Source organism: Haliotis asinina, chromosome 4 (genome assembly GCF_037392515.1).
Source record: "Haliotis asinina isolate JCU_RB_2024 chromosome 4, JCU_Hal_asi_v2, whole genome shotgun sequence".
Classification (NCBI taxonomy): Eukaryota; Metazoa; Mollusca; class Gastropoda; order Lepetellida; family Haliotidae; genus Haliotis; species Haliotis asinina.
The window spans coordinates 55,027,802-55,099,890 of record NC_090283.1 but is presented as its reverse complement, the minus strand read 5'-3'; the positions used below and the strand labels follow the sequence as shown (position 1 = coordinate 55,099,890).

The 72,089-nt window shown below is 39.6% G+C and overlaps 2 protein-coding genes across 3 annotated transcripts; both read left to right on the top strand.

The window, feature by feature from the left end:
• The first annotated feature begins 12,638 nt into the window (after window positions 1-12,638).
• On the top strand, window positions 12,639-42,011 carry LOC137282592 (centromere protein I-like). Its single transcript, XM_067814364.1, has 18 exons — window positions 12,639-12,804; window positions 16,466-16,603; window positions 18,938-19,056; window positions 19,895-20,002; window positions 21,383-21,478; window positions 22,064-22,153; window positions 22,788-22,961; window positions 24,035-24,196; window positions 25,014-25,134; window positions 28,468-28,550; window positions 29,550-29,667; window positions 30,086-30,150; window positions 30,596-30,711; window positions 30,922-31,075; window positions 31,305-31,429; window positions 31,958-32,234; window positions 33,723-33,764; window positions 41,092-42,011. The coding sequence occupies exons 1-18, from the start codon at window positions 12,738-12,740 to the stop codon at window positions 41,218-41,220; spliced, it is 2,184 nt and encodes a 727-aa protein (XP_067670465.1). The 5' UTR covers window positions 12,639-12,737; the 3' UTR covers window positions 41,221-42,011.
• Window positions 42,012-53,081: 11,070 nt separating this feature from the next.
• On the top strand, window positions 53,082-70,230 carry LOC137281689 (uncharacterized). Of its 2 annotated transcripts, none has more exons than XM_067813090.1 (5): window positions 53,082-53,193; window positions 66,682-66,819; window positions 67,057-67,133; window positions 68,442-68,517; window positions 69,321-70,230. In XM_067813090.1, exons 2-5 carry the CDS (start codon window positions 66,682-66,684, stop codon window positions 69,336-69,338), a joined length of 309 nt encoding a protein of 102 aa, XP_067669191.1. In that variant the 5' UTR covers window positions 53,082-53,193; the 3' UTR covers window positions 69,339-70,230. The 2 variants fall into 2 exon arrangements, with proteins under 2 accessions (XP_067669191.1, XP_067669192.1); XM_067813091.1 differs by lacking the exon at window positions 53,082-53,193 and adding an exon at window positions 64,531-64,653.
• The last annotated feature ends 1,859 nt before the right edge of the window (window positions 70,231-72,089 follow it).

The window sequence follows — 72,089 nt, the reverse complement described above, 5'->3', positions numbered from 1 at the left end:
CCCCGCTTACCAGTGAGTAATATTTTCTATGTACCTTGTACTCATTTGGTACTCAGTGGTAGTAATTATTTATCTTGAATAACATTGAATCACGTATGATGAAGGGAAATTGCCCATGTCTTGTGAATGCAAAGTGATGGAAGGTAACTCTAAATCTGGTTTTCTTGTCAAATGCAAAATCTAGTGATGTCTACAAAACATTAGGTGTTCGGTAAGATAAATACGTTGTTCAGTGGTCACAAGGTGTACATGGGTTGATGTACCCTCAATGTGTGTTTATTGGCTCATGGAACATAAAGAAACGAGCGTACATCAAACCATGTACCCCCTCATGAGAAGTGAACAACTTATAATGTACAGTACACAATGCCTTTCAGGAAGTGGTCAAATACAAACAATGTTTATTTGGTATTAGATTGCTGACTTTGTGTGCTGTCAGGTAGGTGAGAGACTAGGTTTGAATTAGTACTTTACCAAGCAAGTGTACTCACATATATCAAATGTGTGTTAAATAGATATACAAGTTTATGAAAATACACACATACACTGTTATTTTAATGGTAAACCCTGTAGTAATATATAACTTTCAATAAATACATGACTTTACACGACATTCTTTAGGTAAATTTTAAAGTACCAACAAAGCAGAGGTCAGCAGTTAAAAGGTTCTTTTTTTTTTTCAAAACCCTATACGATAAACCTGCATTGTCCAAGCAAAACTATTTAAAAAAATGTTCCTTTGGTTGAAATATATTTCTGACAACACATCCTAGGTTCTATTCAATGTGAAAAACCTAAATTCTGCCTCACAAGAAACAATCCTTTTGTGCTAGGATGTCATGGAATCACTACTGGCTAGTGACCATTTGTCACCTTTTTTAAGCGGTTTGCTCCATTATTTCTTAACATAATGAAATAAAATTTGTCTTGATCAGATCAGCTATTTGCCCATGTTTTCTGCTTGTTTACAGTTGCCAATCGTGTTTCTACGAAAGGCGATCAACTGGAAGCGTGGTAGTGTAGATTGTGCTTTCCCAACAACTAACAAGACCAGTTATCGCCATTTCTGAATTTTTTAAGTTACTCATCTAATTTGACATAAACTTGGTAATAAAACTATTGTGTTTCAAACCTTGACATTTTGTAGAAATTTCAAAATTAGAATTTGTTTTAAAAAAGAATTAAAAGACCAAAACTCACTCTTATTGTGGATGTTGACGGAGGCTGATATAAGCTGATGGGAAAACGAAGTCACTGCGGGGTTAAACTTATCAAACTTGACATTTTGAGTAGTTGTTTGCAATTTTGGCAATGTTTGTTTTCTCAGCGAAAAATCAAAAAGATAAAGGTGACAACTGACTGTCGATGAAACGGAGATGGAAATTTGGGTCCAATCATAGTTAAGTGATTGAATGTTGGCATTATGGGTATGTTCAGACAAATTACAATCTGCACTTTTTATGGACTGAATTGTCAAGTCATAGATTCACAACACAGCCTGGATGATTTTCATTCAATTTCATGTCAACACACTATGGTCATGTGACATATCCCGACGTGTTTGGGTCTCGTCTTCCGAGGGATTCATATTTGCAATGTCTACAACGCAAAATACTCACAGTAATTTTAACTCTTGTAAACTATCGTGTTTTTTTTTATGTGTCAATGTGTGAAATACTACAAGTAAAGCTGTATGCGAAAGCACTACAGCCAGGTGTAATTGGTACCCAGCGATAACTGGTCGCTAGCCAGTATGTAGCATTCTGGGGAACATTTTTTATTTTGGAAGAATATTGTGATCAGGGGTTCAAAAATGTTTTAAGAAGCCACTTGACACAGGGCAAGTAACTTAAGACAGTAACTTGTTCTGACTAATTTTCCACTTTCCCTGATTATGATGACGTAATATACGAAAAAATAAATCAATATGGTATTTGATGTTAATTTTTAGTGAACTTTGTATCGAGAAGTGATAAATAGCTCAGGGGCTCTCGGCTTGGAGACATCTGACAATTTCACAGCTTAAGCTGCAGAACCCAATTCATGTGCACGGTAATACTCCTATCTTCTATTCTCATCATCTTCCAAGGATGACACTATATCGTCCGCAATAAATCATGTTTATGGAACGGCGACCTCGGCTAAACCGGTTTTGAAAATTAATGTTGCCTGACGGGTTGATTTTATTGCGCTTTGATGAGTTTCTGTCACCTTCAGCACTTGTGCATGTGCATACATTCGGTCAGATATCTCCATGGTAATGGCGTTTATTGGTTGGATGGTCAGTATTCTACTTATTTTCTCAACATCAAACAGAATAAAAACATTAAGATCGAAATACAATTACCTTTTATCGTGTCGGTCCTTTAGACATTCAGAGTAACCTCCCCTTTTGTGTAATACTTTCCTAAACGCACATAATTGCATAGTAGTTACGCTTCAACAGACCTCAGTCGGTAAAGTCAAAATCAGTAGAAAATAATACTAAATGGACAATAACTTTGTGAGGGACAATAATGTAAATATGACAAAAAGAGACTAACCACAACACCTAATCAATTAGCGAGTCAAAGAAAGTAGGAAGAAAATATAAAACATAATTTCGGAATGCTGTAAATAAACAGAAAGCAAATGTTGCTCTACCTTGCTATTCATTTCTTTTCACAGACTGTCCATTTTGGACATATCTGGGTGAACCCTAAAGCACAAAATAAACGTGCTGTATTATCACTGACAATATTGATGGAACGTCACAAGCCTGTGTGTATTAGCGTCTTCACATAGTAGTGCAAGTGTCCACATCAAACAAGACCCGTGAAGGTCCGGGGTAGAATAGGCCTTCAGCAACCTATGTTTGCCATAAAAGGAGACTATACCTGTCGTAAGAGGCGACTAACGAGATCGGGTGGTCAGACTCGCTGACTTGGTTGACACATGTCATCGGTTCCCATTTGCGCAGATCGATGCTCATGTTGTTGGTCACTGGATTGTCTGGTCCAGACTCGATTATTTACAGACTGTCGCTATATAGCTGCAATATTGCCAAGTGCGGCTTAAAACTAAACTCACTCACTCACTCACACCAAACAAACGGTAGACGCGACCATTACCTATAGATGTTGTCCAGTATCAAAATATTATTTTTATACGTACTGTAGTATTATCCATAAATATAATGTCTTTTAAAATCAGGCTTCATTATGCAAGAAGGGTGGGTGAGTGACTATTGCATGACGCCGCATCAGAAATGTTGCAGCTACTCTCACGGTTCAGTTGTGGTTTACAATGAATCATGCTACATCACGTCTCTTTGGCTTCCTGTGGTATCTGCAAAAGATGAATTACGTCAATGTTGAGAATTATCTGATGATGAGAAAATAATGTTGCTCGAAGGAAACATCGATTGCGTCCCTTTCTTGTATCAGGAAGCGATATAGCATTACTGCGTTTTGGTAGCTCATGAACTCATCATTTTCGTCAAACTGTAACACACTCATACGCCTGCACCACTGTTAGTTTCCACCAACAGAAATCCGAAACTCCGACAAACATGTGCAATATTGTTAAAAGCGATGAAAAATGTAAGTCGCTCACTAACAGCATGGGTACAATGTGTGAGGCCCATTTTCTGGTGTCCGCCGCCGTGATATCGCTGGAATATTGCTAAAAGCGGCGTAAAACCAAACTCACTCACTCACACTAACAGCATGGCAATCGCCTAAGTTTTATTCGCTTATTTTTGACTATAATTCTGCTAATAACTGCATAGTTATTGAAGTGAAATAACAAATCATACTAAAATGTACTTTCCCATGTTCTACTCTCCAAGATTATCCATCACAGATGCAATGAACTGGTGATATAACACATTCGCTCTACATCCAGCCCCTGGAGCTAAGTTTACTTAAACTGGCTGTACATCCCCTATGTATTTAATGCAGATTACAATATTTTCAATAGCGGTGGGGTAGCCTAGTGGTTAAGGCTTCGTTCACCATATCCAAGTCCCGGGTTTGATTCCCAACATGGGTACACTGTTTGAAGCTCATTCCTAGTGTCCCCGACGTGATGTTGCCGGAATATTGCTAAAAGCGGGATAAAACTAAAGTCACCACACAATATTTTCAGAATTCTCCCCATCTGATGTTGAAAGTGTGTTATCATTTGATTATGTCGGTGTCTCGCAAGATCGAGAGTGTTTTTGTATTAATGATAAGAAAATATCAAGGTGCGTTGTGTATAGCCTCACAAAATAAACCGTTTTAGCAAATTCATTATCCTAACAGCAAACTCTGATGTATATGGGAGTTTTTTGCAGTATTCTCGTGATTTCAATGTTACGTAAACGTTGCTTTTTAACTTGGTGCACGTATTCCAAATCCTATTCCCCAGTATTTCGTCTACTAAGCTGGGCCCCGTCTCGCATATCGCGAACGTTACCACGCGCAAAAGGAGCCGAGAACTAGCTTATTAGTCAACCTGCATCGCTCGTCTGACGAGGCCGTCCTGTTTTCACATGCTTTTGACAGCATGACATGGTTTACATGTCCAAAGTTAAACTGACAGTATATAAATGCCTCTGGAATATGTCACTAATAAACTATACTTACATTGATATGCGCTTTTGCATGTTAAATTTTAAAACTCGCACGTCCCCTGATTTTCATATCAGTGAAGGCTATAAAATTGCACTCTTCAAGGAGGCCATAAATCGAGCGGTGTCACATAATTCCTCATTTCGGACTTATATTATTTCTTTTAAATACTAACATAAATCATCAACCCCGGTATATATAAATAATAGGCATTTGATCACTAACTCGCCAGCTCACAAAGTCAGTCTTCTAAGCCACACTAGGAACAAATATTTGTTGATCCCTCTGAATGTAATAATAATGAATGAATATTTCCACAGCGCCGTATCCATACACAATATCCTCAAAGCACTGTCCGTCATAGGAATTCTTACATTACCTGACCAGTCTCTGTTTATGATTAACCTCTAATTTTGAAAACCGATGTGTTAGGCGATCCTGCCATTTTTCAAAGGCTGTTCACAGATCCTGATGATGTCAAACAGCTTCGCTTACGTGTTTACAGAATGTTGGTGCAGATTTACATATATCATTAGAATAATGTCTTCTGGGATTAAAAGTTGATCACTGGCATAGAAACCCTATATTCCCGCACAGTTGGTGCGCTGAAGTCACACAATAAAACATGTATACAGAGAAGTAATGGTCACAGCTTGACTGACCCGTCCTTTGTGACGCTGTCCACTAGGAAGCCTTAAGTTCAGGACTGATGGCCGACAGCCATGTCAGAGACCATGTACCGACAGTCAGGCTCCCCTAAGTAACTGAAGGAATTACAGCAAATTTGAAGGAACTGTATCTCAAATGTAAACATGCGCAGCCCACTCGCGAAACAATTGCAGCGATATCGGTAGTTTAGCGGTAATAAAATTCAACACAGCGCCCATATCGGAAGCATTTTCGGTAATACTTGAAACACGCTCGACCATCTTCGGAGATTTCTCGGCTCCTTTCCGTGATTTGTCGGTCGCGCTCTGAAACCCACACATCTAAACATGGCGTCACTGGAAGGAGCACCCGTCTCGGTGAGTTTTGTTTTTAGTTCCTACTGTTTCATTTTTATAATTATCCAACTTTGACCACCCGTGTTGAATGCGTTTAGGTATAAGGTGTTGTCGGGACTATAAATTGTTTTGTTTTGTTTTTTTCAAGAAAAGATCGTCACTGCGAAAGAGCGTCATAAGTCATGCCCCCGGATGCTTCCGATGTTCAGACGTAAACAACCTCCGGGGTCATGACTTATGACGCTCTTTAGCAGTGACGATCTTTTCTTGAAAAAAAACAAAACAAAACAATTTATAGTCCCGACAACACCTTATACCTAAACGCATTCAACACGGGTGGTCAAAGTTGGATAATTATAAAAATGAAACAGTAGGAACTAAAAACAAAACAGTGACAGTGATCAGTTCAGATTACGACCCAATCGGTCCAATTTTGAACAGTCAGCAGTGCAGTAACGCGATGAAGAAAAACCCGCGAAATCGCACTTTCATAGGATCAGAGACCATATAATCTATTACATGGCCTCTGAAACGATTCGCTAAGTTTCCCCCATCGTTGGGGGAAAAAGTGGTCTCACCAGTTATACTGCGTAGCGCATGCGCAGTGATTACGCGGCTTGAAGAGGGGAGGCAACTCATACAAAGATAGCAAGTGGTGCGTGCAAGGATTATTGCTCCGGTAGATGTTAGTGAATACAAGCGTCTTGGGTCTGCAGTAATAAATATACACCGTACGTGCATATTTGCAAACCACGTTTTCAAGATACTTTCGATATTTGTGCACATGACATGTTATTATATATGTGGGTTGCAAACAAACTGCTTCCATTTTCCCGGATGACTGGATCAGATGGAAACCGGTGTAAACTCACATTGTCAGTCTCAATTTCTGTTTTATACTTGGACGAACGACAGTTTTCAGCAACGCAGTAGTTCGCAGTAGCACGGAAATTCAGAGAGCATGTATTTACAAAACAAAACATCTCTACATACATTTTTATAGATAACAATTTCTGTTATTGTTATGATGCGACGTTTTGGTATGGATTCTTATACCGTTATCACTCTTGCTTGACAACGGTATATGAATGCATACCAAAACGTCGCATCATATACAATAACAAAAGCTGTTATCCATAAAAATCTTACTTTCATATTACTCACCATACTTCTGAAATGCCAATCAAACAGATCATCTTTATATACAAACAATGAACTTTATACATATCGGCAAATAAACCGGCCAATGAAAAGTCTTTGTTACACTTGAGTGCACACACGCTCCGGCGCAGCTATGATTTATCATATCATCCCTGCCACAGGCTAATTTGCATATCACGTGACCGAAATACTCTGCTTTTTGTAAACAAATGCACCTATTCATTAATAAGTTGAAACTGCCAAAACGCGAGCGATTCAGCGAGGTTTTAACAATGTTTTACGCTTTTACGTAAATATTCTTCTACAACTGCGTCAGTAAGGATTATGACAATACATATTTACATTTCATACCGGCTGCATCGTTTGCTCCCCATTAGGCCACAGTGACAGCACTTCAATTACAACCCATATAAACAAAGGTTCGCTACGCAAATCGAAATAGTGTTACGCGGTTTAGGATAATTTCTCCGTGAAACCGGACCATTTTAACAAAGATGTTAAATTAGATGTGTAGATGTCAAACATATAATACATATGAAATGTGTACATAAAATTGATTGAATTGTGTAAGATGAGACGAATCGTCACATGTTTCTGGCCTGGGACAGAGCTACTATGCATGGAACTCTGGGTAGGAGAGTGGAGTGCACACCCACCTCCTCTGATCTGGTTGCTTCGTTTCGAGGGAAGTATACCCAAGTACAAAACACTGCAATTTTTATTCGCGATTATACACTTATAATTTTGCTATTTGTTGTCTTTTTTCACAATCAGCAATGTATATCATATGTCATGGACAAAAGATAATTGTGTTTTAATCGTGTGGGGTTTTTTTTGGTTGCGTGTGACCTTTAATGAGTTGAGCAGAATTGTTCATCGTGTCATGTTTTTCATGTCCATTCGGATGAAACGGTGTAATAGCATGGCATAGACAATGTTCGTATAGACTGATAGTTAGCCCACATATTAAATGCATAATGCTTAAAAGCATTTCCACAAAAGGTAAAACAAATATAAACGAAGAGGAGTCTGGGACAATGCTAAATTCCAGGTGAATCCCAGATTCAATGAGAATTAGTTCAGCACAATATCCCACCACAAGTTTATTCATCTCCATTCAAATGAAACAGTCGAACATTCATTGTGTATTTCCCGATCAGGGTGCAATCACAGGCCATTCGTAACTATTCGGGTCATTCCGGCAAGCCGGATGCCTTCTTGGAGGTTACGGAAAGTGGCGAGTAGTGACGAATGATCACAGGCAACATGTAGCGCAAAGAGGGTTGCGCAACGGAAAGCTTCGCGCGCGCGCACACTCAGGACGACTGGTTGTTTCGTCTTTGTTGCGTAACCCTATTGGGCCACAGTGTGCCTATGGTGCAATCTGTAACAGTGTACAGTCAACCAGTGGCGTCATACCTCTGGTGGTGTGAATGATTCCTTATGTATAGCCGTAGGCTTTGACAACCGGAAAGGCAGTGACTCACTAGAAACGAGACACTCTCCCTGGACCTGGCCACACTCTTGGTCTACACTACTCAGTGTCCGTCAAATAAAGGTTCTACCCACAGACTTGTCTCACGTTCTATTCCATCTGCTTTGTCTGTGTTCGTTCGTTCGTTCAGTTTGGTGCTTTTGAGGTCGCCTTCGCCGGTTGGCATGTCGGCAGACCTATCCCTCCTTGGGATGCGTGGGGAGTCTGTTCGTTCGTTCGTTTGGTGCTTTTGAGGTCGCCTTCGCTGGTTGGCATGTCGGCAGACCTATCCCTCCTTGGGATGCGTGGGGTGTCCCTCTTTGGGACGCATGGTTGTGGACGTGGTTGTGGCTGCCAAGGGCTGGGGGTGTCCCACTTTGGGACGCATGGGCCGGTGCTGGCGTCGGTGTCCCACCTTGGGATTGATGGGGGAGTGGGGTACACAGTGGCCTGTGTAATGGTGTTTTTTTAATGTTTTTTTTTTAATGTTTTTTTTTTTTTTTTTTTTTTTTTATTAACCGTAGGGGAGTAGACACGGCTACTCCCCAACTTGACCCTGGGAGCGGGCACGGCCACTCCCCTCGCTATTTGCTGGGGAGTAGACACGGCTACTCCCCGACTTCACCCTGGGAGCGGGCACGGCAACTCCCCTCGCTATCTACTGGGGAGTAGACACGGCCACTCCCCGATTTGACCCTGGGAGTGGGCACGGCCACTCCCCTGGCTATCTGCTGGGGAGTAGACACGGCCACTCTCCGACTTGACCCTGGGAGTGGGCACGGCCACTCCCTTAGCTCTCTGCCGGGGAGTGGACGCGGCCACTCCCTCCCATACCTGCTTCTGGAGCGGATATGGCCTCTCCATTGTAGTTACCTATGCTTACCTTGTGCTGTTTTTGTCCCTCCTTGGGACTCATGTGGTTGTTAATTGCCGACGGTTGTGTTGCACACGTGCAATGGTCCCAGACTATGGTGGTGAGTTTTCAAACCATGGTGCGGTTGGGTTGAGACCTTGGGGATGGGAGCTTGGGTGCAATAATATCCCTGTGTATGTAACAAACCGGAGGACTGGCTGATTGATATAATTTCTCTATATATACTGACATAGTTCACTGTCCAGAAGAAAGTTTGCTTGTGGCTTATACATTGAATGGTGCTCCGTGTGAGCCAGCAACTGCTTTGCTGTCAATGTATCTAGCTTGGTTTCTTCTTTAAGTGTCTGCCTGATTGTGTCAAATCGTAGGCAGTCCAGCATAATATGAGAGACAGTGGCCTTGGTGTGGCATGTTGGACAGTCTTTATATGAGGTTTTGGTGGTACCTAGCCTCAGGCGTGTGATCATAATATCCACTCGCCTGTTTTGTGAGGGGCCTGGTAGCTTCCCTTTCACACTGGGGCGGAGTTGATGTAACCATCTGCCTTTGTCTGAGGTGTCCCATAGCCTCTGCCACTTGCTAGTGATTGAATTCTGGATCATACTTCGGATTTCGCTTTTTGAATAGGGATGTTCCAGTGACACATTCAATTCTAGCGCCTGTCTGGCTAGTTTGTCCGCTCTCTCATTGCCGGGTATACCAACGTGAGATGGTATCCAGCACAGCGTGACCTCCTTCTCATTTTCCTGTTTTAGTTTCTGAATGAGAGCCAGGATCTCATGGATGGTGTCGGGTCTACTACTGGAGTGCTTGGTTGCCAGTGACTGTATTGCACTGAGTGAGTCTGAGAGGATAACCACTCTTTTCTCATGTAGGTTGCGACAGTACCTAAGTGCATGGTGTATGGCTTCCAGCTCTGCAGTGTAGACCGATTGACCGTCCGGCAGGCGTGCCGAGATTGTGTGGTTGGAGGTGGCTGTGTGGATGAGGATACCGTAGGCGGTTCTGTTTCTCACGGGATCTTTTGATCCGTCAGTATATATGTGCGCCGAGTCCTCGTAAACCGTGTCAATCCTACTGAGCGCTCTGGCACGTAGTAGCATTGGATTCTCACTTTTAGGTGGTTCATTTGTGAGAGTGGTGTCGACATTTGGGGACCGGAGTCTCCATGGGGGACATTGCACTGTCATTGGTTGGGTTGGAGGTTCTACCTGGTCGCATCCATGCTCTCGCCTTAGCTGGATGACCCTGAGCCCACCTGGCGTTGTGTTGGGTCTCTTTTTAAGCCACGCTTTGGTTCTACCAGAGTAGAGTTTCTCCTCCCACAACCTAGTGACGAGTGGATTGGAGCAGCGACTCCAATAGTTCAATGTCAGTTTCTCTCGCCTGAGATGGAGTGGTAGCTCCCCAGTTTCCACTAATAGGGCTTGGTGGGAGGTACAGGTCGCCGCGCCTGTGACCAGTTTAAGAGCTTGGTATTGAATGTTTTCAAGCCGGCTCAGAGCCGATTGGGAAGCACTGTGGTAGGCTTCGCACCCATAGTCTATTTTACTCCTGATTAGGGATTTATAGAGGGTCAAGAGTGTTTCACTATTCGCTCCCCATGAGCTGCCGGATACAGCTCTCATAGCGTTGAGGTCCTTCTGACAACTCTGGGTGATATTGTCTATATGTTTGGCCCAGGTGAGGTGTTGATCGAAGGTTACCCCGAGAAACTTGGCTGATTTCTCAAATTTGACCTCTTTGCCCTTGAGTTTTAGACAGGGTGTGTGGCTTACACGGCAACCTTTACGCTTGAAAACCACTCCTACTGTTTTCTCAGGTGAGATAGTGAAACCCCATTTGTCGCACCATTGTTCCACCCCATCGAGAGCTTCCCTGAGTTGAGCTTGGATCTTGGATAGCTCTCGATGTCTGACCCATACAGCCCCGTCATCGGCGAACTTAGAGGTGTTGGTGTAACTGTCCCGTGGGACGTGTTCAAATAGGTCGTCAATCATGATATTGAATAGCGTGGGACTGATAGTGCTTCCTTGCGGCGTGCCATTATCTAACCTGTGTCGCTCAGACAGGTGGTCCCCGAGGAGGACTGATATCGACCTTTCTTGCAAGAAACTTTGAACATAATTTGCCATTTTCCCTCGTACACCAACATTCTCTAGTTTAAGGAGGAGTCCATCGTGCCATACCATGTCAAATGCTTTGCTGAAGTCTAGGAAGACAGCAGCTAGGTACTCTTTCTTGACTTGGGCTAATCTTATATCACTTTCCAGTCGGAAAATGTGGTCAAGACATGAGCGGTTTGATCTAAACCCGCTTTGGTCATGAGATAGGTGTCCGTTTGTTTCAAGGTGATGCTTTAGGCGTATATTCACCATTGCCTCCATACTCTTGCACAGATTTGATGTTAGGGATATTGGGCGATATGAGTTGGCGGACGCCTTCTCCTTTCCTGGTTTGAGCAGAGGTATGACTGCCGCATGTTTCCATGCTGCAGGTACCTCCCCCCTATCCCATATCAGATTGTACAATTGTACGACGACTTTGGCTACGCTGTCAGGCAACCTTTTTAGCATCTCATAGCTGACCATGTCCTCTCCGGGACTAGTACCTTTTTTGTGGTGTATGGCAGATCTGAACTCCTCCACACTGAAGCATTGATTATAGGCATGCTGTTCGCCTGGGGGTGGGGGGAGTCTGTGACCGTGTGCTGTCTTAAATATACCGGACTATGTAACAGTAAACACATTGTGAACGCGTGTTCTCTTATTCTGAATATGTGTTCTCTTATTCTGTATATGTGTTCTCTTATTCAGCATGTATATGTGTTCTCTTATTCTAAATATATGTTCTCATCTGAGCCTGAAGCTGCAAACATGACTTTTTTTTAAAAAAGTGTGAGAAATTATTTTATGTCTTTTTTTTTCGAGACAGGTTCGTCGAGGGCTGGAACGGGTTCAAATTTTCAACCCGGGTACCCGACCCCTGTGTACCCTACCCTATCCGGATACCCGTTATGTTTATTCCTGACATCACATTTGTAAGAAATGGCAATGGATTTTTCAGCTCTGATGCTAAAAGTTGGAGTTCGTCAGTATCCTAACCATGTATTTCATTCAAGTGACTAATCGATATCTAATTCTTCAAAGACAATACACCATTTTAATCATGGAAGAGTAACAGATTACATTGTTTAATCTATTGGACACATGATCATAACTGGTCCGGGTACTGAGACTAGCCCGGGTCCAAATCTTTACCCACCCGTCTTGGGTATGCGGGTTACCCGTCCCACCCCTTGATATGGCATATGCCTATAGGAACTCTCTTACAACAATATATGACTGCGGTTTCTTTTATCATCCCACACGTACGTGCGGTGCAAAATTCTGATTCTATTCACACAATGCACCTCTTATCCGATTACTAAATCAGCTTTGCGTGTTACGCAAACCGCGTCTAGCACCAGTTGCGCCCAAGTGTAACCAGCTGTAAGGGTAATAGTATATTTGTGCACGAGAACTGGACGAGATCGCGATATAGCTGTTCAAAATTTTTGGCGGAAGGAAAACATTATGTGAATGTTTACGGAAATAATAACAGAACGGGCTCTCTGATCATGCGGGATCATGTCAAGTCCCCGAAAAACTCGACGCAAAGTAGAATTAGATGATGCCGTTGAGCTTATTTCAAAGTGTAAGTTGATTACGCACTCTTTCACCGGTTGTCATTTGTCAACAAATATGCAAAATGTCTGCTCGCGAAATTGATTTATTATACTCAAATTTGCCTGGTCTTATTATCACTTATCAAGACATGTATTTTGAGGGGAATCATTCATCTTGTTTTCTCAGTTCTAAACTTAAAGCAGTACTATATGATATTTCGGCAGACAGCGTATGACGTGAGTTGATTGATGTTGTGAGATATTATGACTCATAATAACAGATGGTTGTGTTCACAGGCAGACTCACTGCGAGTGAATATGAGACTCCGAATTGCCTTTGGTTTAAATGATGATGTTATGAGATTTAGAATGTGGATGTCACGATTTGATCACGAGTGATCACACTGAGATGGTGCCTGAGCGTTGGGCTTTGACATTACAAACTACGCTTGTCATATATGTCATATAGCATATTATCAGAAGCATGTCATTTTAGACATTTTAGATAACTGGAATCATTTCTTAATATGGGTTTTCAGATTCCATATATTTATTGCGCACAACATATTATGAAATCTTACCGAAGTCTGCTGAAACTTTCTCTTAGTTATAGTGTAATGTTATTTGCTGTAAAATGTATTGACTGTTGAATGTCAGCCAGTTAAACACTCGTAATACAAAGGTTTATGAAAACACTAACGCTGATGATTGTCACAATGAAGTCATAGACTGTTTATACTTAATGCACAGAACATGTACGGAAATCTGTCAGATGTCTGCCTGCTTGATTATGTTCAGTTTAATGTCACTTTCAGTAAACTTTATTGATGGATAGAGTAGCTGACTAAACATAATTTCCTATGGTTTTGGACAAACCAATGCTGTTGACAGCTGATGTTCATCCAACAAAAGTATGTTGATACCAATACTGTTAATTGAACTCACTCAATAATGCCATGCTACACTTGTATGATATTAATCACATTCGCGAAATATGTAAAATCGGTGCTGCATTGTTTGATGGACAGGTCCAAACCTATGGCCATACTACACTAAGAGCCAGTGCCTTTATAGGAAATATCTAACAATCTTTGCACTCACAAAGACAAAAGATAATCATTTTGTTCAAAATGGAGATTATTTCAAAGTTCTTATGTGCAAGGGTATTTTTCTTGTACACTGAATGCAGTCATTTAATTACTTTAAAGCTAAAAAATACAGTTCGAGTCTTATGAGGAAATTCATCCACCTCAACAACATGGACCAAGCCATAACATGGACGATGCCAGGAACTGTGTTTGCATGAACAGTTTTTTATTTATTTTAATTTCAGTTAGAATTCTTGGTGCTCAAGTCTGAATATCAGAATCTGAACCACTTCATGAATACAGATGCATAGCAGGCGTTAAAAAATCCCATCGCCAGAAGCCTGGGACCAGTCTGTTTTCTTTTAGGGCAATCAAATAATAGTATCTTACTAGTCTATGGACTACTAGATAAATTCCACCTATGGTTTCAAACTGCAAATAATCTTGGATTTAATTTCATATCTGCTCATAATGAAGCTTAAAGTTCGCAATAATAATAAAGTAGAGCTAGTATAGAGTAAAATTATCTCTGTTTGATGAATAGTTCAGTAAACATTAACATCACGCATTGTGTCATAAAATCAGGACAAGTGGAATATTAGTCATGACAAGTTACTTTCTTGACGTCACTTGTCCTGTGGCAAGTGGCTTTTCAACATATTTTTGAAACCCAGCGTAGTGAATTAGAAAAAAACTGATGTTTAGAATGTTGGTATTGTTTACACAGTTGCCGGGGTAACCAAGTGCTTGAATATGCTTTGATCCACGCAAAACTCGGGCCACTTAATTCATATACTCCATAATGGCTGGAAAATACTCAGGGCACCATCAAATGAAGTGTACTTTTGCACTGCATGACCATGTTAAACATGTCACTGACCTATTTTTAACTAAGTGTGCTGGACTCCATACAGAAAATGGACACAAGCAATTATGTTGAGTAAATAACAGTCTCTGAGACAGGTTTTCATTGTGATACCCTAATTTTGTCAGACGAGAATGACATGCACCATGTGCACAAATCATGCTTACTGGAGGGATTTATCTAGACCTATTCTTGAGGCACTTAATGGCACTAAAATCAATTGTTGACTTATGGCTAGCTGTAACAGATAATGCCCACTATACCTTAGTGATGGGCCATTATCAATTCTGTTGTCAAATGACGTGTCACAGCATTATTGTCTTCTTCTGTCAGCCTAATGACATCATGCATCCATAATGACATTGTTCCATGACCTAACAGTGTTGGGTCAACAGCCAGTTGTCTGAAGTAAACTTATAATTAAATTTATGATACTGTTTTGTATTTTTTTAATCTCATATTCCATCCATTTTGGCTAAATAGCGATATTGTCTGGCATTTAATTGAAGACCTCGGACTGCTGAAAGTTATAATGCCCTGAAAAACATCGTTAATCCTATATTCTAAGATGCTTTGGTAAAAGATAAAAGGCGCCGACACTTTTTGCATTACGTCACAATGTGTTGACGTCACTGCATCATTCCAGTCTGCCCCCTCTTAATTGAACTTTTTAGCAGTGCGTCACAATGTAACCAACGTCATGATGGATGTCTGTTGCCACCGCTTCGTACAGCCTCCCAGAGTAAACTACTTCAACGCATCCCGTTTCTTGGTTTGCAGTTGCATCACACAGCTACCATCACTGGTGGAAACATTACATTTATGTTTTCCAAAGGATAAAATGTCTAATAGTTTGACTCAAAATTTTACAGAGACACAGTAATGTTTGCAGTGTTTACATTCCCACAATGCAATCATGGAATGTCGCATGACTAGTCAGCTTCAGCTGAATGTGCTGATCTAAACTTTCGTTGGTAGTAGAAATGAGATGGTCATATTGCCTTGTATGGTTTAAGAGATTCACAGACGTAATTAAAATGATCAAGAGAAGATATTTAACCCGAACATAAACCGTCACCAAACTGTTCATCATTTGTTTTTCTAGTAGCGTTTGTCTTAACCTAGGAGGCTGACACATCAAAAGAACAGCACATCAATTAGCCCTGTGTAAGGATTCTTAATTTAGGCCACAGACACCATCGTTTGTTTTCTGCTATAGATTAATCAAAATTAGGCTTAGAAATTATTAAATACGGCATCTTAGAAACTCTGATAAGAAATACAGTTCGTTCTACCACCATGTATTGTGTAATAAAGTACACTTTCACCCTGAACTATAATATCATTAAAGCACTCGGACGTAATAGTTCAGGGCAAAAGTGTGCTTTATTACACTATACATGGTGGTAGAATGAACTATATTTCTTAAGTAATTAAAGTGTCAGTAAAAATTCTCAAATTTGAATTACAAGGTCCCCAATTCTTGTTATTTAGTAATACCATATGTTATAGTTTTGAAGAAGTGACTTGAATTTCAATCAAAGATTTGAGTAAAAGAATGAATATTTACAGATTGATTAACAAAGGGACCTTGGAATCCGAGTATGTGAAAACACTGAATACATCTTGCAATATCATGCTGTTCTAATTGATTTATCAGTTGATAATAGAAATGCATTTGACAGCTCAGTATTGAGTTATTGTTCCAATGTTTATTTTGTAACATGTTGTCTGCAGGTGACTCAAGTACCAAGATCCGAGGGAACCTGCCGGTTCAGCTGGCTCTGGATACTATCCAAGATGTGGCAGAGACGGATGGTCTGCAGCCTGCTCACATCACCACACTGCTAGACAAGGCAGCCAGTAGTGTCCTAGGTGAGTCAGTGGTGCCTTCAGGGAGTCAGTCAGTAGTGTCCTGGGTGACTCAGTGGTGTCTTCAGGAAGTCAGTCAGTAGTGTCCTAGGTGAGTCAATGGTGCCTTCAGGGAGTCAGTCAGTGTCCTAGGTGAGTCAGTGGTGCCTTCAGGGAGTCATTAGTGTCCTGGGTGACTCAGTGGTGTCTTCAGGAAGTCAGTCAGTAATGTCCTAGGTGAGTCAGTGGTGTCTTCAGGGAGTCAGTCAGTAGTGTCCTGGGTGACTCAGTGGTGTCTTCAGGAAGTCAGTCAGTAGTGTCCTAGGTGAGTCAATGGTGCCTTCAGGGAGTCAGTCAGTGTCCTAGGTGAGTCAGTGGTGCCTTCAGGGAGTCAGTAGTGTCCTGGGTGACTCAGTGGTGTCTTCAGGAAGTCAGTCAGTAATGTCCTAGGTGAGTCAGTGGTGTCTTCAAGGAGTCAGTCAGTAGTGTCCTAGGTGAGTCAGTGGTGTCTTCAGGGAGTCAGTCAGTAGTGTCCTAGGTGAGTCAGTGGTGTCTTCAGGAAGTCAGTAGTGTCCTAGGTGAGTCAGTGGTGTCTTCAGGGAGTCAGTAGTGTACTAGGTGAGTTAGTGGTGCCTTCAGGGAGTCAGTAGTGTACTAGGTGAGTTAGTGGTGTCTTCAGGGAGTCAGTCTTAGGTGAGTTAGTGTTTTCACAGGCCCTGGAGGGCAGAGAGAAAGAACATCCTCAGTTTGCAATAAGCCGTGATCAGTAAGTGAGCTGTTGGAACAGCTCTCCAGAACCCATAAAACAATTAGTGTCTTATTAGTTTGCTTTCTTCCTAACTTCTCTGTGTCATTTTAAAAACTGTTGCGTCAATGACAGAAAAGCGTTACATAAGCATCTGAAATCACATCATATGTTTAGGTTGTTGGTATACAAACATCAGTTTTTCTTTTGAGGCGGTTCGGAAACGTTTTGGCAACATTTGCAATTGGTTGAAATATTTTGCATGACATTATATAAGTGTTTCTGAAAATGTCTCATGTATCTATGTGCGATATGTCACAAGCAGAATGAAATACACCTGCTGAATGTATATGAACCCTTCAATAAGATCGATATCTGTCCAACGATAAACACGAGCCAGGATTACAAGTCTGATTGCTATAAGTCTTGAAAATGAAACATTGCACATTGATACCTGTGAATATGTTCACAGAGATATGCATCATGGCCTAAAATTCATATATCAAAAACCTTTTTGAGATATGTTAACAAAATCAATGTGTATACCAAGGAAACTGCTTCCCATAACACCTCACACATGAGGGTTTCACGCATCATTTGATCGACTGAAACAATGTCGCGCACACTTACAGGGTATTCAGGAAAACAACATATAAAGCTAATATGGCCACAAACTGACATGTATAGTATATTTTCAAAGCTATAACATCAACATGTCAACATCATGAACTGTCGTAAAATGTCAAAGAAATGGTGCTGCATTTTGATATAACACTAATTTTGATTAGCAAGAAGGCTTACAGTGACTTTAAACACATATTTCAGATTTAACATTTTTCATAATTGGCATTGAAATTATTAACATTATATAATGACAAACATTTTTGCCAAACAAGAGACAATAGGCCATCTCGCAGATACGTTAGGTCTCGGACTGGTCTTAGGTGAGTCAGTCAGTAGTGTCATGGGTTGGCAATTAGTGTCTTCAGTGGATCAGTCAGTTGTGTCTTAGGTGAATCTGTAATTTGTGGGGTTGGCCAGTAGTGTCCTAGATGGGTCAGTCAGTCAGTAGTGAATTAGATGAGTCAGTAGTGTCTGAGGTTAGTCAGTAGTGTTTTTGGGTGGTCAATAGTGCCTTTGATGAGTCAGTTAGTCAGTAGTGTTCTAGATGGGTCTGTAGTGTCTGAGATTGGCCAGTAGTTTTGTAGGTGAGTCAGTCAGTTATGTTTGAGGATGGACAGTATTGTCTTAGGTTAGTCAGTAGTGTCCGAGTGTGGCTGGTAGTGTCTCAGGTAAGTCAGAAGTGTCTTAGGTAATTCATTTGTGTCTTAGGGAGGCCAGTTGTGTCTCAGCATCAGCAGTGCCTAGGTGAGCCAGTCAGCCAGCAGTGTCGGAAGGATCCAAGATGGGTCAATAAAGACATTCATGATTCAGTCTGGGAGTTAGTCATGCATACCTGCTAATATGCATAAACATACATTTTTCGCTTTTCATCCTGGGGGTACTTGCCACAAATATGTTCAACCCTGAACAGATGCCACAACCAGCATCAGCAATGATCAAGAGTGGCATGTGCAAATGTTTGACCACATTTTGACTGATTTCTGTTACAGTGCAAACTGTCAGCTCTCGGCTGATCCGATGTCTGATCCCGAGAGTATTCGTACCAGAGAAGGCAGTGGTGAAGGCAGTATCATGGATGTGCACCAACAAACCTCCCACTGCAATACAGGTTGGTTGTTTTCTGTTGTATGAAGTGATCTCACGTGTGTTGATAATTTCTACAAAACTATTACAAGGCTAAGAAAAATAGTCTTTAATGATGGATGGATGGATAATCTTTGATATTGATGATGAGGATGAGGATACTACAGGTGACTAATTACAGCTGATTTTCACCTATGCTACCTACATCTTTTGTTCGTCTGTCTGGAATGAGTGAGTGAGTTTAGTTTTACTCCACACTCAGCAATATTCCAGCTATATGGCGGTGGTCTATAAATAATCAAGTCTGGACCAGAAAAACCAGTGATCAACAGCATGAGCATCGATCTGCACAATTGGGAACTGATGACAGCCGTGTCAGCGAGCCTGACCACCCGATCCCACTGGTCATCTCTTACGACAAGCATAGTCGCCTTTTATGGCCAGCACGGGTTGCTGAAGACCTATTCTACCCTGGACCCTCACAGGCCCATCTGTATTGAAATGTCACCTACATATGAAGATCACTTACATCTAAAGGCCACTCATGTCGTCTATACCTAAAGACCTGTGAAAATCCAGGTTAGAATTGGCCCTTAGAAACCCATGTCTGTCATAAGAGGTGACTGACTGATGCTTGTCATTGTATCCCAGTAATTGAAATTCTTACTCATGATGTCAATCACTGGATCATCAGGTATAGACTGTTGTATACATACCACTGTCATATAGCTGGAAGATTGATGAGTGCACTGTCATACAACAAACACACTAACAAAACAAACAAAACCTCCTCAAGTAGTCACTATATTGCCCTGAGTAATACTAATAGGACCCAAGAATCTAATATTTGTGCTGTTCCACAGAGTCTGCTGGTGAGGTGGGTGCTGCTGATCTACGACCACATGGACACACACAAGAAGTTACACAACCTGTACGGCATCCTCTTCTACTTCCTGGAGAACCAGACCCTGGTAGGAACAGTTACTTCCGTTTAATGTAACAAGCACAATAAACACACCACAATGTATTAAGTATTTCGTTTCCATCAATCAGGATTTTACATAATTCCTACATATTCAACGCAATACTTTTCTAAAAGAATCTAAAAATATTATTTTACAAGTTCAGCTTTACACAAGGTATATGAGTGACCCTCACAATTTAGTTCAATAATATTGCTTTGATATGCTAACAATGATACCTTTCCTTTTGGTGCCAACTGTATTGAAAACACCATGATATTAACAGAAAGTATGGGGATACCAAGTAGTTAAAAGTAGACCCATGCTAGAATGTGGTAAAAATACCAGCCAATGGTAGTTGAATACATCATTACTACAACAAAATCTTTGAAAAACTGTTGCATTTTGACTTGTACAAATAAAGGTTATGCTAAAATTTTCATGCCCCCCAAGTACTAAAAATGACGCCCTAAAATAAGTAATTACTGTGATTCACCATGACTCCCATCTTTGAAACTAAAATCCTGAATCCACATGTTAGAAATAGTTGAGCATGCACACAAAGAAAGCTATATTAGTTATTTTGATTAATTGTTGACTGAAGTGATTCACATCAATCATGAATGTCTAATAGACATAAGACAGCAGAAACATACATCATTTTGACTTTATGATTATTACCCTCACCTGTTTTAGGTTAATTGATGTGTTTACTGTGTGAACATGAGACGCCTCCAAGGCTCCTGAAATTGACTGCTATTGTATTTTCAGTTTATTAAAATGTTTGACAAAGGTACTGCTTGACAGAGATATTATGTAACTTGGCATTGTTTTGCTGAACATTGTTATGGTTAATAATTTGCCATGACGAAAGGTATAAGAAATTCCCTCAGAACCAGCAAAATATAACACTGACTAGTCTCAAATATTCAATATTTTGTATTGAACAGAAAGCAAGATACAAAGATTCACAATAGAGGTTTCACGTACAATGCAATTGAGTCAAATCTAAAGTAATGAGTCACAAATGTAATACCAACTCACCAGAGTCTGGGTTTGAGAGTGGGAAACAGTTATACTGAATGTAACATGGTGAGCGGTCAGGAAGCGGTCATGTGGGTCGAGCGTTGACAAAGGCTGGCAGTTTGATGTACTCCAGTTATCCATGTGTGTGTCTGTGGATGACACAATAGTCAGTCTTTATATGAAAAGTCACCAACTCCCGAACATTCGAGCACTTTGTGACCACTTCGCCAACAACTCAGAACTTTCTCGTAACAACATTGCATGACAGGCCAATTGTTTGACTTAACATTGCACATTGTTTGACTGACTCTTTGCATGACAGGCCCACTGTTTGACTGACTGTTGACTGTGTGATTGTTATAGTTCCCCTACATATGCCATCTGCTGTACCAGCTGACGAGGAAGGAGGATGTGAAGATGTTCCGTGTACGGAGACTCCTCTTTCTGCAGAATAAATATGTAAGAAATATATGATTTTCATCTGCTTGAAATATACTTGATTATTACTTTCCCGTTGAAGACACTGCAGTGTAATATTTTTACGGCAATTTTACACTAGTGTAATACCGCTTGACGTATGACGTCAAAATGGTTCAAAGTTGTGACGTCACAATGCTAATGTAGCTGTCGCAGTTTTACTAGACCTTGGTGACTCGCTGAAAGCTGAGAGTCCTCACACTGTAGGCAATTTCGTCGCAGTTTCTGTCAATTTATGTTGGCGAGTAATAAACAGAATACTAAACTTGCTTCCGTGAAATACCATTTTTATTAAACTTGTTAAAGATTTAGTATTAAACTCGCTTTCGCTCGTTTGATACCAAATCATTAACTCATTTAATAAAAAGGTTATTACATGGAAGATCGTTTAGTATCCTCTATATATCTCATTTGTTCTCTCTGGGGGATTTCAGTCTCTGATTTTTAACACAAGAAAGCTGATGTTCAGTTTCACTGCATTTCTTCAGTTTTTGTGTGCTCAGTAGACTAGAGTAGATAAACAGTCAAAATGTTCTGTCATGTGTGTCATTGTTGGTTGTTCTCCAGGGGTCGCAGCCATATATTGTTGGTCTTCTGTCACTGTACAAGTTGTACTATCCAAACCTGGTGTCTGTCCCAGTTTCAGCAACAAGGAAGGTATGATTTTGTTGTATATCACACAATGGCATGTCAAGGACAACTCGTCGCAGGGCTATGTCTTGTTGTGCAATATAGTGAATACATACAGGTATCGGTATGTCTATACCTAACGTGGAAAAAGTGACAACTAACTTGTTTGATTCTGATTTTACATGTAGATCCTTTTTTCTACATACTAAAGTAAATATTACTCAGCCGGGTCAGTGTCCACCATTTTGTTGTCATGGATATAGGTGAGAAAGCCGCAATTGAAAAAAAAACATGACACCATCGTTTTGTCAATTTTGTAGAAGGGAAAAATCAAGCCACATGTTTCTGAGTTTCCCAAAATATGGACTTTTAAAAATCCCAGTTTTGCACGATAATATTTTCAAAGTTTGCCTGTCAAGGGCTCACAGTTTGAATATGATAGAAGATTTAAACTGATCCTCATTTTAGTCAACAGAATTACTTATAAAACATAATATCTAACTGCATTGTATACAATTTTACATGTAAAAGGATCTCTTTTGTACATACTCCAAATTAGTTTAAAAACATTTTGTTCAAAATGTTTTCCTCTTATAAAAGAATTTGTTATGTGCAATCAAGACGTGAAATTTCAGTAATGTTGATGTTTATATGTTGACAGATTTTCTTCAAGAGTCATGATCGGAAGTGGGCGGAGCTGATCAAGAAGGTGCAGGAGAAGTCCCTGTCTGAGCAGGGTCTGAGCATCAGTGTTCAGGAGTCCCAGCTCAGCAAGGCAGGAGCTGTCCCTGGAGGAGTATCTGCTAAGAGGATCAACACCAGCGCTCTGATGCCGGTATGTAACATGCCATTTCAGTCTGACCAGTGTGCGTCTTGTCTCCTGGGTGTTTGAGGAACTGGAGTCACTGAGCACAGTTGTCTCCCAAACGTCTGCGTTCCTTGAAATTCCAGATTCATCCTGATTTTGTATATACATGTAGTTTTGTTAGCACTTTACTTGTGCTGTTTGTTTCCAAAACAGTAAATGTTTATGACATGACATGTGGCTTTAGGCTTTCCTCCATCAGTGAGATGAGAAGCGGAAATGTTATACTGTTTAGAGGTGTGTTTAACCTGTTATCTCTTGCATTTCTCACTTGTCCATCACTTGTTTACTCACTCATTCAGTCAATCACTGTGTTTACCCATCTGTGACCGGCCCAATATTCTGTGTTACCTCATCTATCTTAGACAGGTTCGGTTCCATCACTCACCATGTTAACGAATCTATGTTTGACACGGGGCCAACACCATCACTCATTCTATATTACCTCATCTATCTTTGACAGAGGTTCAGTTCTATCACTCACCCTATTAACAGATCTATGTCTGACAGGGGCCCAAGACCATCACTCATTCTGTGTTACCTCATCTATCTTTGAAAGGTTCAGTTCCATCAGTCACCCTGTTAACTGATCTATCTTTGAGAGTGGGACAACACCATCACTCATTCTATGTAACGTCATCTATCATTGACAGAGGTTCAGCTCTGTCTCTCACCCTGTTAACGGATCTATCTTTGACACAGGGCCAACACCATCTCTCTCCCTGTTAAGTGATCTATCTTTGACAGAGGGCCAACAACATCACTCTCCCTGTTAACTTGGACTAAGTACCATGACTGTGTTCCTGTGCACCCATCTGTGAATGGGTACCTCAAGGATGGGAAAGCTACATTAACTTGGTGTGTCTAGTAGGCTGCAAGAGTTGTATGATCCCCAGGGAGCTGGGTTTGGAAATGCAGTGTACCATTGAGATCGACATCCGATGATCAAAGGAAAAACAAAGTGCTTTTGAACAGCTGAACCAGATATCGGCACTATACAAATGTTAGCACAACAATAATAATAGTAAATCTATCTTTGACAGAGGTCCAAGAGAAGACGTATCATCACTCCAGCAGTGCATTCCTCGTCATTAGATGACAACAAGCACAGTGAAAACGTCCAGCTCATGATTGACCACATCACTGTGCCCTTTGTGAGGGTGAACTCCTTCAAGGAAATGCTCAACCAAATCGACAGAATTGAGGTATGTTTTTTAGGAATCATTTGCTAATATCTCCTGCAAGATGCATGCAAAATTGCAATTGAAAATGTGTAAATGTAAGAATGTGTTTCAAAAGCTGGTCAGTTTTTATCCAGTTTCCATTTGATGTAAATTACATAACTCTGATTAAATATAATGCTAAAATGAACCAAATGCTATTTTATCAAAGAAAATCACCTGTACATGTTGTATGGATACATGTATGGCTATTCCTGTAAAGTCCAAAGAGTTATCTCCCTTCCAATGTTTGACTGCTTGTATAACCATTATGAGTATTTTGAACTAGGACAAAGTGAATGGAAGGACCCATAATGTACCTTCATTTTCAATGTGTAGTCATTTTCAACTGGGGTAGTCTAGTGGGTAAAGGGTTTGCTCATCATACTGAAGACCTGGCTTCCATCACCTGTATGGGTACAATGTGTCAAGCTGTTATATTGCTGGAATATTGCTAAAAGTGACGTAAAACTAAACTCACTCACTTACTTATTTTTGACTTGATGCCTACAATTCCTGAAATATTTGTAACATTCGTTTTGTGGTGTGTGGTCCTGTGCACAGGAGTTTGGCAACGTCGGGCTGAGACTGTCATTGGAATTTCTAGGACTTAAGTCCTGCTGCAGAAAGTGATCTCCCCTTAGACAACTGAGTTTGTTCAAAATTGCCTTTGTTCACCCCGCAGAAAATGGGTACCTGGTAGGATAAAGTCATGTGACTATAATTCAGATTCTGATTAAGCACTCACTTGGTGTTTGGAGACTTTGCTTTACAGAAGAGGACTTAATACTGTTTTTTCCAGTTCCCCAGTCAGGTGGCCGCGGCCCTCCAGGATCCAATCCTGCAGCACGTGGTGGCATATTCGGCTGACCAGATAGTCGCTTTGAGGTTCAGCTACTGGCTACAACATACTCTCATTGAAGGTAAGACACAGGGCTTCAAGGAGCAAACCGTAAAAAATGGTTGGATTTTATTATTCCTGAGGATATTTGTGTGTTCCATTTGGACTTTAAGTTGGTCAACTAGAGGAAATACTCTCAATCCATCTTCATGTCAGGTATATCTTTTGCAGGAGCAAGATGATAGCAAGTTGTTTATAGTTTGTTCACTTCGTTTTGAATGAAAATGATAATCTAATAGCCATTTTAATTCCTGAATCTCAAGCAGGTTCACGTTTGCAGTGTAGGGCTGTAACAATACAGTCAGTCCATAACACGATACGTTTCGAAAATGTAGGTGCGGTGGTATTCATAAAGAAAATACTACTTGTTACCCTATTATATATACTCATCACACTGGATGTGCATCCTCCATGAATCTCCACTATATCCTGGATGTATCTATGGCTCAGCTGTATAATTTTATTACCTCCCTTTGCTAGCTCCTCAATCTCTTGTTAGCCAAACAATAAAGCTGCCATTAAAACCGAGCATGCCAGTGTCAACAAAGATAGCTGTTGCAGCTGAAAAGGATTGCTTGCAGTGCGACTCAGATTTTGGGGAAAGCATAAAGACAAATTGTCTGGTCTGAAATTTTTACAAAATATGCAAAAACTTCTTCTACGGTGACCTCTTTCAGAGTACCTCTGCATCATTTGTGTTGCCAAGTTTAATCAGTTAGATAACTTAAAAAGTGAAAGTGAGTTGTGATTGCTCTACTTCCCAGCGTAGATAACAGATTGGATGAAAGAGCCACCAGCCAAGGGAGATAAATTCATCAGGCCGAGCAGTAGATGCATCCAGGGTATGGTGGAGATTTATCTGAACGTATACCCTGGAGATATCGAGGATGATTGGATGTGTTGCTGGCTTTGTAACAAATAGGATTATCTTAACAGATACCATATCACGTGACATGTTATGTGAAATGATTGGTTCTAACTCATACTTATTATATAGTCAGAATTGTACAATACTGCTCTCATCAGAGATTCCTTGTGAGGTTTTGCTCTTTTTTTAATTCCTGTATACTTATCATTACTGAGAGAATCTTATCTGATCCCAGCCATGTTTTATTCTCTGGATAACATCTTTTACCTTCAGGCTGTCAAAACCAAATGCCCTGTTCGAAAGAGTTCCAAATTCTTTTATTCCTGCAACTTTTCAACATTGAAATGGCTGTTAACTTTGTCTATTGTGTTGTTTTGTGGTATTAACCTATATGTCATTTTTAGTACGTAACCATGTGACCACTTTCAGATGTTAAAAGAATTCCCCTTGAGGTATTAGAGTATTGTCATTGTCATTCTGTTGACATTGACCTTTAACCACAGTGCTATTGGAAGTTATGTATATATTTTTTTTAAAAATAAAATCATTATTTTATCTAAAAGTGGCTGAACATTCGATCCTAGCGATCATGAACAATATACTGAATTCCTCAATCAATGGGATTCAAAAATCCCAGCACACAACGCCCTGGACAAATCAGTATTCATCTCGGGCAATCAAATAATGGTATCTCATGTCCATGGGCTGCTAGATAATTTCCACTTATGGTTTCAGACTGCAGATAAACATGGATTCCATTTCCTATTTCCTCAAAATGTAGCTATTAAATTTCACAATGATAATAAAGTAGAGTTATGTTTCTCTGCTATTTATCATGTCTCCATAAATAGTCCACTAAACAGTAGCATCAAATACCATGTTGATTTACTCTTTCATAATTACATTATCATGATTATGTCATAAAAATCAGGGCAAGTAGAAAATTAGTCATTACAATTTACTTTCTTAAAGTCACTTTCCCTCTGGTAAGTGGCTTCTAAAAATAGTTTTGAACCCCTGATTCAGAAAGGAATACGGTTTGATTCATGGAATATGCATATGAATCATAACTGACTGCCATATGAAAAGAAACATCAAACATACAGTTTTCTTTATCTCTCACCCATCTGTCAAGTACCCCACCACCCTTGGGGATTTTACGGGATGCTTTAATTACCCTGCATCGTGTTTGCACCCAACTGTGTTTGTTCCACAGTGATTGAATTAAATAGGGGGAAGCGCTTCAGTTAGTACCATGGAGCGCACTGTCTCGCGTACAAGAGACACTAGGCCATCTCATATGCCCATGTTTCATCGGGAAGAAAGACAATGACGACATTATGTGATAATATGAATGTTGCATGGAACTGACATTGCCATGATAAATTAAGTCAATTACATTTTCACAATATTTTTGTGGGCAGCTATGCCCACTTGTTGTCCCCCCGTAACGTGTTTTCCAAAGGGTATTAAATAGACTCTGTCCATCCCCACACTCATGTGTCCGTGCACATTTGTCTTTTCAGGAGCAGAACTTTAAAAACTCTCTCTATTTCTTCACCAAACTTGGCACATATATAGTTCTGTTGGGGTACTGGTGCCTTTGGGTAGTTTTTTGGAATTCGGAATGAAATATTTTTGGTGTTTCCATGGCAACAAGTTTGACTTTGAAATTGGTGGTTATGAACTGGTGCCTTTTGGTAGTTTTTGAATTCTGAATAAGATATGTTTTTGTGTTCTATGGCAACACGATTGGCTTCAAATGAAGCTGGTGGTATTGCTGCTTTCTGGAGCAGAACTTAAAAACCTTTCAATACTCTCCTTCCTCTGCTATATGCACACGACATTTGACATAATCGTAACTTGTATTGTAGACATATTCACAAGGAGTATTTTGCCATTGCAGGGGATATTGATCACTTTGTCTTCTTGTTCTTGCTGAAATTACTAACGTCTTGGTTATGACATCACACAGGCTCATTCAGTTTTGCTCAGGGGAAATGTTGGATGAGAGTCACTGTTGATGTTTTATGAATATTAGATGCAGTGTATAAAATAGCGTCTTCCCGGCAGTCCCGCTGCTTGCCAGTTGCATGGCAGGCTTACAACTGTATTTTATAACAAGCCCTGTGGGTCAATACATTTTCCAAGGGTATACGTTTGACTATGTCATTGACTATGGGAAATATTTCAACAATAATTTGCAAATGTGGTAGCTAGACAATGTCTGTTCAGTTCATGATCAATCAAACCATAAGTTCCACAGATCAACCTACCCATTTATCTAACACTAATGAACATGAGCTCATTAGTTACATCACTTTAACACCTGATTTCAGTTACCTGTTTGAAATACAGGGCTGGTTACATGTTAACAGGGCCAGCAACTTTTTTCGTTATCAGCCTTTGTGGGCTTGCTGGGTATTTTTGGAGTTTCATACACTGTTAGATAGCATCCATGTTACAAGTGTTTTCTGTTATTTTCAGAGTTTTTTGAAATGCCAAGAGAGAATCGTGATGAGAAAGAACAGTTTCTTGACCTTCTCATTAATTTCACAGATTTCCTTCAGGTAAGATGATCTAGTGAGCACCTAACATGGCCATTTACCTTTTGAGTAGTCATAAACAAACTACCATCAGGGTGCCAAGGTATCTTTCTAGCCATTACATATTCACTGTTTAAAGGTTTATTTTGGTATGTATTTTACTATCTTGAGTCTTCCATCTGGGTATCTTTGTCACCACTGAGTAGATTTAGAACCAAACAGTACAAGCCAGACTAAATATTCAGCTGAAATACAATGCTTTTTCAGTGACTTTAAATATGTGTTAAATAAGTGCCCAAACTGTCTCATAATTTCACACAGCGATATACATGTCAGCAATGTGAACAACAAGCATGATATGGTGAATTATGAATGTGTATAATGCATGAATGTGTCATGCCCAGGGATTTACAGGACGCAAATTCATGCATCCTTTTCGCATAAAAATTAACAAAGGATGCAACCAAATAGATAAAATACAGAAAAAGTCCAAATACTTTTTGAAAAATGTTCGTCAAGTAACAATAAGTTATCACTGAGTCTGCTACCAGCTGGGTTATGATATCATTTGCATTTTAATTACTGTGATGACCATGTTACACAGTACATTAACAGTAACTGACTTGCAGTGATATTATAACATAGCATTAGTAATGATATTTAAGTGTCAGGGACCTCCATTTTGTAGTTCAGGACCCCTGAAAATAAAGAGTGTAAGTCCCAGGAACCCTCAAATACAGAACTCAAGGTAGTAGAATCCTTGGATGCCTGTATTTAATGAGTAACAGAATATGTTTAAAGAAACTTGTGTTGTAGAGAGATATTTCTACAGAACTTCACCAGGTTGTTTCAGAGCTTTTTCACATGCTTGGTGCATTTCATCATATTCCAATTGCGACCTTTGGTGGTCATGATGTCAGTCACTGGATTGTTTGGTTCAGACATTCTATGGTGAGAGCACTATCAAAGACAACAAAGCCAAACACAGACAGCTCCTCTAACTGCTGTCTGCTGTGTTTACAGGAAGGAATTCCCGTAGTGGACATGTTTCTACAGAGGTACCTGCTGACGTGGAACGGCTCAGACTACAGGCAGCACATACTCAGACTCATCTCTAGGTGTCGGATATACCCCTTTGGAGGTATGTGTGTGAATATACTGGTCTCTTGGTGTCTGATACCCCTTCGGTAGTGAGTGAATATACTAGTCTTTAAGAGTAGGATATACCCCTTTGGTACTATTTGAATAAACTCATCTCTCGGTGTCAGACATAGCCCTGGGGTGGTATGAGAATATACTCATCTTTAGGCGTTGGATATACCCCTTTGGCAGTATGTGAATATACTGGTCTCTTGCCGTTGGATATATGCTTTGTAGGTGTGTGAATATACTTATCTCTAGGTGTTGAATATACCCTTTGTACATATGTAACTATATAGTCACTGCATGATTGGATCCTGTGTACATTTTTTTTAGGCATAGACAAAATTATATCTTTGATTTATGTCATGTTGATGGTGACAGCTTCTTGCTGATTCAAGCTTCAATTTCTGTTTCAGTATTAAATGACTTCATCTTAGAACCATTAAGGAAGCTGTACTTCAGCTCAACCGTCTACTTCAAGGTGGGTTCCTTGAGATTATTGAGTTGCCAGGGTTACAGCAATTACCAGTGAAGATCTGGGTTAGAATTGGTCTTCAGCAGCCCATGCTTGTTTTAAGCGACGACTAACGAGACAGGGTTGTCACACTTGCTCACTTGCTTGACATATGTCATTGTATCCCAGTTATGAAGATCAATGCTCATGCTGTTGATAACTGGATTGTATGATCTAGGGTCGATTTTATTTACAGACCGCCTCCACATACATGAAATGGTGCTGTGAGTGGCATAAAACAACAAATCAGTTGACGAACCATAGTCATCTTGCTGTTTGAACAGTCAATGATATTTGTATTTTACCTTTGAAATACAGAATAAAAATACACAGCATTATTATTTTGATCCCATAACTCAATTGGTCATACACCATACTGTCAACTGATTTGTGTCTGGTGTGTTTTCTCCAGTGCCAAGTGATCCTGACCCTGGTGGAGATGATCAAGAACTACACTGCATTTGAGTGGCCACGCTACAAGGACCTGATGGAGAATAACTTGTCTGTCAAGGGTCCTACATCTTCTAGGTATGTTGTTAGTCTGTAATTCCAGCCACTGGATTGAGGCTTCAAGTAGAATTCTCACAGGTCATGTAAACTCATCAAAATCCATCCAGTAATGCTAAAATCTACTACACATTATGATACAGGCTGACTCAAACTTTCTGGCAAAGAGAGACAGATTGACTGCAGTGTTAAATAATCCCAGATGTAAATTGCTTGGGGTTTTTTTTTCAGCATGTCAATCTTCCAAGAGAGTGCGGGTAAGTTCAGTCCTCTCCAGACCCTCCAAGACCTGATCCACTTCACAGACAGCCTGGCCATGGTGGGCCTTCAGCTAGAGGAAGACAACACCCTGCTGGCCAACTGCATCCTTGACTACGTGCAACTGGTTAGTAACCATGCAGCATTCAAAATAATCAATGGCCCAGAGGCCCAGGGTCTAGTGGTGTACATTTGATAGTTTTGGAATTCTGAATAAAATATTTTTGGCAATTCCATGGCAACAAGTTTGACTTCGACTGAAATTGGAGGTAATGCGGGAGATATTGATGACTGTGTCTTCTTCTTCTTGTTATCATTATTATTATTCCCGTGTAACAAGCTGTCTTTTGCTGCAGTTGTCTTCCATGTGTCAGATGTACTGCGTCCCTTTTGTTGCGCTGTCTCCAGCATCACTTCTGGGAAGGTTCCTGGTGAATGACTCAGTTCTCTGTATAACTCGGCTCTGCTCCGTCATGTGCAAGTAAGTATTCCATGTGACATCACTGCCTAGCTCTTATTTTGTCTCCCTCTTTTTCTTTTTTTTTTTTTTCATTCGTCTTATATTTCCCATTTCACTGTACAAGCACAGGGTCGCATGTTAAATATACATTTGAAAGAAAATATGTTTTTGGACTTCATGTACCTTCCATTCATCATATTTAATGACATATTTGAGCTAGAATCAGGCCTACCATACAAACGGTGAACAAATCATCAAAACTGAACTCATATACACCATAGCTGAACTCATATCCACCAAAACAGAACAAAAATGACCAGAAACTGCCACAATATCCTCTAAAACCGAAACAAACCCCCTGTAACAGAAAACTAATCATTTGAAATGGAACCAAAACTTGTGTATCAGCTACAACAGTGCCAGAGAACGGTCGCAGACCGCACAAAACAGCAGTCACAGCATTGATTGTGAGGAAGTTAAGTCTACAGCTTGCTATAAACTGTTTTACGTGAGGCAAGTTTTCATTGCATTGGTTCATTTTCTACCCAGCTACAAGGGTGCTTTTGAAGCTCTCAAGTCCAGACAGACACCAGTGGACGTTGACCTGATTGACCGGGACGGAACAGAGGACATCCAGAGCTTCAACAGACTGCTCCTTGACATATGTAACGGGCTGTGGCGGAACAGAGCCTTTGAGGCTGCCGGCAGCCTCGTCTTCGACTTCAACCCCTCAGACTGTGTGGCCTCTGTTCCACGACCAAATGAAAACTTCTCAATCTACCTTCACCATGCCTTCCTGGGTTACAGTTTGGCTTTCTTAAACGAGGTATTTAAAAGTAATAATAACAATAGTGCTAATGGACGTTCATTATGCACCTGTATCCACCCTCACAAAGAGCTACAATAAAATGAGAGGATTTAAACAAAATATACATGGTGGGGTAAGGAGAGAGCGTAATAAGCCAGGGTGAGTTTTAATTGAGATTTGAAAGTTGTCAGAGAATCAAAAAGTTTACTGTTGACCTGTAGAAAAATCCAGGGAGATGGAAATGCATGTACATATGATTTCACTTGATGTATGAAGCTAAGCAGATCTTAGGGACTGTCAACAAGATCTGGGTCTGGGAAGGAAGTGTAATAACGGATGCATCTCTTATGAGAAACTGGCATGTGATTGTGTAGACTCTTGTAGACAAAGCCTGAGTTCAGTAGAAGTGAGTGAGTTTGGGTTTACACATTCTCTTCCCACAGAGGTTACTCCTGTCATATCTTCCTGTGTAACCTCTGTTCTAATACGGCCCTTTAATGGTGCGAGTGTTCAAGACTCGCGATTGGAGGCATTCAGATTTAGTTGTCCAATCAGAGACGTTGTTTCAAGAGTGATCATTCGAAAGATCTCAGTAATTTCTGAATGCATTGTGAAAACTTGCCACTACCAGATTTTGTTTTTAGAAACACATCCTGGCGATTGATCCCTGCACTCTCTATTGCCAGTTTCTGATTTCATTCTGAAATATGAACAGAGGTTAGAACAGAGGTTACGTATGAAGATATGATAGGAGTAAACTCTGTGGGAAGAGAATGGGGTTTACGTAGCTTTTGGCAATATTCCAGCAATATCACAGTGGTGACACCAGAAATGGACTTCACACACTGTACACATGTAGGGAATTGACCTTGGTTCTTATGCTGAAAGCCACGTCCCTTAAGTCAGCATGAGATTTAGTAGGAAGACAATGTAGGGATTTAAGAAAAAGGATAATGTGATTGGACCCCGAATTTAAAGAAACAATGTGCGCAGCTCTATTTTAAACGTTTTGCATTTTGTAAATCTGGACAAAATTTGAGAAAACGCATATACGCTGATAATACAGGTTGGACTGTACTTGTGCTTCTACACCATGGTGCAGTATAACTTTCCTGTGGTACTTTGGAACAAGAAGCAAGAGTCCATAATCTCTCCTTGTGTTGTGGATAAATTGTAAGACAGCGTGTACATCTTCAACATAAAACCTGTGAAGAGCATGGTTAGAATTGATCTTCAGAAACCCATAATTGTCGCAAGAGGCAACTAACAGGATTGAGTAGTTAGACTCAGTGACTTTGTTGACTCATGTCATCATATCCCATTTGCATAGATCAATGTTCATGCTGTTGATCACAAGATTTTTTACAGACTACCATTTACAGACTATATAGTTGGAATATTGCTCAGTCCGAACTGAAACTAAACTCACTGACTCCCTAAACATAATGCAATTACAACATGTACTTCACCTACGTTGTATGTTGACCTGACCATTTCTTGTTTCAGACTCAACCTCAAGGGAAGAAAGTTCATCCAGCACAGATCAAGGTAAGTAGATCTTTATATACAATTCTAAACCAAGTGCCTCTGGCTCACAAAATTTGGGGAAATTTGTTATTTTTGTTCCAAAATTTGATATTCATGTCCTCAGGGGCATCGTACATTGTATTTTGGGATCAGTGTAAACATTGTTAAGCTCATCATCATTACCTCTTCTCGGATTATGTTCTCTGTGAAATACATGTTATCTCTTCAAATCCATCAAAGAATGTTAAAATTTATGTATCAATGATGTACTTGAAAATGTAAAATTCTGATTTGGGACGTTTTACAGACATTTGCTACAGCTTTGGGCAGTGTATGAAACTCCTACAAAAAGATAGGAAGAACACAGGACTGATAGCCAAAAACAGTTGCTAGCCCTGTTAACATGTAGCCAGCCTTGTACTAGAAGTAGGAAATAAGAGATATTGTGTTAAAAGAAAGTAATTAATGAATTACTTTTAGTGAGGTAAACCTAAACATGTGCAAAAGCAAATTTAATAAAATCATGACTTGGTGGTCACTGGTAATTCATTTAGGGATGCTGCCGTCAGAAAAGAATAACATTATTCGTTGGCTGAAAGCATTCTCTAGACCAGTCACATTTAGTGTTAGATAAATGGGTAGGTTGATCTGTGGAAGTTACAATTTGACTGATCATGAACTATACAGACATCATCTAGTTACCACAATTGTAAATTATTTTCAAAGACATGGGCAAATATATACCCTTGGAATACATATTGGCGCACAGGGTATAAAATAAAGTTGTTCGCCTGCCATGCAACTACCAAGCAGCGGGCCTCTGGGCATATGCTACTTCATACATTGCTTTGAGCAAGAATATCTTACATGTGCTCTCTAGTAAGCTGAACGTTAAAGTATGTGAATTTAGGATGAGAATTAGTCTCCAGGGCCCCGTTTCACAAAACTCTCGCAAGCCTAAGATCTCGTAACTTTTCTTGTAGCATCCGTGGGTCCTGTGTTACAGTATAGGAGGTACAATGGCTATGAGAAAACTTACAAGATCTTAGGCTTACGAGAGTTTTGTGAAACGGGGCCCAGCCAGGTTACTAATAAAATGCCTTGTGGTTGAAGCCAGCTAGACTAATTATTAGTCTCTGAATGCATACAATCTTTATAGTAACAAACTAACACAAATAAATTGGAGAGGAGCCACAGGGAGATCTGGGCCTAGATTTTCGAAGCTCTCTTAGCACTAAGATAGTCGTAAGTTAATGTTAAAGCATGGCACTTACGACTGTCTTAGCACTAAGAGAGTTTCGAAAATCTGGTCCCAGAGATTCATCAACTGAGGAAATCTAGACTTGCTTAATTTAAGGCCTTAGCATTGCTGAGAGGGCTTGGATAGAGAAAATTATGTGGTTCAGGGTCTGTGAGACAGATTGGAAACCAGGGCTTCCTGACATGGTAGGGCAATGGTTAAATGTTCGATGTTCGAATCTCTGTATGGGTACAATGTAACCCCTGTGATATTACTGGAATATTGCTAAAAGTGGTATAAAACCAAACTCAGTCATTCCTAACGTTGTGCAAGGTTTGGAGACCTTTTCTGGTGTCCCCAGATATTACTGTCACAGCACTTGTTTTCTGTTTCATGGTTCAAATAAAAGGTATAGGTTCATCACACTGTCTATACATGGTGGGCTGTAGCCTAAATGTTTGATAAATAAGTTGTATGCAGATAGAATGAGGCAAAGCAAGTGTGTCATTTCACACACGTTTTCACCAATGCTAAACAGCTATTAGTGAATTAAAATGGGACAAATTCAATTGAGTGAAGTGAAATCTAGGAAGGTTGTTAATGTTTTTGGTATGTGTAATCCTTCATCACATTTGGATGGCAGTGTTTACCTGCACTAAAATGCAGTGTGTTGCGTCACAACAAACATTGTAAATATTAGACTGATTGTCTTTATGATAAAGTTTGTTTTTTTTGAATTTGTCAACTTATTAAGTTTACTTATAAGTAAACTGTTTAGGTGGTTAATCAAGAAAACATCTTATGTTTCTTAAGCATCTGAAATCCCATAATGTAAGTATATAACATGGACACTTCCTGCCTCTATCTGTGCTAACCTGCGCTATAAAATCTACATGCCCTTAATGAAATCTGCAAACATGTTTTGTTAAAATCAAACCAATAAAAAGAAACTAGCCAACACTACTCGGCTTTACAGTGTTTCTATAAAGTAAGTTAGCAAAACCGTGCAAAGAGAATTTGCCATTCCTATCCACAAAGTACTGAAGTACCAGGAAGTTAATAAAGATAAAATCAAAGGAAAGATACCAGTTTAAAAAAATCCAAAAGTCGCATAATTTGCTTAAGGCTACAGCAAGTATTTTCCTTGAGTCCAGTATTTCAGGGTCCCTGGGATTCATACTCTTAATTTTCAGGGGTCCTGGACTACAAAATGGGAGTCCCAGACACTTAAATATTATTATTACTACTATGTTATAATATTGTTGCCTTTCAGTTACTGCTATTATGTTGTGTATCATAACCATCATAGAACTTAATCTGCAAATGATATCAGAACCCAGCTAGTAGCAGACTCAGTGATGACTTGTTACTTGATCAACATTTGAAAAAAGGTATTTGGACATCTTCTGCATCCCTGTGGACGCACGAATCAATTTGTGAGACACAGGAATTTTCATCCTGTAAGTCCCTGCCACAAGGACCCACAAATATTTGAAACAGCAGGCCCGATTCAATCACAACCAGGGCAGGCCGGCAGTCATTTGGAACATTGCATTCGTTCTCAATATTTGCATTCACTACCCAATATTTCAAGATATGTATTATACTGGTGTCACAGAACATTCACTGTTGCCCTAGTTGGTACATGTAGTTTGATAAGAGCTGTCGTGTCAGGGGTGTTATCACAGATGTATTTGAATCATGGAGACACTTGCTAATCAGTGTTACGCTACTGCTGATAACAATATGCAGTTCATTACTCCAGCCATACTGATACTGAAATTAAGCCTGTAACTTACATACACAATACACAGAGTAACATCATCTTTCATGGACCACTTTTACATTATATCTGAATGCTTTTTTTGTTAGAGATCCAAAACTAGTTGGCCTCACCTAGAGCATGATACACATGCAGCTGTTTTTATGTTTTATTTTTATACATATTATCTGTCAACCTCAAGCAAATTGGTTTCTCTATGTTCCAGCCACACAGTCCCCATTTTGTTTGACTTTGATAACCCCATTAATGCAAAATCTGCATTAATCGCATCACAAACTTCCGGGAACAAAATATGCAGGAAACATTTTGTGTGTTTGAGATGGGTAGAAGTCCTTTAGAATCAAACTTAGATATTAAAGTACATAGAAAAGCAAATGGTGAAGCTACAAAAGGTTTTTTAAAGTGATGGAAAGAACTTGGTCTGGAGACACCCCTTCAAGATGATGTAAGGGCATTACTTATTATATAGTGTATTCACTATTCATACACGATGACAAGTATTCAAACTAAATAATGAATGGTCACACAAGTGTCAGCTCTCGGTATATTGTAAACTGTGACAGCTTGAATATCTGGACACAATGTTTTTGAAAGACAAAGGTTCCTTTGTCTTGGAAAAAACAGACCCAATCTAAATCAAGCAATCCAAATCTTTGACTATTGATTATGACAGGAAGTCATCCAATAACAATACTGAACGTATTACATTAGATATTATCTGAGCACATTCCATTATCCAAGAGGCACAAAATAACAGATTGGTTTTCATTTTCTGCAATTTTGTTAGAAATATCATACCCCAATATGACTTATATCTTGTTAATTACATTACCCACATGTGTGAAATTTTGGATATGCCTTGCTAATCATTCCTTCAAAATACAGTGGGAGCTTTTCAAACAATGAAGACCCGTGAAGATCCGGGCTAGAATGCTTGCTTGCCATAAAAGGCGACTGTGCTTGTTGTAAGAGGCAACTAACGGGATCAGGTGATCAGGTTCGCTGACATGGCTGACACATGTCATTGGTTCCCAATTGTGCAGATGTATGCTCATGTTGTTGATCACTGGATTGTCTGGTCAAGGTGCGACTTTACAGACTGCCGCCACATAGCTGGAATATTGCTGAGTGCAGCGTAAAACTGAACTCACTCACTCAGACATTGGACATTGTGAACACAGTTAGGACAACAATTTTGGGTTGCCCCTTGTATGTCAATTCTATATTTGTCACAACTGAAAGTTACAACAATCAACTGGCATTTTACACGCCTCCAGGAAACAGATTTTTGGTATAGATTCTAATACAGTTGTCAAGCATGTGTGGAGACTGGGCAAAATAGTATGACGATCTATATTGAATGTCATATCATAACATACGAAAGACGTCATCCATAAAGTGGTCCTGTTTGTCTTACTTCTCAACTTCCCCAAAGTAATTAAAAGACTGTTCTGGATTAAGCATGACAGATTTACTAGGTATCATAATTCATGAACTGGTGTTAAAAACTACAATTCTTATGAGAAGTGAGTGTCTTAGGCTTTAAGCTGCTTTTAGCAATATTCCAGGAACATCACAGCAGGGGTATATCAGAAATGGGCTTCACACATTGTACCCATGTGGGGAATTGAGCCCAGGTCTTGGGTGTGACGAGGTAACACTTTAACCACTAGGCTAGTCCACTGCCCGTATATGTCAAGCTCACCTTAAATGTAGTGATAGTGATATTCAAATTGAAGTTGAAGGTAAATGCATCACATCACGACCCCCTTGATATGTTGACTGATATGTGTATGCAGGTTCAGGTAAATATTGATCTTTGTGTTTTTCTCTTGATATTGTACAGCACTTCCCAGTAATGTCTTTGAGAATGTTTGGGTTGGAGGGGGTTGGGGTATAGCTGACAAATATAACAGCTAATACCCTGGAGTGTAAGCCTGTAATCTAGTGCATACCTGTATGAGCCCTGCTGATAATTTACTGGCTAGCAGTACTTCCTTGTCTAATCGTTAGTTAACATGTATTGTGAGATAGGATTAGTATTTTAAAAACCCCAAATTTGTGATATATTTGAAATCTTTTTGCACGCAAGAGAATCTGTTTAGGCAGATAGTCAACTGTGGGTGTTCACGTTTCGTTTACTTCACCACTTTTCTTTATGTGATGACTTAAAAATCACAGTTTTTAAAACTTTTTAGGCTGGTTTATTTTCTATCATGGAATTTATATTTTTCCACCATGCCTGCTTTTTATCCCCCAAACACGGGGGGTGTTTCAAAAATATTTTGAGGGGGATTAAAGGATTAGGGCTGGGAATTTATAGTATGTTGCTGAAATGTTTTGCAGGGTGTTAAAATGGACTCCATCCATCCATGCATATTATATCCGTTCATCCGTGCAAATTCATCTTTTCCAGAGTACAAGATAGAAACCATTCAGTGTTTCTTCGCCAAACTTGGCACATGAATGGGTCTGGTGTTGAACTGGTGCCTTTTGATAGTTTGGGATTTTGGAATAAAATATTTCTTATGTTACCATGGCAACAAGTTTGTCTTTGACTTTACATAGTAGAACTTTAAAACTGTTTATTATTTCTTCACCGAACTTGACAAATGGATGGGTCTGGGGATGAACATAGTCATAACTAGCTGACATATTCATGAGATACTGATGACTTTGTCTTCTTGTTAATATCACAGTCCAGACACATTTGTATTTTGTGGATAGTTATTACTATTGTATGTTTGATTTGTTCATTATTGTGTTGCATGACTATTGATAGTTGCCTAGAGCCGTGCTCATGATGTTGATCACTGGATTGTCTGGTCCAGACTTGATTATTTACAGACTGCTGCCATATTGCAGGAATAAAGTTGAGTGTGATGTAAATAAAACATACAAATCATAGCTCCTTATAAACTAGCACTGTACTACCTTCGTGTATGTAGACAGGATATTATTCTTATGGGTTTCTTATGATGGTCAGAGACAGTGTCTGTTGGAAACACGTGTACAGGGATGAGAATTTTCTGCGAATCTTGGGAATTATGTGTATTTCATAATTAATTTTCATAATTTGTGTCATTCATGATATATGTCACTTTGTTTCAATTAACACAACCCAAAGATGCAAAGTCTGTTTTCGTCTTTTTTCACTCAATCCCATTCTCATCCCTGCTTGTAAGATATGAACTGAAAAGTTTGTTCATTGTTGACATGATTCAGACCGGATGGACTTGATGAGGGACTGCTGATAGGTGTGATTGATAGGATATTGACCGCATCTTTTAACAGGTATTATTCCGTCATAAAAGAGGCAGTTAGTTTCACAGACAGCTTTAAATATCAACTGTCCTGCACAGTCCACGTGTAGAAAATTTACAAACTTCTGTGTAGTCCCTGCTTAAATATGAAGAATGTTAAGAGTTTCCTGACAATGCCTTTGGTTTACAATTGTTTTTGGACATATTAACTTTTCTGACAGCAGTGCTTACTTGGACTCTAACAAGGGGTGTTGCCCCCGCTTACATGGTCAGCTCTTGAATGATTGCTTGTATTTAGCATAAAATTGTCTTTTTATGCTAGTGACATGTTTTATGATTGTTCTTACAATAATAACGACAGCAACAGATGTTCTAAAGCATCAAAAAACCCTCCTCGATAATCTCCTTGGTATACGTTCTAATAAATCTCCACTAAGTTCCTTGGATGCATCAACAACTCTGAACTGGCTTTATCCAGTCAGGTGTCTCTGCTGGGAAGTTGAGCGTACTAATGACATGACGTCTGTCATAACTCACATCTTCTCCCAACCAATTAACCTTGACAACACAATTGTTGCAGAGGTATCCACAAAGGTGTAGAAGGAAGTATTACATATACTTGTGAAGGTCTCAGGCCTGTCAATTTGTCTGTATGATTTTTTTCCCAAAATCTGAGTTGCAGCCTCTGTCTCAGTTCACTATGACAAGCTTGGTTGTAACAGCTCATGTGATAGGCTACTGTGAGAAGGTGAACCCAGCAAAGGGAGGCAATGCAATTATCGGGCTGAGCTGTAGATGCACCCAGGGAATTAGTGGAAATTTATCAGAACATATACCCTAGAAATTATCGAGGATCCCAAAACCCATAAAAAACCATCCCATTGCTTGAACACAAGGATGTCTTGATGAAATGGGACACATCAGTTTATCATGGTTATCTAGTTTTGTGTCACAGGCTTTAGTTGTTCTGCTCTCAGGTTGAAACACGAGGGTCCCAAGCTTCAAGTTCCCAGAGAAATATCAAACAATACCTATGAGTGCAGTATTTTCTGTCTGTTTCAGGCTGTGAAGGATTACTTCCTCAAGTTCCTGGATCGAGAACATGTCACCCCCATCCCTCAGTTCATCCGAACCTTCATACGCAAGTCACAGAAAAATGCAAACTCGATAACAGAGTCCACTCAAGGCTGATCACAAGGACACAATCTATGCACAAGCGTTGTGTTACAGTGGTTGTATCATCATCATCATCATCATCATCATCATCATCATCACTGTCACCATGATCATAATTATGATCAATACCACCATCAGCAACAGTAGCAGCAGCATTGTCATCATCATAATCATCACATCATCATCATCATCATCATCATCATCATCATCGTCATCATCAAGCACAACTGCCAATAATGTGTTCTTAACATATGTCATGGGTACAATGTGTGAAGCCCATTTTCTGGTGTCCCCCGCCGTGATATTGCTGGAATATTGCTAAAAGCGGCGTAAAACTAAACTCACTCACTCACTCACTTTTAACATATGTCTGTAGTGATATCCTTCATCGAGATGTAATCTCTGCAATCATGCCAGGAAGATGCTCAGTACATGGTGCATGTTTCGTTGTCAAAGAACAGTCACTTTAGCCTGAACTGATGGTTATTTATGAAACTTGGTCAGTTAAACTAACTTGCTTACTATTGTAAATACATTTTTAAAATTTCATTGTATATTTTCATAGAAAATATAGTAAACTGATAAATTTTTTTTCCATTTTCTGAATTACCCCCTTGACCCCACACGAAAATATTATAGAATCCTTTTATTCCCAGAAATAATACAGAATTGTTTAGTTCCCTGAAATAACAGGATATCCCAGAAAAATATGGAATTCTTTTATGCCCTACAATAATGAGTCCTTAAATTTCCCAGAAATAATAGGGTGTCCTCTATCCCCTGATATTTCCTTTCATTCCCTTATTTAACAGAGTAACCTTTATTTTCTTTGAAATGAAATGGTGTAGTTGTATCCTTTGTTGACCTTTTCCCCAGAATATGTGTATGTCATTACATTTTTTATGGCTCTAACTCCTCAGTGGATCATGGGAGCCTTTTCAAAAACATCAGCTTGTGTTACTCATAACATTTGACTATGTATGTAATATATTAGTCTTGGTGTTTTTCATTAGTTTCATGGCCTATTTTTTTAACGAAGTCATCACTTTTTCTAAAGAATCCTCTCCAGTGGAATTACCATATTGTGTACTACACTCTGAACCAATTTTTCAAATTTGAAAACCATCATATTTTTTATTAATTTCCAGCAAATACTCTGTATTTCATTTTCTGTGGGTTTCACAAACAATTCATTGTACAGGGTTAGACCAATTTATCAATTCAAGACCCTCACTGTCAGTGTTTGTTTCACATTATATCCATAGTTTAATCTTGTTCTGAGAATTGTTGTTTCAAATCAAGGAATGTTTTTCTGTGGAACAAATGTTTTTGTGTAAGTGTTTGCAAAGGTTTTTAAGAGAATTGTGCTTAGCCATAAGATTTGAATATGGAAATGCAGAAATGTTGAAACATATTTAAAACAAACAATGAAAAATGTCTTATGTGGAAATGTTGAAGGAGCACTGGTCATGTGGAAACATTGAAGCACCACAGCATATCTGAATATGTCGGAATATGTTTTTGGAAACACTGAAGCACCATTGCATATGTGGAAATTTTGAAGCATATGTGGAAATATTCTGTATGTAGCAATATTCTGTATGTAGCACAATGGCATATGTTGAATATAGATATTGAATATATATTGAAGTATGTGCCACATAGAAACCATCACGCAGGAATACAGATGTGTCATATAGAACCTTGTGTAACCTTGATGTAAAAACATCAAAATATGTCATGTGTAAATGTGAAGCCTGTGCAGTGTGTTGTGCAGGACAGCCAGTGTGTCATATATCCATTGTATGCCCAACGATGACAGGCATGAATATTTTGAGCAAGGTGGTGGTAGTCAGGATTGAGTCCATGGTCTTAAAAATATCCCTCAAAATGTTACATGTATATTACACACTAATTAAATTGTATATAGTCATATCTTGTATGTTAAAGATGGAACTTGACAGATGAGAATGTTGTGACTGTAATTTCGTTGTTATTTCAGTGTTGATTTTGTTTGATAGTGCTCCAGTGATGTTTGGTTTGATCTTCACCTGCTAACATATTGTCCAGTGTGTATGGACTTGAAAGTATATGGACATGAAGGTATATGAGTATGGAAGTATATGGACATGAAGGTATACGGATATTGAAGTATATGGACATGAAGGTATATGGATATTGAAATATATGGACATGAAGGTATATGGATATTGAAAGTATATGGACATGAAGGTATATGGATATTGAAGTATATGGACATGAAGGTATATGGATATTGAAATATATGGACATGAAGGTATATGGATATTGAAAGTATATGGACATGAAGGTATATGGATATTGAAAGTATATGGACATGAAGGTATATGAGTATGGAAGTATATGGACATGAAGGTATATGGATATTGAAGTATATGGACATGAAGGTATATGGATGTTGAAAGTATACGGACATGAAGGTATATGGATATGGAAGCATATGGACATGCAAGTATATGGACATGAAGTTACAAAGGTATATGGATATTGAAATATATGGACATGAAGGTATATGGATATTGAAAGTATATGGACATGAAGGTATATGGATATTGAAGTATATGGACATGAAGGTATATGAGTATGGAAGTATATGGACATGCAAGTATATGGATATTGAAGTATATGGACATGAAGGTATATGGATATTGAAGTATATGGACATGAAGGTATATGGATATTGAAAGTATACGGACATGAAGGTATATGGATATGGAAGCATATGGACATGCAAGTATATGGACATGAAGTTACAAAGGTATATGGAAATGAAGGTTTATAGATGTCGACATGAAGTTATACTTACAAAGGTATATGGATATGAAGGTATATGGATATAGACATACAGTTATACTTACAAAGGTACTTCAATGGATATTGAAGTATATGGACATGAAGTTACACTGACAAAGGTATGTGGACATGGAAGTTTAGTATGTAAGCATATTTTTCCGGCTACCTGATTGGTCTAGAGGCGGTCACAGAAAAGCATATGGATTCCAACCCAGGTCGGACCAAAAGTCATATTGACTTGAGTTACTATGACATCAAGCTATGACATCATTCTGTTGTTTACATGTCACAGTATTGTTGACATGACGTTATTGGTTTGTAGTGAAAAAGAAATTACCTTTCTTGACTAAATGGACATGTTTTCGTTTTTAGAGGCTTTTTGGGGGGGTTATTACTTAATGAAACAATTACAAACTGGTGAATTCGGTCACAGTCTGTTTTTATGGACCTGCAAAAACCAATATTCACCGAGGACAAAGTCTGAGGTTAGTCTTGCTTAGGGGATCCATAAATACAGGTATTGACCTCATCACTAGTCAATAATTGTATAATATTGACATGTAGGTATATGGACATACATGTATATTGACTTGTACATATTTGGACATGACGGTATATTGACGTGCCTCTATGGACATATGAATCTGAACATAAAAGTATATAAAAGTGGATGTATTGGGACATAAATGTATACTGACATGACAATATATGGACATAGAAGTTTGTAGACATGATGGTATGTGAATGTGGAAGGTTACTGTAAGAAAGTATATTGACATGAAGTATCTCTGTTTACACATGCAATACCTAAGCTGTACATCAGATTTCATTATATGCAGCATATTGAAATATGTGTTCAGTAAACCATTTGGAAGAAAAATTTCGTAATTTCCTGATTTTTTTTTTTTAAAATTTCATCTCAAGTCACCTAATGGCATGAATTTGTGAAACAAAGAAGTCACATAGGTGTTGCCTAGGATACATCTGTCAGGATAGGGTGGTGTTGTAGCCTGGTGGTTAAAGAAAGCACTCTTGTCATGCTAAATATCTGGATTCGTTTTCCTCACATTGGTACCATGTATGCCATTTCTGGTGTCCCTTGTTGTGATATTTCTGACAAATTGCTGAAAGCAGTGTAAAACTAAACTCACTCACTCACTCAGTTGCTGAAAGCAGTGTAAAACTCACTCACTCTCTCACATCAGCACCAGCCACAATCATTAAGAGGCCTCTTCTTGTTCACACAGCCACATGCATTGAAACTGAAAAAAGTTCACTGGGTCTTTGATTTTTACCTTTCTGTGAGGGGCAGGTTTGTGTGGTTTTACTCCATGTAAAATACTTCTTTTGACTCATGTTGAATTGATTCCACAGCCTTTAATTTAATTTTGACAGTCCATGAAAATTTCATTTACATGATGGAATTAGTTTGTGAGATGTTTGTAAAAGTTTGTTCTCCCTTTGTTAGCATATGGTTATTCATCTGCTGTTTGATCAGCATTGGTCGCCATGTTTTTATTTTGTCAGAGACTCTGTTGATTTTAGAACAATAATGCAGTGTTCTTTTTAAAATAGTTGTCCTACAAAGTTGTCTTACAATAGTTGTCTTACAAAGCATTTTTTCTCTCATTCATCAGCATTGGCATTTTTGTTACAAATGCAGGTTCCACATTTATCTTCAAAACACTTTGCCCTGACTGTTGACACATGTCATTGTTTCCCAATTGTGTAGATCAATGCTCATGTGGTCGGTCATTGGATTGTCTGGTCCAGACTAAATTATTTACAGACCACTGCCGTATAGCTGTAATATTGCTGAGTGCAGCATGAAATTAAGCTGACTGACTCAGATGTCTCTATATCAGTACATATCATCCTTTGTGTATTATGTTCATAAGCAGTTCATTCTGGGTTTCAGAACTTTTCAATAGACTTTTGAGTAAGAGCATTTCATGAGAAAACATGGAGAAGCTTAATCATTAAACTGAAAAAGGCCAACATTCACTTTAAATTTTTAATATCTATAAAAAGGATATCATTTTTAGAACTATCCTTTGATATTCTGGGTGTCTTCTTTTTTTTATGTGTAAAATGTCTGTTTGGGGTGTACCATGGTTGCAGTATTGCTTTCATTTAATGTCACAGACGACAAGTTTCAAGTCTTCTCAATTTTTAAGGATTTGTTGGTGCAAGCTAAATGTTTTCAGATACCTCAAATGTTGTAACATGTAGGAATTTGTTAGGGGCACTTATATTATGTAATAGTAGTGGACAGTTATTCAATTTGTTTTGTATATTTTGCAATATTTCATACACTTGACATTATTTCAAGGCTACCAGCATTTTTACCGAATTGATTTTATCTTCACTGAACGCTTAATTTAGAATAATTTACGTGCTTTATGTCAAGTGTCAAAAGTACGGATATGTGGTTTGTGCAATGATATTGCAATAAAATGAAATACTTTGTTCATTTCAGTATTGATATTGATACTGACGAAACAATCCTCAGTGTTCCTGCTTGTGTAATGGTTCGTGTTTTGATGTTTGTGGTGGTTTGTGAAGTCTTGAGATCAATAACAACACAAAAATAATCAAAATACAACTAATATTGTAGCTAGTGTACATGAGATTTTATGTTAAGACCAGACCAGTTTTAATTCTTCTTTTATGGTCATTTTTTCAAGGATAAGAAAAAAGATGGAAATGAATTTTCAAAAACTAAAATGCTAATGCTAATATGATATAAGTGAAATACTCTTGAAATCAGTGTGAAACGTAAACTCACTCAACTTGTTTTTAGTTGATATAAACAAACCTGAAGAGTTTGGAAACTCGTAGGTTTTTGCTTTGACCAGTGTTTTGTCTTTCTTCCCCTCCTGCCTTTTAAGTTTTCTGAGGAAAGAAATTCATAAAACAAGAAATAGAATTGGTCTGGCCTAATGAAACGTTTAAAGAGTGGGTCAGGATCTTAATCTTTTTCAATTTTATTATTTATTGCAACTGACAGAAAGCAAGGATAAGTCAGTTTTTGTCAGTTGTAGATTACTCGTTTAAAGTTACTTTTAACACTGCTTTGATACATCGAAGGTGAGAATTTTGTCTCCTGTCTAAATCGGCGATTTAACTTCTGTGCTGTCTTGCCTTTCAGATTGACCATTGTATATTTCAGGGAAGATTTCATGTTTTTTTAACCTCTCAAGGAGGCTGGTTGGATTTCATGAGAGTAAGATAGATGTGGCAAGAATTAGGAAAACATGATAATACTTTTTGATAATAACTTAAAGCATATTGTCAGAAGTATATACTGACAGATTTTATGTTTTCAAAAACCAACTCAAGTTAACTGACTTGGTTGACATAATCACAGTATCCCAGATGCATAGGTCAGTGCTCATGATGTTGATCACAGGATTGTCTTGTCCAGACTCGGTTATTTACAGACTGCTTTAATATAGCTGGAATATTGCTGAGGGTGGGGGTATGGAACAAAGAAACAAAAACAAGTAACAGCATTAACCCCCCAAAAAGTATCTTTAATGAAATAATCATTAGTTCTGGTTTGTTTCTTGTATTACTTGCAAAACAATTGTGAGAATTCTTACGACAAAAGAAATGACGCCCATTGGTTACAGTTGACTTTACTATGTCAGGTTCGGCTAGTGATGGGTTTTAATGCCAGATCCCTATAGGTGAATCTGGATTAGGGAATAATTTGAGCAGAGTCGTCACCCTTATATGGGCTAGCATCTGCTGACCATGTATGACACTGAGATGTTCGTTGATCGAGTGGCCTAAAAGCTACATTTCTACTGCCCATGACACTCTTTTCTCCATGAATTAAATGAAGCTTTTGTATTTTGATGGTTTTGTTTTTTTTTGGTTTTTGTTGTTGTTTTTTTTAATCTTCTTGTTTAACCAGCCATACGTTGGCAGTCTGTAATAATTGAGCCTGGATAAGACATTCCAATGATCAACAGCATGAGCATCAATCTATGCAAATGGGATACGATGACGCCTGTCAAACAAATCAGTAAGTCTGACCATCGTGTCACCTCTTACGACAAGCATGAGTTACTGAAGACCAGTTCCAACCTGGATGGAATTAAATACTACTCAGAAGTGCAAGTATGTTCTGTTATAGTATTGGTCCCCTTTGTTTTATTCCCATCTAAAGGGGTTTATGAATGAATTGAGTGGTGACATGGTTAATTACATGTCACCCAAATATGATGCTGACATTATCCATCACTGATTTGGTCCAAACTGTTTTTATGATGAAGCTCAAACGTGGTAGTGTTAATGTTAAACAACAACAAAAGAAAACTCAAAAACAAATAAACCAACTCTGTCAGCCAATTCCCAGGAAGGTAAAAATGGTAAATCTCAAAGCTCACAGAATTTTGGGTGTGATTTGTGCTGGTAAGTGACTAGGAGAACCTGCTGTATTGTAAAGTATCTTGAGCTAATAAGAAGTCAGTACACGTATTTTATGCATTAATTCTTTTTATGCATTTGCCATGAAAGTAAGTCAGTACACCAAAGATGTTGATGATGATTTAATGTGTGGTTTTATTGTTGTAATAACAGAAGGAATATTTATTAAAACTGATTAAAATTCTTCATTCTGTAGTGTGTGTTTGTGTCTTCCTTTAACATCATGGCATCCTATGGAATGGATGGCTGCATCCTCATCAGCGGAAGTCAACTTAGGCTCAGTAATAAATGTTATACAGTATAGCAGTGTGACAAATCATACTCAGCCTACGTTTACTTTGACTGCATCATCATTCCCATATGGTCGGAAGTCAACTCTTTTTATAGAGTCAGTTTGGTGTTACTCTGCTTTTAGCAATGTTCCAGCAATATGGCAGACAGAAATGGGCTTCACATATTGTACCCATTTGAAGAATTAAACCCAGGTCTTTGGGATGACAAGTGGACACTTTAACCACTGGACTATCTCACTGCCCCTCTTTTGTATAAAGGGGTAAAATTTCACCATCCTTGAAAAGTTTGGGAATTGATTTTTGTGGGAACATTTTTGAAAGTGTTTATGCATTGATTTTCCTTGAAAGTGATGGAACATTAACAGCCCTTGTGTTTATTACATTAGATCTGTAAACTTTGTGCGTAAAAAGTGTGTTTATTGTAGCAACTTTCGTTGAAAATTGTTGGAATATTGTTACTGTCATAGTTTTTACAACATTTCTCGGGAAGCGTTGAAATAAGATAAACAGTCCTTTAACTGTGGGGATATTCTTAACTGCACTCGATACGTGTGGTAAAGTGTTAACAGTGCTAGAATGCTCACAGGAAGGTATTTTTCCTCTCTTCACTTGGGCGATGGAAGAACAGAGGGCCATGTTTTATGTTGATGTCATTCTTAAAAAGAACGAATATCAGATTCAGATTCCGTTTATTCGGTAATTCTGGCCTTGAGGCCTGCATTACAATTGCTGCTGTTACAATGAGTGAGTTTAGTTTTACGCCGCACTCAGCAATATTCCAGCTATATGGCGGCAGTCTGTAAATGGTCGAGTCTGGACCAGACAATCCAGTGATCAACAACATGGACATTGATCTGGTCAATTGGGAACCGATGACGTGTCAACCAAGTCAGCGAGCCTGACCACCCGATCCCGTTAGTCGCCTCTTACGACAAGCATAGTCGCCTTTTATGGCAAGCATGGGTTGCTGAAGGCCTATTTTACCCCGGGACCTTCACGGGTCTGCTGTTACAAAATACTATGGAAGTCACGTGAACATATAGTTACATACATTGTTGCAGTGATAGCTACGCACAGTGAAAGAATGTCTAAGATAAATTGCTACATTGAATGTTTGTCTGTTACAGTGTTTCAAATCTTGTGGGATGTACATTTTTCGCAAACGTAGATAATTGGTGCATACAAACATGACATGGAACTCATCCTCTGTGGCGGCTGTAGTGCAATTAGAGGGGATCAGATAAGTTTTAGATTCTGTAGGAAAAAACACGTTTACGAGCCTTATTTATACAGAAATCATGAAAACCAGTTCTTAATTTACACGAAGCTTTTGTCAAACATACAATTCTACAATTCTGGTTCTAGCAAAAACTTACGAGTAGCATAATATTCTAAATATCTAGGTAGTAGGGATGGACATAAACTGCTTTGGATGAAAATATCACATGGACGCTATTTGTTAAATCCTTGGGCATGCCATGTATAGGAAAATCCAGTAGAAAAGAGCTATATTAACTTTAACTTTACCAATACCATCTTGTGATTTCGACAAAAGCATAGCACTGTTTAGGATGCCTTAAATAACTCATTTTACCAACAGAACGTGTCAAAATGTCAAAGTTGATACTGCCAGTGCCATTGTCACTATTTGGTAGTTCCATTGTATACGTTCTCCACTAGCATTGTTGTGTAGGATTGGAGAATTGTGCTTTTCAACGTGTACAATGAAAATAGTAGAAACATCCCTTTAACATCTAGCAACGATGACTGAAACGCGTTTCGTGTTAACATGAATGGCATTACTAGAGGTTGATGAATAATAAGAGAGTAAGATTCTTTATGGATAGCAACTTCTTTATTACATATGATGCGACGCTTCGGTATGGATCCTTATATACCGTCTTGCTTGACAGTAATAAGTAATAAAGAAGTTGGCATCTATAAAGAATCTTACTCTCTTACCAGTGTGTTATTTGAGACATTAAGCAGACACCTGACCATACTTTCCATTGTTAACTTCTTTATTCGTGATTGGTAGGTGCCACGTCCCCCACCCGTGTCTCACAAGGAAACTCGTGTTTGCCTTGATCAGCTGATTAGCTATCACGAGTGTGCAGGCGACAGTGAGAACCTCGAACTGTTACTTAAAGTAAAGTTCTCTCGCTTTTCTACACAGCCAGTGCAAAAGGCTATGGCTGACTTTTTTCAAGCGAGCATGAACAGCTATGAGACATTGTAATTTGTATGCACTGATATTTATATATGTGTAATCAGTAAAGATTATGTCTGATGCCTACTATGTTCGTTTATTTGTACGTTTCTTTGTACATATGGCCCGTGATTCAGATATCCGAAAATCCGCTTATCCGGACGATTACAATAAAAACACAAACGTTCGGATAAACGGGGCACGACTGTACATTAAAACAATACACTTAGACAGAAGTTGCGATGTTGTCTACGTTTAATTAAATGTTGACTAATGATGTTTTTGCGATTAAAACCTGCGATTTGTACTTGAAGATTAAAACAATCACGTGCATATGAAATATGAGGACATACTACCTGTGCTTCATTTTCGTGAATTTCTCCTGTTTACAGCGTGAAGAATGTCTTCAGTTATATGGTCACGTGTCACTGAGAGGAATGGGGTACTTCCGTGGTGATTTAAGACAGGACAGGACAGGGTAAATGCACGCCAGGGAACCTCTCAGTTGTTCAGCACAATGTAAGAAGTGTAGGCTACAGAGGATTTTCTTCAACGGCACAGTGTTCAAGTACAGCCTGGACCTCCATGTTCACCAGAGCTCCCCCTACAGAGCATGAGTGGGGTCAAATTGAGCGACGTCTATACCCCTGGCCGAATCTACAAACTGACGTTCCTTGTTTTGAAGAAAAAGAACACAAGACATTGTATACCGTAAATAAAAAGTTAAGCGCCACTCAGTATATTTCGCAAAAATATAGGCTGGCACATAGGAAATCTTTCAGAAAAAACAGCTATCATAACTTGGTTTACTACTTTTAGTTTAAAAACAAAACCGTAATGGAAATTATCTTTTACTTTCAACAGGATGCATGCACTCTTGGAAATCATGCATTTTGTATTACTCACAAAAGGTTACCATCTTTTGAAAAGTGAAAATCAGAAATGACTGTTATATGGTCACATGATTGTCACTTTTAACAAGTGAAACCTACATTTAATAGTCTAGTAGTATAAGCACAACAGTAATAGTTATTTTGATATTTTGATAATTGACCCCCACCCAGCATGTGAGCCTATTCAGTTTGTGACATCGTTACTCGACCCCTACCCAGCAGGGAGCTAATTAATTAATTGGGCTGAGCCGTAGATGCATCCAGGGTATAGTGGAGACTAATCGGAACGTACACCCTGGACATATCGAGGATGCTTGGTAGAAGGCGAATCTGGAACACGCATCTGTTCATTAATGTTCCGAAATATTCTTTGTACGCATCAGATGGTTTTAGACCCGTAAAGGACCGGGGTAGAATAGGTCTACAGCAACTCATGCTTGCCATAGAGGACGACTATGTTTGTCGTAGGAGGCGACTAACGGGATTGGGTGGTCAGGCTCGCTGACTTGGTTGACACATGTCATCAGTTCCCAGTTGCCCAGATAGATGTTCATGTTGTTGATCACTGGACTGTCTGGTCCAGACTCGCCTATTTACAGACTGTCGCCACATAGCTGGAATATTGCTGAGTGCGGCGTAAAACTAAACTCACTCATTGTAACAGCAGCAATTGTAATGCAGGCCTCAAGGCCAGAATTACCGAATAAACGGAATCTGAATCTGAAATTCGTTCTTTTTAAGAATGACATCAACATAAAACATGGCCCTCTGTTCTTCCACCGCCCAAGTGAAGAGAATAGCTGGAATATTGCTGAGTGCGGCGTAAAATTAAATTCACTCACTCAGATGGTTTTAACATCATCCAGGGATAAACAGTGGCTCGTCACACCGGAGACGCGGGTCGGATTCCCCACATGAAAATCATTTGTGGTGTTCCCCGCCATGATATTGTTAGAGCATTGCTTAAAAAGGTTTCCCTGGTTTTAGACTATATGTTTATATAAAAAAGTATCTCAACGTCTATGATTTTTAACCTCCACATAGCTTTTCATATTCATATCATACTTATGTCTAATTAATTTGACATAAGATAAAAGACGCATTAAGGACTCAAGTTTCAGTAAATAGTACATACAGTACGATAACTGAGAAAATTTATCCCTGCACTTACAACTGACGTGCAACAATATTAGAACGGACTATACATGACACGACCACTGTCACATGATCAGGTTTTCCTGGAAAGCTTCGTTCGCGATTGATAAGGTCACGTGGGCTCCTCCCCTCACTGTGAACTGACTTGGATTTCGGACATAATACAGAGGTGAGGTTAATGAATTATCACTGTTTATTTATTTGGTAAAAATCACTGTTTTGATTGATTGACTGCTTTGCAAATGGTTATTTCATTTCGCTTCCTTTAGGGAAAAACTCAATGAATTACAATTTACAGAAGTTACAGAAGTATTCACTGACAATCTAAGTTGAGTGCGGCGTAAAACTAAACTCACTCACCAACAATCTAACCTGTGGAATCATTTTTTGATCCAGTTCTGCTTGTCTGGTAGTAGGGCTGAGACGGGTCCAAAAATTCTACCCGGGTACCCCACCTCCTATTATCGTACACTACTCGGATACACGTTATGTTAATTCCTGACATCAAATTTGTAAGAATTGTAATGTATTCTTCAGCTGGGAGGCTAAAATATCCAGTTCGTCAATGTCTTAACCATGTGTTATATTCGAAAGAGGTGACTGCCATTATGTCTAAATCAGAAAAGGGCCAGAGATTCCGTTCTTCTGTTGTTCCGTATGCAGTTTTACTGCACGTGACACCTATTTAGCAATCATCTGAGTCACCGCTGCCAACTTGAGTCCCTTGGAACTCCGATCTTCGGTTCAGAACCGTTTCGCCTGTACTGTTATGGGGTTTAAACTTTCTCCTGGTTTATAAAAGATTGTGTTCATCGTTGACCTGTCTTACTTCGCCCATTCGTCAAACAGAAAGCTGGTACACAATTATATAACTAGAGCACTGTTCAAAGTAGCGTTCAGGGGGAGGGGGCGGGGGGAGGGTTATCCTGGTGGTTGAATCTTTCGCTCCTCCTGTTCGATACCCAACGTGGCTACAATGCTAAAAGCGGCGTAAAATCAAACTCACTCACTCACTCAAAGCGGCGTTAAAGCTCACTTGATCGTTGACCTTGACCTGGTAGAACGGATGCATTATCCGTCACAATGCGTAAATAACACAATCAATTTACATGTTTATACACATTATAAACTTTCTGTCCTGTAACAAAGCTGATTTGAATTGATGTGAGTCAAGACTGCCATTTACTCCGAGTTTAGAACCCGCTAGAAAGCTGTCTTCAAGTACATTTTAATGTGTTTTAGAACGGACTGCGTTGTGCATGCATCGGGAGATAGGACAGCCATGGCGGTGTATTGGTTGATTAAATAAAAGCAAAGGAATTAATCGCTGACGTGCCAGCACCAGCATACATTGTTGGATTGTAACCCGGATATGAATGACTGTTGTGGTATGTGCGATAGGTGAATTTCATCAAAGTATGATAAGTAATTTAAATGTCCCCGTGAAGATCCGTGGTAGAACTTGACCCGTACAGATGAAACCCCCGAGACTCTCACTCAGGACATTCTTGGGTAATTCTGAAGTATGCAGGATAAAATCTGCATAAATAACTTTAACGTTACTTCTTCCACAACACAAATGTAAATATCCAAGCTGTTTCGCATGAAGGCTTAGTGGCTTCGAAATAGTCCACGACTGGCCTAGTATTCGCAGTTTTTCCAGCCCAGGTGCTAAAGATTGTTAGTCTCTAAAGGTCACATTCAACCAAAAAATCAAACATAATTAAAACACAGTTACCACTTATTCATTACATACAATATGCGTTGTTGATTGTGAAAAAACAAATAAACAAAATTACAAGTGTACAATCGGGAATCAAAAGTGCAATATTTTGTATTTGGGTTTTCTTCCCTTGAAACGAAGGATCCGGAAGACAGACCCCAATCAGAGCGGATGGGTGTGCATTCAAGTGTAACGAAGATTTTCCATTGGTTGGTTCATTTGACGATACCCAGAAAGCTTATTGTGTGTATGTAGAGATGATTTGCTTGAATGGCATTTCAGACGTATGGTGAGAAAATAGAAAGTAAAATTTTTATGGATAATGATTTCTTTCACTGCTATGTTGCTACGTTTCGGCATTGATTCATATACCGTTGTCAAGCAAGAGTGATAACGGTACAAAACCCATACCGAAACGTTGCAGTAGAAGAAGATGCTGCCCATATATAATGTATATAGAGATGTTGGCTTTTGTAAATACATATACATGCTCTCTGCATGAATTCATGAACTACCGCGTTCGTCCAAGAACAAAGCAAAACTTGAAACTGACAATGTGAGTTTGCAACGGTTTCAGTCCGTTTGTTTGCAATCGAGTGGGGAGGGGGAAATAAAAAAACAGGAAGGTTATAGAAGCTTTAGTTGTAAGTGGGTTAGTGAGTGCATTTAGTTTTACACCGCCTTTACCAGTATTCCTGACGGATCATGGGTACCAGAAATAGGCTTCGCCCATTGAACCGTTGGGAATCGAACCCGGGTGTTCTGTGTGACGAACGAACGCTGTAGCTACTTCGCTAATCCACTATCCCACTAAGTTTGAAGAACATAGTTACTTAGATTTGAGAGTCGACCGTAGCACGATTTGGCCAACTGCGTAGATCGATACTCAACATAGCAGGCTCTGGGTTGTTTAACCAGGATCGATAATTTTCAGACCACATAGCAAGTATTGCTGAGTGCAGCGTTAAACAAACAAACAAACGAACAAACAAGCAAACAAACTTTAATGTTTGCATATAGCACTAGGACCCTTCAACACCAGATTGATGAACGTTCTTGAACTGCAAGCCATGAAGATGCATGTTAGAACTGATCTCCATTAACCCATGCTTGTCGTAAGAGGTGACTAACAGAATCGGGTGGTCACGCTCGTTGACTTGGTTGCCGCATGTAATCGTGTCCCACTTGAGTAGGTCAATACTCATGATGTTGATCACTGGCTCGTCTGGTCCAAACTTGATTATGTGTAGACCATATAACTGGAATATTGCTGAATGCAGCGTAAAAGTAAACTCACTCACTCACACTTGGTCTGCATTACTTCGGGTTTGTAAAACATCTGTAACAGATGAAGCAAGAAGACCCATCCTCAACACCAGCCACTGAATTACGACAGTCGCGGCGCTCCGAACGTCTCGTGACAGGTGTCCTTAAACGGGTATTTATCGTATCTGGATAAATAATGGACTATAACAGACTCTTTGTATTGGAGTGTGTCAATACTTTCATAGCAGCTGACTTTTACTTACTCAAACCTCGATTTATTTATCATGTCCTACCCATTAAGTTTGAACCATATCGTCCCGAACCGAACATCAACCGAAGTCTTATTGTAAATATGATCACTTATTTAATCCGTCGGAATTTTTAATTAAATTATTTAAACGCCCATTCCGAGTAAATTATTCTCATTGTGTGTGGATCGGGAGATCTGTCTAGTGGTTAACTGGCTGCAAGCCATCGTGACATCGTCACACTATCGATCACTGGATTGTCTGGCCCAGGTTCGATCATTTATAGATTTTTGTCGCGTATCTGGAAACAACATTTATCCCTATTTCGCAGAGATGTCCCATTTTTACACAAAACACCATGCATGTGGCGACTGCAGAGGAAACTCTAAACTGAAGTCTGGATTGTAGATCTGGGTCATGATTCGTGATTCACGGACGGTTCAAGGAGCAACAAAGGGACAATGGTACTTTTTTATCAGTGGACCAGCTATCTATCGATTCTATCAGTCAAGGGGGATATGTCTATGTTATGTATGTCCACAGTGAGTGAGTGAGTAAGGTTTTACGCCGCTTGTAGCAACATTCCAGCAATATTAAGGTGCCCGGCCAACAGAAATGGGCTTCACACATTGTACCCACGTCGGGAATCGAACACAGGTCGTGAAGAGCGAACGCTTTAACCACTTGGCTACCTCACGGACCATGGACGTCCACAGACCGATATAAGAAGGTACCGAAGGCATCACGATTTAGATGTGTGCAGGTGTAGATTGGCACTGATCACAGTGAGATCGCATATAACTGTGGACAGAGGCCCAGTTTTGCTATGAAGAGCTTGATCGCATATATCAGCAAGCAACAACTCCGATTGTCTGTCTACAGCTGTGATTTGACAAAAAAACGAAGACTAAATCGCGAACGCCAGTGGACAACAGCATTGCGGGCATGGTAGTGGGTGGACCCAGAACCGACGGCTAGATCCATGCTTTGTTAAGGCATGCAGGTCAGCAGACAAAATCAAACTTTGGTTATGGATGACGGTCTAACAAAGAAAAGTTGTTGGAAGCCAAATTTACCAATGCTTGGGAGTCGTTTGACAAGGAACGGAGAGCTATGTCCCTTGTATTAGCTGGCACATACCAAGTTAAGCTCTGTACGGCAGATGGACTGAACCGAAGACGGCAACGCTGATATCACTAGACAGAAGCCCAGTTTTTCTGGCCATAACAGTCGACTGATACGGAATTGGGGTCTAGATCGTTGGTATCAGTAGACGAAGGCCCAGTTTATATAACCGTGACAGTCGATTGCCACGGGGCATAGGGCATGGAACTGATATTACCAAACAGACGCATAGTTTATCCAAAGATTCGATATATCCTACAACATTTTGTTTGTTTCACGTTAACATGGGCAGGTATACTACCGCACAGCAGATTGCGTCTCAATCTGTCACTCCAACTTTTATGGTGTGAAGATGTGTAATCCCAGTGTCATAAGTCATGACAGGGCTACAATTAACTTTTCTTAATAAGGTGGGCATTACTCCTCAACGATAAAAGAGTGTTAGATCAATATTTTGATGCAGAAAATAATCTGCAAGAAAACCTAGGTGGGTGTGATGATGATGATGATGATGATGATGATGATGATGTGAATTAAGCTATAACGACGGTCCTGTACCCAGGTTACCGCTATAACGACTACTATCACTGCTAGCACGATCATTTATGACGCAGTTCTGTGTTTTATATACCGGGTACATCACCCAGGCCTTAAAGGCCTTCACACACCAAATTACTGTATCATAATCCACTTGCCATATGATGACTTCTGTACCGACTGAATCAACAGACATCCGTCCACCGGATACAACTTCACTTGAGCGTTTTTATTATTGAAAGGTTACCACGGTGATTGAGTATGGTTGTACATCGCTTTTAGCAATATTCCAGTGGAGGACACCAGAAATGGTTGTATGGTTGTACATCACTTTTAGCAATATTCCAGTGGAGGACACCAGAAATGGTTGCATGGTTGTACATCGCTTTTAGCAATATTCCAGTGGAGGACACCAGAAATGGTTGTATGGTTGTACATCGCTTTTAGCAATATTCCAATGGAGGACACCAGAAATGGGCTTCCGATATCGAACCCGGGCCTTGGGTATGACGAGCAAACGATGTGACCGAGCCTCCCAATACCACCATTTTGTTACCCCACCGACCGTGATTACGACTGCTGCGAGATGTAGCATGTTCTCATAAAGCCAATCAGTCCAATGTGGCGGATTAAGAACTTTGAACTTATCATTTACAGTTCATTCTTTGTATGTGGGTAATCTGCTCTCTGTGGTGTTGGGGAGTATGTTTAATCTCTAATGTTGGTTTTGTTTGTGTGTTGCACTTTGATGTATTCGAGGTACACAACGACGGGTAGCCTCGTGGTTAAAGCGTTTGCTCGTCACGCCAAAAATGCGGGTTGGATTCTCTGTGACTGGTGTCTTTCGCCGCGATATTGCTTGAATATTGCTAAACGCCACGTAAAACGAAAACTAAAACTGACTTACTGATCCACTTATAGTTTTGAAATTTGTCTTGTTTCTGAATCAGTGTTTCGTGGTTGACGATATAAGTAACAATTCTAACAGACGAGGTGACCTTACTCAAAATCAACCAGATGTAGACACATTGTACAGTATACCTTGTACTCGGGATATTTGGATTACGGCTTATAATATAATCTCCAACAATGTTATAATATATGGACTTTGATCTTCATTGTGTTTGAGTCGGTTCAATGATGTGTCGAGTGTTTGCGAACTGTTAAAATGCTTATTGTTATGGTCATATGTCCCAGTGTGTGGTTAACGATATAGTAATAACATAATAACATGCAGAAGAACAATTGGGAGAGAGAGAGAGAGAGAGAGAGAGAGAGAGAGAGAGAGAGAGAGAGAGAGAGAGAGAGAGAGAGGTGGGGGTGAGGCGTGTCTAAAAAAAACCCCAAAGCACGTTTCCGCCTACGTGTGGTATAGTATATCGTATGGTATATTGTGTTAGGTGTGATGGGGTGTGGCGTGACGTGACGTGGATATGTAGTTAAAATTTCAAAAATTCCTAACATTATGAAGGATTTTGCAACAGAAAGTTATATATTTAGATTCTTATTGGACTTCAAAAATTGGGTGGAAAAAGGATGTCATATCCTCCTGGCATCCACGGGGTCAAAGCCTTAACTAAATGAATTTGTAGATAAGCAGAGGCGTGCCTGCACATCCTGTTGTCAAACCTGATAAGGATAGTATTTGAACAGTAATAGTTCTTGTTCCCGTAATCCTATATCTCACCCACTGGCGCCCTATCTTTCTGTTAGCACAGCCGACCCGAACGTCCCATTAATTTATCTTTGTTTAAAGCTGCGCTCACAATATCCTATTCATACGACGGCGGTTTGTAATTAATCGAATCTGGATCATGTGATCCAGTGACTGACGCCATGAATATCAATCTACATTTTGGGGATACGATGGCAAGCACATCTGCAACGCTGACTCTACTACACAGATGGGATATAATAACCTGTGTTAATTAAGTCAATGAATCTGACCACCCGATCGCGTTAGTCACATCTTATGGCAGACATCTGTCGTTGAAGACCAATTCTACCCCAGTTTAGTCGTGTCTGTTTCTACAGTGGACGGACCAATCAGAGAATCTTCTGAGAGGGGCAGTGTTTGTTTTTTAAGTGTTATTTGTTGTTTACGAATTGTTTCAGCAACACCTCTACTGCACAATATCGACATCAGGGGTATCGATCCCCGTAGTAACAAACGTTATAACGACTACATTCAGTCAAAGGAGACCCCATGGGTATGTTTGTAAGTAATCAAGTCTGCACCAGACAATCCAGTGATCAACACCATGAGCATCGGTCTAGGCAAGTGGGAACCGATGACATGTGTCTACCAAGTCAGCGAGCCGGATCACCCGATCCCATTAGTTGCCTCTTATGACAAGCGTGGTCTGTGGGAGATCAATTCTAACCCAGATGTTTATTGGTCAGAATTTCTTGCTATCTCACTGGCGATGAAGCGCCGAAAGATCTTGTGTACTTACAGTAAAATGTATAATAAAGGACATTTCATCGTGGGTGAGTGAGTGAATAAGTGTGATTTTACGCCGGTTTTAGCAATTTTCCAGCAATATCACGGCGGGGGACACCAGAAATGGGTTTCAAACAATGTTCCCATATGGGAAATCGAGCCCGGGTCGTCGGCGTGAAGGCGAACGGTATAACCACTTGACTACTCAACCGCCCCAGGAACAAAGATAAGAGCTACGTCACTGCACCGTTACAGCGACAATGACTTGTTGACATTAGCATAGGGATCTACTGACTTGAACTTTGTTACTATGGTCTAATACAGATGGTGTCTATAATGTAATCTCTACTTATTTTACATATATTCTTATCACAATAAAATGTTTTCTGTACTTTGTCACTGTCAGTTTCTAAATATGCCTGTTAAACAATTCAGAGGATCATGCCATTTACATTTTCTCACACCAAAGCCATGAAAAAAACCGAAAAAAATATTTTGAACCAGACTCTTTCATGATTTCAGAAAATGTTTGTTCATTTTCTAGGTAACGAAGGGGAGCAGTCTTTATTTTGTTTGTTATTTTTTTTATATCACTATAAAAATATGGTATTTATTCATGGTATTTATTATTTCCTACCTGCAATGATAATGAATGACGCACAGTGTTTATTGTAACTCTGGAGATCGTGAAACATTGGTCTTAGCGTTATCTGAATGGGTGAAGGTACGCACTGTATCAGCGAGCTATTTCGCAACATGCCGGTGGACACTTGTAACACTCGTGTTATTCCGGATAAAGCCGAATCTTCTTGGAGGTTACGGAATGAGACGAGTGGCGACGAATGGTCTGTGGAGAATGAATCACATTCAGGCTTTGTGTCAAAGGTGTCATGAAGTAGAACAGATAACGACAATACCCAGGTAAACATTCTTCTACAACCTCAGTAACGTTAGGTAAAAAAGATGAACTATGTCATTTTAAACCCAAAACGACAGCTACTCAGCTCACAAAAACTACATACAGTCTACCCCGGGTATAAGGGCAATATTTACCCGTTAGGACAGAATCAGCAACATGGCGTCATAACCAAGGTAGCCATTCTCGTGATACATGAATACATTCTTCCTTATATATCAGATGAACATCGTTCTATGCAGTTGGGCTACAATGACATGTGTCACCCAAGGCAGTACCATTCGGTCCTGTTAGTCGCCTCTTACGAGAAGCATGGGTTACTGAAGATCAATTTTAACCCGGATCTTCAAGCGTATATTTCCTTGATTCCTCACAGGAGTCATAACAGGCACGTGTTTGATTGTATGTTATTTAACGCCGCACTCAGAAATATTCCTGATATGTCTGGAAATATGAAGTCTGGATAAGGCTGTCCAGTGATCAACAGCATGAGCATCAGTCGGTGAAACTGGGATATGATGGTGTGTTAACCACGTCAGCGAACCTAAGCACCCAATCCCGATAGTCCCGACGTGAATGAATTACTGAAGACCAGGTCTAAATGCCTAAATCAAAATTAAACAACATTCACTCACATCATTGTGCAATGTCCGAACGCTGTGAGAGGGCCATGAATATATGAAAAGTAGCACAGAAACAATCTTCTAACACCGACACAACCACCCTACTGCCATCACTCCACCCCGACCAAGTAACGCCCCGCGAATCACTTGTTTTCCTGAAGTGTACTGAGGTTAAAGGTTAAACACGCACCTTATTACGGTATCCACGCCATGAACACATAACTGTCCATGATACAGGTCAACGTGTCAAACTTGTAAGGATTTCTTTTGAAATGCGACCGCGATTTCCTTGAGAGATTGTATTGAGAGAAGTGTATCTCATCGGCCTAAAACACATTGTTGCATACGGGTTCATAAAAAATGACAACATCTCACTGATTTCATGGAAATCTGGTTTTATATGTCCAAGTGAAAAACTCCCAACGCATTTCATTTCCGAAGTCAGTATATGCCTTCTCGTCCAGGACCTAGATTTTCGATGCTCTCTTAGCGCTAAGATAGCCGTAAGGTAATATTAACGAACGGCACTTACAACTATCTTAGCGCTAAGAGAGCTTCGAAACTCTAGGCGCTGGGTCCCGTTCCTCAGAGCGATCATAGCGTTAACGACTGTCGTAAGTCTATGTTAAAGTATGGGAGTTACGACTGTCGTATGTTAAAGTATGGAAGTTACGACTGTCGTAAGTCTATGTTAAAGTATGGGAGTTACGACTGTCGTATGTTAAAGTATGAGAGTTACGACTGTCGTAAGTCTATGTTAAAGTATGGGAGTTACGACTGTCGTAAGTCTGTGTTAAAGCGGGGTTACGACTGTCGTAAGTCTATGTTAAAGCATGGGAGTTACGACTGTCGTATGTTAAAGCATGGGAGTTGCGACTGTCGTATGTTACAGTATGGGAGTTACGACTGTCGTAAGTCTATGTTAAAGTATGGGAGTTACGACTGTCGTAAGTCTATGTTAAAGCATGGGAGTTACGACTGTCGTAAGTCTATGTTAAAGTATGGGAGTTACGGCTGTCGTAAGTCTATGTTAAAGCATGGGAGTTACGACTGTCGTATGTTAAAGTATGGGAGTTACGACTGTCGTATGTTAAAGTATGGGAGTTACGACTGTCGTAAGTCTATGTTAAAGTATGGGAGTTACGACTGTCCTATGTTAAAGTATGGGAGTTACGACTGTCGTAAGTCTATGTTAAAGCATGAGAGTTACGGCTGTCGTAAGTCTATGTTAAAGCATGGGAGTTACGACTGTCGTATGTTAAAAAATGGGAGTTACGACTGTCGTATGTTAAAGTATGGGAGTTACGACTGTCGTATGTTAAAGTATGGGAGTTACGACTGTCGTAAGTCTATGTTAAAGTATGGGAGTTACGACTGTCCTATGTTAAAGTATGGAAGGTACGACTGTCGTAAGTCTATGTTAAAGCATGAGAGTTACGACTGTCGTAAGTCTATGTTAAAGTATGGGAGTTACGGCTGTTGTACGTCTATGTTAAAGCATGGCAGTTACGACTGTCGTATGTTAAAATATGGGAGTTGCGACTGTCGTATGTTAAAGTATGGGAGTTACGACTGTCGTAAGTCTATGTTAAAGTATGGGAGTTACGACTGTCGTAAGTCTATGTTAAAGTATGGAAGTTACGACTGTCGTAAGTCTATGTTAAAGCATGGGAGTTACGACTGTCGTATGTTAAAATATGGGAGTTACGACTGTCGTATGTTAAAGTATGGGAGTTACAACTGTCGTAAGTCTATGTCAAAGCATGGGAGTTACGACTGTCGTAAGTCTATGTTAAAGCATGGTGTTACGGCTGTCGTAAGTCATGGGAGTTACGACTGTCGTATGTTAAAGCATGGGAGTTACGACTGTCGTATGTTAAAGCGTGGGAGTTACGGCTGTTGTAAGTCTAAGTTAAAGCGTGGGAGTTACGACTGTCGTAAGTCTATGTTAAAGTATGGGAGTTACGACTGTCGTAAGTCTATGTTATAGTATGGGAGTTACGGCTGTTGTGAGTCTATGTTAAAGCATGGGAGTTACGACTGTCGTAAGTCTATGTTAAAGCATGGGAGTTACGACTGTCGTAAGTCTATGTTAAAGCATGGGAGTTACGACTGTCGTAAGTCTATGTTAAAGCATGGGAGTTACGACTGTCGTAAGTCTATGTTAAAGCATGGGAGTTACGACTGTCGTAAGTCTATGTTAAAGCATGGGAGTTACGACTGTCGTAAGTCTATGTTAAAGCATGGTAGTTACGACTGTCGTAAGTCTATGTTAAAGCATGGGAGTTACGGCTGTCGTAAGTCTATGTTAAAGTATGGGAGTTACGACTGTCGTAAGTCTATGTTAAAGCATGGGAGTTACGACTGTTGTAAGTCTATGTTAAAATATGGGCGTGAACGTACGACTGTCGTAGCGCTACGGTCCCTGTGAGGAACGAGGCCCAGGGTGGGTTTAGTTACCACTATTTCTGCTGAATATGCAGCCTCCATTAAAGTATTCATTGGATATTACATCCCAACCCGCAAGATATCTCAACGCGTTGAAACCAAATCATGACGTACCCGAATATCTATTTATCGCAAACCAACTCGGCTCAGGCGCACGGGATCGGGTCAAAAGTCAAAGATACTCCCACTTGATATTTCGACATAGCATCGCCATCTTGTGATATATACACTAACACTGATATACGATAACACATAAAGCGGATATATCGCTCACACGCACACCACCTCTGAACTGAAAAGGTAGGTACTTTATTTAAAAGGAGAAAATCAAGACTGTAGTTACTTTTTGGAGTTCGCGTGTTGTAGAGAGATAATTACAGTGTTACAATGTAACCCATTGTCGTGTAATCGCGGTAATGTGAACCATACAGGAAAATAGTACATTTCGTTATATATCATTTCCGAGCACGTTGTCGCAACCGATAGCTTTCCTCATGGCTGAGATTGTTATCGGTTTATTTGTGTGGTCTCTTTCATCTTACAAATCTCCATTAGAAAAGACATGCGAATTCTATTTTCGTTTTCTTTTCGCGTCTTCAAAAAGATCAACGTTTACTCCGCTGGGCGTTGTATTGGGTATGTTACCTGAAAGATACTGAGAAGGATTTCCGTTTGAAATATACTTATCAATTAATATACACGAATTACCGAACATAGTTAGGGTTTGTTAATATTTTATAAGAAAATGATATGGTTCTCATTCTAAAATAGCTGAAATTGTTGATGTGCTTAGAACGAAAATCGCATTCTTGTTTACACGCGTTTTAGCTGAAAAAGTAAACATCACCCGTTCCAAATGACGTGGGCGTGTCTATCTTATGAGATTTAGGAACGATGCTATTTTATTTTACAGATATATGTAAGGTTATATTGTCTATTAGTCTTTCAGGTTTGTGATGACATTTCTTCTAATTAAAAAAAATATTATATTTTGGCTGTCTCGCACGAGAGGTAGTGAGGTTGAGAGTCTGCTTGGCCCTGGTGACAATCTTAGATAACGGGACAGTCTCATGCTATGTGCCAGTTCAGCTGCAACAACTTTTGTGCGCAGAGTTGTGACTTTAACCTATAACCTTACGCTATAGTCTGTTTCATATTCCTGCTGTATGAGACCGGTGACGATCTGGGTTAGAACTTGTCTTCACACCCACCCTTGACGTATGAGGCGTTTAAACGCTATCGGCTGGTCAGACTCGCTGATTTGGTTGACACACATTGTATCCCATTTGCATAGATCGATGCTCATGCTGTTGATCACTAGATTGTCTAATCCAGACTCGATTATTTAGAAACCGCCCCCACATTGAAGCATGGTTTAATAACAAACTAACAAACTAACTGTAGGACGGCGGTCTGTAAATATTTGAGTCTGGACCGGACAAGCCGATGACCGCCATTATGGACTACCTCCGGGATGGTGATTAATCACTGTAACCTATATCCTTACAAGAAAGTCTCTCCTTTTTGTTGGTTTTCTATGCTTGATTTTGAGGAGGGCAGCATTCATTAATATTCCCGCCTGTTCATCATCAATTTTCGACAAGACGATCCAGGGATCGATATTATGAGCACTGAGTTACGAGGTTAAGACTCGAATGGCATGCATCAAGTAAGTCAGCGAGAGAGACCACAGGCTGGACTTGACTTGGACTCTGAAACTTCGCCAAACTATACAAAGCACTATTGATAAACTTTGAGCTAAAGGATGAACAACTTTCAACACTGAAACATATTTGCAAAGGGAATAACCGTATTGCTGTTTTGCCAACGAGATGTAGGACATTCATTGAGTCATGTTTAGAAATTCAGAATTATCTTTCCTTGATAATAGTACTCGACTGTTTTCATCTCCATCCTCGTTTCCGCTTAAACAGGATCCAGTCGTAAACATGGCCACGAGAGGTTTACGAGACGCCATCCGGCTTGCCGGAATGACACGAGCAGTTACGAATGCCGGTGGGGTAGCCGTAACGCCAAAGGGTGTTGATTCCCCACATGGGACAATGTATGAAGGCTATGTCTGGTGTGCCCCCCGCCGTAATATTGCTGGAATATTGCTAAAAGTGGCGTAAAACTGAACTCACTTACTCTTGTGATAGGTCTTTAACGCGATCGACACGGCAAAGGGAAGTAACTCAGTATGATTCTATTTCACCACTAACTCTTGGCTATACATCTGTGAGAAAGATACATGACAATCTGAAGAAAAGTTTGATTTTTTACCAATTTCAAAAAGCAATTACTATTTAATCTAAATGTCTGTTTCAGATGGCACAACCTCCCCCCTACGGTGACAAAGGCAATTTCTCTAACCCCGGTTACGGCCAGCCGGCGTATCCCCCACCCCAGGGCGGCTACCCACCACAGCCTGCCGGGTACGCGCCACAACCAGCCGGGTATGCTCAGGTAAAATGCGAAAAGTCAATAATCATTAGTAGTATAGAATCACGGTAATCTCAGTAATATGATAATCAGACATAGCCACATTATGATGATGATGATGATGATGATGATGATGATGGTGATGATGATGATGATGATGATGATGATGATGATGGTGATGATGATGATGATGATGATGATGATGATGATGATGGTGATGATGATGATGATGATGATGATGATGATTAAATCCTATTCCAGCCTATGGGTCAGCAGAGTGCTTCTACCAACGTGGTCGTTGTTGGCAATCAGCCCCAACAGACGGTTATTGTAGAACGGTAAGATTTGTCTCTTTGTCTAGTCCATCCAGTTTCCATTAGGCTTTTACGACAAAGATATTCACATCATTCGTTCACACATTGTTCATGTACACATGTGGTGATATTTTACCAGCTTAGGAAACAAATACAAAATCTGATTCAACGTGTTTTGCGCTGTTTGTCCCCGGTAGGTTAAAAAAAATAAAACAAAAATGAATGTCTTTTTTCGTAACCACACGTTGCACACAAAATATAATGAAAGACGAAATGTTGCTCTCTCCGCCAAAGAAAGGTAAACATGTTCGGGATAAAAAAAATGAAATGATTTTCTTTCAGAACGAGTCGAGTATATATGGTAATGGTTATAAACAAATGAACGTGTATCAAAAGTGATGTCTCGTTTGTTTCGAGAAGTGGCATTGATGTAGCCGTGTGGTTAAATGATTCCCTTGTCATCCGGAACCCTGATTCGATTTCACACATGCGTAGAATGTGTGAACCCAGACTCTGGGATCTCCCTTCGGGATATTGTTGGAATTGGCAAATGCGATCAACATACTTATTCCCTGTGTATTGTGTCCACAGCGTCATGAACGCTTTACCTAACTAGTTGCTTATAATTAACGTCCCAGCATGCGCTGGTGGCGGGTTCGAATCCTTCACGATAAGGGTCAGCTGCTTCACCGAACTCGCACCTGTTTTAGAGAGACACACACGCGATTAGCGAAATGTCAGGTTTCCACCCGTACTACCGAAATACTGTTCAGTCTTGCGCTGAACTCATCTTCTCAATCCGTGAAGAGCCGGGTTCGAACTGATCTTCACCAACCCATGATTGTTGCAATAGACGACAAACGGGATCGTGTTGTCACAATGTCCAGATTAACTAGATCGATGTTCATGGAGTCAAAGGGTTGTCGTGGTCAAACCTCCGTCATATCGGGGGAACACTTCTAAGTGCGTCATTAAATGACAAAGAACTGAATGTGTGAGTATGGTTTTATGTCGCCATAAGCGATATTCCAGCAACATCGTGGTCGGGTAATGGGCTTTACACACTGTACTCATTTGGGGAATCGAACCCGGGTCTTCGACCTGACCAGCGACAGCTTTAACCACTAGTGCGGCTGCTTACTCGTCAAATACTATTATAGAATATTTATATCCATGCAACTAGTCCTTGCTCAAGGGGCTGGTATTTGTTTCCCTAATCAGTCAGTCTCTACGTCACATCATATTAGTCCTATCAGTCTCAACTCCATGGGGATCATGCAAATAACTACAAGTCTGGTTGCCAGGGTAACATATGCTCTGCGTCTCTTTCAGCCAAGGGGTGAACCACGTGCTTCACTGCATAATATCGCTGTTCTTCTGGCCCTGGGTCATTGTGTGGATCATTCTGGTTAGTTCACTGAAGTTATTGATATTGATATTGATTGATTATTGAACCTGTGAAGATCAGGGATAGAATCGGTCTTCAGCAACTCAAGCTTGTCGTTAGAGTGGACATTAATAACGCTTTATTTTGCTTGACCTCTGTCTGACGAGGCAAACACCAAAGTACAATTTTCAGACCATCGGTGAAATTGCTCTTCTCAATCTCTCCACCTATACGCGACATAGACACATAGCACCCGCACCCGCACACGCACACGCACTCGCGCACACATACTCATAAGCTCACACTCACGCATACCCACCCTTCCTCTCTCTCTCTCTTTCTCTCTCTCTCTCTCTCTCTCTCTCTCTCTCTCTCTCTCTCACACACACACACACACACTATCCGCGATATTGCAGAACAAATATATTTCAAAAGATTTTGACCTTCGTCTTGTACTGAGTTCCAGTCATTGTTATTTTCATGCTATTGTATTTTCATATTATGATCTTGTAAAGTTTGGGTTTACCAGAGACAACAACACAACATACAGCAAGCAATGTCCACAAATACTAATCTGTGCCCCAGTTCTACTTATCAACATGTTATTTTTTCTACCCCTTCAAGTTCAGTTACGCAAGAAAAAAACGACCTTTCATAATTCCCCCATTCGTATGTTAATAAAATTTTTTTGTGTCCTTCAAATATTGTCTGCAATATTTCCACCAGTCATAATCTGCTTATTGAAATATTATATTTCCTGAATCATAATATTGCTCTTGTTTGTGTTGCATTTCCAATGTGACAATTAACATCCTGTTTTTCAGTGTATCACAGACAACTGAACTCCATCCATCCACAAGCAACGATCAAGAGATCCAAAGAAGAAACAAAACCTTGATGACATATGAAAATTCTATGTTATATATACCATTCATCTTTCATTGAACCCCCGTGAATTGAACATGACCTGGTCGTGTGATACATTTGTCGAAAATAATCGCTGGTCATCGGGTCAGTAGCAGTACGACTCTGACGTCCTCTGACCAAAATATCGTTTGAAATATAGTAAATAAATATGGTAGTGTAGAAATATAGTATAGCTGGTCAAACAGTTCGACAATGTTACTATTTCAAGGAAAGAATTAGTCCCTAGCAAATCTGACAAGACACAGCAAAATGAATCTGATGTTAATTTAACATTTAACAGCAAAGTAATTGGGGGATATAACAAGATATATATTAATACATTGAATGTGTTTAAGATCAGCTCGATGTGGTTTAGTACTATTACTAATACCGTTTTTCCTCGGTTAAACGCCCGGACGTTTGTTTTCGTTTTGTTTTAAATTTCGTTTCCCCTCTTTGATCGCATGTTGATGATAACGGTGATCATTCTGAGCATGAAAAAACTACACATCGTTTTATGGAAGCCTGACGTTTTAATCGATAAAATGCGGCATTGTTGGTTCGGCAGTGAAAAACATTTGTAAAGACTCAACATGTAAGTAGTGTTACCCTTTACGTTTGGGTTAATATCACCAGCATGTTCATCCAATAAGAATTACATCGATGTTATTGTTTGAAGTTATATTTTTCTACGAATACATATCATGCTTGAATCACAACCTTGCAATATAGTGATATATTTCGAGCATTTCAAAACTTTTCAAGTTGTTCGATTGCTTTGCTAGTGAAGTACACTTCTGAATCAATAAAGGGCTTTTGTTAATTTTCTACTTTGCGTTTTGTTGTTGTTGGTATTATGAGTGTAATGTAATTAACTCGCCCAAAGACGTTCTAGTATATAAGAATATATGTCTTTGTCTCGTCATAAAATATTGTTAGCGGTATCAAAGCATTATATGGTCAGACTGGTCTCCCTTGTCGACCTAAAGGGAGACAACCCTAGGTCACAACAGAGCAATTTAATTTCATGTTGGAGTTGTGAGAACATGTAGTACAGTGTATTTAATACCACCGAAAGGTAAGTTTGAAAAGAATTGGTTATGTCATTAAGGACTTTTATCCGTTAATATGTATTAAACTAGCCGAGTAACGCCACAGTTGAAAAACGTGCTGTTGGAATATGGAGTGGTGGCCAAGTACCGGATACCAACCAGCCATATGCTTTAGTGTCACGTCACCCAGACCCTAACCCTAGCCCTAACCTTAAACCAAAACCAAACCCTAAACCTTACCTTAACCCTAACCAAAAGTAAACCCGCTTGCTTTCAAATTTGGAGAAAGGCCGTCTCCTATTCTCGCGGGGGGATTCCGAGTATTTTCAGTAACTCACACTTTTGTAAATATCACACATAACCTCAAAACACATATATATGACTAGATTAATTCTGGTTCTGAAATGCCTCCGTTATTTGAGGAATTAGACACACGTACATTCACGTAATCTTGATTGGTGGATGTAAGGGAAGCATTCACGTAATCTTGATTCGTGGATGTAAGGGAAGCATGGTGAACTATGCAGACGACGAGAAGTGAGAAGGTTGGAGATAACGGTTACATATATGCGCAATTGCAGAATATATAACGTTTGTCCATTCAATTTAACAATATCGGCTGTATATCGCAGAACAAAGACTGGGGAATTCTGTAGCATCGGACTCTACTGTTGTTGATGCGTATGTAGATGGAGGACACAAATTCATGTAAAATCATGTGTAGTATGTTCATAAAAAGGCTATGACTAGCAAACCTGCTCGTAAAATCGCCATAACCATGGAGGGTAGTCTGAACTCAGGGGAGGTAACTCTAGAGATACACTCGACGAAAGGATATCAACATTTTCGTTCTGTAAGACTAACGCAACACGGGCTTTAACTCCAAAGCTAACACCGACTTTTAGGGCAGTGAAATGATAGAACCAGTACTTAATCTCAGTCCAAAACACATGAACGCAACATGTTAATAATAAAACTGGTTAATGATAATAATAGTGGGTATTTGTAACTGATCATGAGCCTGTGCCCGTGCATTCGATGCTCGTTCAAGGCGCTACAAAAGGTGAATATATATGTTCAACGTTTACATGACGTTACTAATAGTTGGAATGAAAAAAAGAAAGATCCAAGAGAAGGCTATGGAGAAGTAATAGGATTTCAGAAGGGACTTAAAAGAGTTCAGTGATTCAGCACATTTGATGTCAGCTGGCAGTGAATTCCAAATCAATGCAGCGATGTAGGTAAAGGTCCTCTGACCATTATGAGGAGACAAGTCTGACTTTGGGGACTGTAAGTAAATGCTGATTCTGGAATCTGAGACATCGTGCAGGGATGTACAGTGTAAGAAGTTCAGATAGGTACTCTGGAGCTAGGTCGTGGAAACATTGTGATTGGTTATCACCTACAGTACAGGTGCGTGCTTATATACAAAATAACACAAAATGGTTACACCCCTTTTCTGGAGTGTTAATCTGTTAGTTTTTTTACCTAGTGGAGAGTTTTAGTGACCGATAGTTCAGTGAATCCTTACACCCCTTAACTCCAGTGTTAGATCCTCAATCTTGTTACCTACTCGTCACAACTCGATTGAATGAATAACAGTTGTGTTAGAAATGTTGAACTGCCACTAGAGAT

Bases quoted from the DNA above. Each gene is read 5' to 3' on its own strand.
- LOC137282592 (XM_067814364.1), top strand. From the start codon at position 12,738: ATGTCAAGTCCCCGAAAAACTCGACGCAAAGTAGAATTAGATGATGCC. The intron at 24,197-25,013 runs GTATGTTTTTTA...TGTTTTTTCCAG, and splicing joins ACCAAATCGACAGAATTGAG to TTCCCCAGTCAGGTGGCCGC. The intron at 30,151-30,595 runs GTGGGTTCCTTG...TGTTTTCTCCAG, and splicing joins GCTCAACCGTCTACTTCAAG to TGCCAAGTGATCCTGACCCT.
- LOC137281689 (XM_067813090.1), top strand. From the start codon at position 66,682: ATGGCACAACCTCCCCCCTACGGTGACAAAGGCAATTTCTCTAACCCC. The intron at 66,820-67,056 runs GTAAAATGCGAA...ATCCTATTCCAG, and splicing joins AACCAGCCGGGTATGCTCAG to CCTATGGGTCAGCAGAGTGC. The intron at 67,134-68,441 runs GTAAGATTTGTC...CGTCTCTTTCAG, and splicing joins CAGACGGTTATTGTAGAACG to CCAAGGGGTGAACCACGTGC.